General features: G+C 39.6%; 2 protein-coding genes and 1 long non-coding RNA gene across 7 annotated transcripts in view; 2 read left to right on the forward strand and 1 right to left on the reverse strand.

Moving 5' to 3' along the window:
- Nucleotides 1-2,954: 2,954 nt before the first annotated feature.
- On the forward strand, nt 2,955-38,726 carry LOC104910802 (uncharacterized). Of its 3 annotated transcripts, none has more exons than XR_014883197.1 (6): nt 2,955-3,392; nt 25,376-25,598; nt 26,793-26,866; nt 32,764-32,880; nt 33,443-33,517; nt 35,467-38,726. It is a non-coding gene; the product is annotated as an uncharacterized LOC104910802 (long non-coding RNA). The 3 variants fall into 3 exon arrangements; XR_014883196.1 differs by lacking the exon at nt 35,467-38,726 and adding an exon at nt 34,419-35,400; XR_002114500.3 differs by lacking the exon at nt 35,467-38,726 and having other exon boundaries at nt 2,958-3,392; nt 33,443-35,406.
- Nucleotides 38,727-54,110: 15,384 nt separating this feature from the next.
- Nucleotides 54,111-58,054, reverse strand: SMIM20 (small integral membrane protein 20). Its single transcript, XM_003205883.4, has 3 exons — nt 57,915-58,054; nt 55,943-55,999; nt 54,111-54,651 (listed from the first exon to the last, which is right to left on the reverse strand). Exons 1-3 carry the CDS (start codon nt 58,021-58,023, stop codon nt 54,614-54,616), a joined length of 204 nt encoding a protein of 67 aa, XP_003205931.1. The 5' UTR covers nt 58,024-58,054; the 3' UTR covers nt 54,111-54,613.
- Nucleotides 58,055-58,327: 273 nt separating this feature from the next.
- The window catches only part of SEL1L3 (SEL1L family member 3), a 30,381-nt gene continuing 16,619 nt past the window's right edge, over nt 58,328-72,089 (forward strand). For all 3 annotated transcript variants that reach the window (XR_014883195.1, XM_085223355.1, XM_085223356.1), the window contains exons 1-8: nt 58,328-58,462; nt 62,330-62,897; nt 64,738-64,864; nt 67,614-67,735; nt 69,091-69,206; nt 70,105-70,160; nt 70,703-70,835; nt 71,352-71,484. Coding sequence is in view for 2 of the 3 variants with exons in the window: in XM_085223355.1 (XP_085079481.1) it covers nt 58,406-58,462; nt 62,330-62,897; nt 64,738-64,864; nt 67,614-67,735; nt 69,091-69,206; nt 70,105-70,160; nt 70,703-70,835; nt 71,352-71,484 (1,312 nt within the window). In the remaining variant the exon portion in view is untranslated. The remainder of the gene's footprint in view (nt 58,463-62,329; nt 62,898-64,737; nt 64,865-67,613; nt 67,736-69,090; nt 69,207-70,104; nt 70,161-70,702; nt 70,836-71,351; nt 71,485-72,089) is intronic.

Below are 72,089 nucleotides of genomic sequence, written 5' to 3' on the forward strand. Positions count from 1 at the left end.
AGAGAATACCAGATTTTTTAGATGATTAATAAATCTTTATAAAAGAATATTTTATTTATTTTTAAAGGAAACTATTAGTTGTTAAACCACTGCTCCAAAACATCTGATCTAGCAGGTGGTAACGCTGCCCATGGAGTTGGAACTAGATGATCTTTAAGGTCCCTTCCAGCTGAAGACATTCTGTTACTCTATAGTTCTATAAAGATATATTGCTTGGACATATCACTGTCCAAATAACAAATGTCTCTTCTGCCTGTTGTATAGGACAGTATATACCCAGAAAAGATCGCAGTTAACAAGACTGAAGAGGCTCAGAGAAAACAAGCTTAATGAGTGAAGTGCTATGTGAGATTACATTTGAGAAATGGTCCCAAACTGATGGGCAAGAAATCTCACCTACCTGGTGAACAACAACAAGAAAGCTTGCTGCCCCTGTTGTGACCATAATTTTACATCACAAAGATTGGAAGGAAGGAGATTCACTTTCATGGCCAAAAATGCCCACCTTCTGCTAGTACCTGAGAATCCTTTATGACACTGTAGTACTCTGTCTCCTGATCCCAAAAGATTACAAGAACAGTCAGGGTCAGTGGAAAGGATACAAAAGATAACCGCATTTCTACTAACTCCTGCTTCTGAATGAAATCCAGCATGTAAGGCTCACACTCCTGTTCTCAGCCTCTGCTTTGTATCTCTCTTCTCCCATCTGCACTTTAGTTAATCTTTCTCTATTTCTGCCATCTGTTTAGTCAGTCTGTCCTACACTTGCTTTTGCAACACTGCTGCAAGCCTGCAACCAGAAAGATAACTGAGAGCACTGGCTTTGATAGCCCAACACTAGAGTAAGCTTGCCAGGTCTCAGAGTGGCTGATAAGACTTTCAGCTACATTTTTCTTTCTGTTCTACCCCAGGAAATGGTGAGTGTGACATGCACAGCTTCCAGTAATCAAAATGGACTTGGAAAGTTGGTTCCCCACACTTGGGAGAAAGCCAAGGCTGTTCTCATATCTTGATTTCTCCATTCATTCTTCATCTGGAAAAGATATCCTGTCAATTTTTGGTGAATTGGCATTACAAAGTTTGATTGCAACAACAAAGTGACACTTTCTAACAAGAAGATCTGCCAGAACACTCGTGATGTTTCATAGAAGAATGCCCAAATAAACTTCTATAAAATCCTAATCCATAATTTGATATTGTATAATTTTTTTGAAAGAAGCAGCCCTCTGATTTTTCCCTCAGTTCAGTTGCACTGAAGGATGAACTCCAGTCTCAATGCTTAAGAATTATGTCTTTTATCCTACAACTTAGAAGACAGAACAACTGTAGGGAAATAACTGTGTTGACAACACAACATTTAAGAAACCTGAACAAAACAAACACATAAATTAAAATTAGACTCATTTTTTTTCCTGAACCCTTGCATTGTTCTGCAGTATTACTTGCAGTGCAGTGTCTTATAGGCATTACTTAGCATGGAAAAAAAAAATATTGCAAACAACTGAAAGTATAGATGAATTTTGAGACAGAGACAATAAAACGAAGCCTTACTGTAGCTGATCTGAGAAAGTTGTGGACCTGCTTCTGATAACTGAAAACGTACTCTCAGCTCTACTGGGACATGCTTTAAACCAGTGCAAAGTGGAACAGCTACTAACAATATGGCTCAACCCTTGATGCAGTTAATACTTCTCTTTCCCACCTTTGCACCCTGTCTGTACAGTCCTTTCCCACACAGACAAACAGCAGGATAGCTTTAGCTCAGTTTGCTCCTTGGCATTGTTCCTTTGAGGCCTCCCAGGTGTGTGTGACAGGAGCAAAGGATGCAGCAGAGCTGGGAAAGGAGTAAGAAACCTGGTAGCTTCCCCAGTCACAGTCACTGGAAGCTGCAAATTTCCCCAGCAAAGTTGGTCTATGGGGAGGCTTATTTTTTACGTCAATTACCCCTCTGTGTATTCAGTACAACAGAAAGGAAGCATATTGGGACCATCCTGAGAAAACCTATTTTCCTGAGACGTAGCAGATGGCCATGAGCTCCGTGAGAGGTGCTTGGCATTGGACAGCCCCAGGCTGTGTTTTATCAAAGGTAACCTGTCTGGCACACACAACAGCAATGTCTGATGCACAGCACAACTCTGCACTTCATTCTCCTAGCAGCATTTGGAAGATTCACTTAGCTATTATTTCTCCAGCTATTGTGAGTGGGAGTCACTCCTCAGTGGAGAAAAACAGACTTCTTTATTGACTAAACAGTACTGTTCCTCTGAAAAAACACACACACAAGATGCAGATGAACTGTTAAGTAATTTCCAATAGTTTGAAATACTTATATTCATGCTTCTACACATTTTTCATCAGAATACATTTTGCACTCATTAACAAAGATGCTATTCCATTTAAGTCAAATGGAGCTTCTCTGGTGTATCTTAGCACAGATTTGAAGCCAAGATATGTATCTCACTCAGTTCATTAGACTCTCCTATATTGTAGATTAAATAAGCAAGTATGTCACTAAATCTGTTCAGCATTAAAATGATACAAAATGTATTTTTCTTCTTCCAACCAAATAGTTTTCTCCAAATCTGAAACAGATGGAAACACAGTGAGTTATCTATGATGAGTTCATCTGGACTTCTGAATGGAATGTCCGACATTTGGTCACACATCTTGAGATGTGAATTAGGGTCTAAACAGGGAAATTTTTATCATCTTATGTTTACTCTTGTGGATAGGCTCATTAGCTTCAGTGGACAACAAGTAAAACAAATGACACGCACAGCAAGAACATGTGGGATAAGTTTCTGTATAAATTTTCTCAAGTGTAGTTCACACTCCCAAAGACAGTTGTACCCCAAAAGTCCAACAAACAGAGTACATGGAAACTCAGCACGAAAGTTAGTTAAAAATCTGGGGCAGATCCTTATTCTATGTCTTCCATTAAATCCACTTTTCTTTTCTGGAAGATAAATATTTCTGGGGACACACTGACTTGCAAGTCATTAATGGAACAAAATATACTGTTGCATTTGACTAATTTAAAAAAAAAAAAAAAAAAAAAAGCAGGAATGCAAAATATTCCTTTTCATATTCATGGAAAAAACATGAAGGGATTTTACAAATGTAGAGTGGCCAAGATTAAATTTCTTTGTTTACAGGATTAAAAACACTTTCAATGAGAACTCACTCCCACATAGCAATGCTAACAGGATCAGCTGCAGAATCATATTCCATTGTCAGATACTCTGAATACTGCAGTGAAACTGCTCTTGTCTTACTGAAGTTCAGGAGAGCTTTGCCACTGATTTCTCTGATGCTAGAATTTTACCTCTGGTCAAGAGCCTGAATATGAAATGTGCTGAGCTTCCGGGTCCTCTGTAATGTAAACAAGACCTGTAAGTACTTAATAACTTCTCTATGGTACACACATCTGTTTTTTAGACTGGTGAGGGCTGCTTCAGGCTAATTTTTCAGCATTCTTGATAAGATAAATTAGCATACTTGGAACTCCTCTCCATGAGAATTAAGCTGCTTCTAATTCTTAGACTGAACAGGTTTGGTTCTCTACACTGCATTGAAGTAGGGCCAGAATACTTCTAATGTGCAACCCTCCTGATTCCCACGAGCAAGTTAGGAGAGTCTATTCTGTGGCAATAAAGAACAGAAAATCTGTGGAGAAAGTTTTAGCACACATCTGACTGAAACTGTCCTAAAACTTTATTATATTGTTTTTTTTCTTGTTTGCTTTTAAATACTTTATCACAGTCTGAGAATTGGGATTCACTTTATTACCCAAACTTCACAGAAATTCCATCAAAAACAATTCTAAACGGAATAAGTTGACTTTGTTGTTCCTATGATTCCACTGCATTTCACTAAGAATTTTGTGTTTATTCTTTCTTGCATTGGGAAGGAGGACAGTGAAAACAGCTGCGTTTAAACAATCTTCAGGTTCATATGACAACTTTCTTTCCTGGAGAACTCAGAGTTTTTGTGGTTTGCTTTTTAATCAAAATCAGAGACCCAAAATCTCATTTATATTGGCTAAATTTTACTTTACTCTTCTTGTCTAATATTTCCTCCTGGCAGGCCCTGCACCTTCAGCCATGTGTAGCCAAGAGAAATTATCAGGAATGGAGATTGAAAAGGAATTTAAATGGTCTAAATCTGGGCCTTGGTGTCTTCTTTATGTGACTTTCTGGTTCGATATCCCTAAGTGTCAGAAAGTGACTTAAGGATTCATGGACCAAAATCTAGGTTATTACTTGAACAGCAGAAGATATTCTGAAACAATATTCTGAAACATAAATGAATTTGCACATGAGTGCAAATGGGAATTTATTCAGTGAAAATTTCTCTATAGGACTTAGCTGACATCAGAAAGGATGAAAAATAGCAGGATTTAAAAAAAAAAAAAAGAGAAAAGGGGAAAAAAAGAATTGTATTTACTGGAGCTGTGGGAGTTGTGGACATTCTCAGGATAATTAGTTACATATGTTTTAGTTGTGCTCTAGGGTAAAATAAGTTCTGGGATGAGGTAATAAATAAATTAAATGTGGTTTTGGAAATAGCTGTTCCTAACTACCCAAAATGTCCACTGCTAGAAAAAACTTGGATGCAGCCAGCTTTGGAAATCTGAAAGGACCACAGAAACAATTTTTTGTAAGAGCAACAATGCTGCAAAGAAGATACCACAAAAACTGAAGTCAGCACATCTTGAATGCTGCTGATTGATGCACTGAGCTAATCTAATTGATACATTTTGGTAAGATTTGTTTGAATAAGCTAGGTAATTCGGAAATAAGATATATAATAATGCACCCCCATATGAAGTCATCAATTTTTGTAATACCAACTCAAATACCAGCATCTTCTGTTCAAATGGCTGAATTCTGTGAACACTGAATTGCTTTCCACCACCATCACTCTATTTTATCCTTTTCACTTTTTAGGGTAGAAAATGAAAGTGCTATTTAGCTCCACTTATCATGCCATGTGCTAATTCACTGCTAGGTCCTGTTAATCATGTTTGCTTTGCAGTACCTCTAGAGCAATCTTTTAAGTGTTGTGGATCAGATTCAGATTAGATTCTGTCCTGTCGCTGTGATGAAATGTAAAATTTGCCTGACCCAGTCATTAAGAGAATACAGATTTTAAGACCTTCGCTATTCACTAGAGTTGTTCTTAGACCTAATTTCCATTTTCAGTGGATTTGTCAGCATTTGGGACTTTGTCTTGTTGGACAAAGGGCAGACAGTAAATTGACTCATGTTTTCCAAGGTTTTTATAAATTGTACAGTGATTTCCTTTCTCACAACACAGGTAATTAACCTTATAACACGTTGGTTTTGGGCCCCTCACTATAAGAATGATATTGAGGCCCTGGAGTGTGTTCAAAGAAGGGCAATGAAGCTGGTGAGGGGTCTGGAGGGCTCTTAGGGGGAGCAGCTGAGGGAGCTGGGATTGTTTAGTCCGGAGAGGAGGAGGCTCAGGGGAGACCTTATCAATCACTACAACTACCTGAGGTTGTGGTGAGATGGGAGTTGACCTCTTCTCCCATGTAACCAGCAGTAGGACTAGAGGGAATGGCCTCAAGTTGCGGCAGGAGAGATTCCGGTTAGACGTTAGAAAATACTTCTTCTCCAATGGAGTGGTCAAGCACTGGAATGGGCAGTCCAGGGATGCGGTGGAGTGTTAAAGAACATTTAGATCTTGTACTGAGGGACATGATATAGTGGGAAATATTGGTGATAGATGGACGGTTGGACTGGGTGATCTTAGAGGTCTTTTCCAACCTTGGTGATTCTATGATTCTAGGATTCTAGGACTCTATGTTCATCAAGCTTTCCAGAGGATTTCATATGGATCCAGCCACTTTAATAGCCTTAACACTTAACAGTATTAGTACTTATTCTACAGGATCGTTTGCTATCTATCTTGGTCCTTAAGTGACTACCTAAAGAAGAATTTTTCAGATAGACATTGCCCAGTTCCCCAGTTCCTGACATTAACATAGTCGCAGAGAAGAAGCTGTGAACATCTACCCCATGAAGTTAGCAGAAATGTACTCCTCTTCCCATATCTACATATACCTAAATAAGGCCAATAACAGAACCCAGCTGAAGCATTTTATTCCGGAATCAGGTTCTCACTCATCTAGGTAACTCACATGAAAGATGGAACCTCTCTTTGAGATGTCTGAGAAATAAAGGCAGTACCCAAGAAACATAAAAAATTTGGTACTTAACTGAAGTCTTGAAGGCAAGGAGTATCTTTACAGACAAAAGATACCATGGGACTTCTCAAAACAGAAATTTTGGATTGTCAATGTGACAATAGTAAAGATGAATACTGCTGTACAAAACTAGCAGAGTTCTACTTATCAGAGATAACAGACCTCACACAGAGTTTAATCAATCTTTGCTTTGCTACTTACCTCATCTGAAAAGCGTTTTGGCTGTGGTAGGACTTTATTTCAAGCTGACTAACTCTAAACCACAGCATTTACTCTCTTCTTGTCATGAAATCAAATACTATGATTTTACCTAGCATTATTTACCAAGGTTAGTCAAATGTCATGAACACACACCCAATAGAGGAGAAAGAGAAGATGGGGTTTATGAATAGCTGATAAGAACGTATTTCTGATGCTAATTGTCAACAGCTGATAGGAACACTCTCACATATTACTTGGTGCTGAATCACTATATCAGCATGTTTTTCTAGAACCTCTTTAGGAATATAGGTAAGATCAGGGTGATACTGTCCACTTCTTTATTATTACCGAAGCTTCCGATGCAAATCTGATAGTTTGCAAGTTCTAGTTTCATTTCCCCTGTGCCAGTGTAGCAAACACTCCATTAGTCAGCACTCTATTAGAGCATGGAAGGATCAGGGACTCCCCCAGCACCATCTCTGAGCAGCAACATAGCATGAAATAGCTGCTCTAAGACCTAATTCTTTCTTCATCCTTGCTTAGTACACCGGTCAGACTAGTAATTATGCTGTTAACCCTGATTTGCTCATTTGAATTTGCTTCATGTACTTCATCACTACTTCACTCACAAGGACTCTTCACTGATACTCTCACTTTTGAAGCCTCCGAGCTTCCATTCACTTTTTCCTTCACTAGTCACTTATGCCCAAATATCTAGGTATCCACCACAAGAAGATAACTGAAGAATTAAAAAGGAAGAAACTGTCCACTTAATATCACTCATGGATGCCTCACTGCTGAGTTTCTCAGCATTTTTCCTTGATGTGAAATTATTTGGAGTGACTAAAGAAGTTTGAATATCTGTATGAATGCTCACTTCGGGCTTGAAAGCTTATACAGGAAGCTTGTGCCAGTGACCTTACGCCCAGTTAATGTGAACCATCATCTCACTGTACAGAATATCAACTGAGTTTTTATTAAGGCACCCAGAACTTTAAAAAATTAAAATTTAAATTTAAAAAAAACAAGTTGTGTTCATTTTCCATTAGAAAGGTTTGTTCCATAAGATTTGCTGATGCTTTTGCCCAGAATCAGGCTTGCAGTAATACCTGTACCCAAATCCACATCCTACTCAATACCTCCAAATGACTTCTACCTGAAAGTAAAGCAAATTTATCAGATTCAAAGGAGAACAGTGACCTACATGTACATCAGAAAGACTATACATCAGTGGGTAGATATGAAGCAATCTGGAAAATACTGCTCATTGTCTTCCCTGTTCTTACACTCCTCTGAGTGTGCCTAGGGTTGGTCACTGTTGCTAGTGGGTTTTCCTCCAGAAATTACATGCGTTAGCCATTCTTGAAGGAAGCTGAACACCCTCTGCCCACAATCTCCAGGTAAAGAGCGTGAGCAAAAGAAAAAGAAACAAAGAAACTAGAGATAAAACAGTGATGGGGGGCAACAAATGAAATAAAGGGATTGTGTTCATGGCCATACGTTAGAAATGAAAAGTCCTATTTAGGCACCAGAAGAAACCACTTCCAAGGATCTCTGACATCAACCAGGGGACTGATGGATGTTGTGCAGCAGCTCTCTGCCCAGAAACATAACAGATGAGAGAATGAAAAAGGCTCCTGTGCCTGGGGTCCACAACAAGCATCCCACCGAGGCTGTGAGAGAGCAGATGGAGCACAGCAGAGGAAACAGATGGGCAGGTGTCCTACAGCCTCACAGGACTTGGGTGGGAGCACGTAAATAAAAAGGCAAGCAGTAAACTGAAACCAAAACCTGAACAAGAGGTTTTGGAGGAGCTGTAAGAGGGACTGTCATGTGGTGAATTCAGCACGCTTGTACCTCATGGTCTTCCAGTTGCTACAGAGGGGACATGAGTCAAGGGACCAACAAGAATGGCACAGTAGCCTGTGCCCTTGTTATACAAGCACTACATAGATTACCAAAGAAACATATTAAGTCTAAGAGGGTGTACAAACAACTGTACTTTCACAGCTGAATTTATTTAAATATTCTATCCAAAGCTGTTGAAAATAATCTTATAATAGTAGCCAATGTCTATGTTCCACCAAGATATTTCTAAAACATTCAACGGTGTTATGGAAATACGAGATACTGTGAGTAAGGCAATCTGAATGCTGCACATAAACATAAGCACACATCAACCACAGCTGGTAACTAGAGTCACAAGAAGTTGTTTCATTAAACAATTTTATTAACCAGTTTTCTATAGAATTGCACTTTACATTAACAGGAGGGAAATATCTTTCTTACATAACAGTGATGAAAGTATTCATTCGCTTCTTGCCAAAATGGTACGTCAACCTTTGTAGATTTTCATCCAAAACCCTGTGTTCTGAGCAGCAGCAGTTTGGAGCAATGTGGCTGGTAAAATTTAAACTAGGATTCATAATTACTACGTATAGGGCTATACATTTCATTGTTCTTAATATGTTAGAATTTAATAATCACCTTGATTTTTTACAATAGCAGAGGTAAGACCTTTAGCACAACTCATTTTTTGGCAAGCAGATGGCTGCTGCTGTAGTTGCACCACCTCACTGGCATTCAGGAGATGAGGGTTTAGCCATACATTTCCTGTGTGACTTTGTATACATTGCTTAACTTCTGTTTCTCAATCCTTATCCATTAAATAGAATTATTTCCTTGTGTGACAGGAATGTGTATTAAAACAGATGTATTAATGACCAGGTACAATGTTGACACAAGCAATATATAATAGCAATTAGGCAAATGTCAACATTAACTGAAATTAACACAGAAAGGTCTCCATATTCATCCCTGTCATTTACTCCTAACTTCAGCTACAATTCTGCAGACCTATGCCAGTAACTCACCAGGAAATTTTAAAGTTTTCTGCTGAATTCCAAGTCACGCGAGAAAAGAATCCAACAAAATTTTGTCTTCTGCAATAATTTCTGCCAGTGGTAGAAAGATTGTTAAAAATTTTTCCAGTATGAAATTCATATACATTAGAAATGAAACTGTAGGTAATTGATAGGTAGAAAATATGCAAATAAATTATAGCAATGCCTACTGTATGGCCTTTGATTAAAACAAGTCTCTGGTTATGTCCTGAATATACTGGAGCAAGTCTTTTCATGGAGGATAAGAAGAACGGGGAGGAGAAGTGTGAGGGATGATGCAAGATTGCACAATTGCTCCACGTGGAGTGAATCTGCTCGAGCACCGAGGAACTGTTTGAGGAAGCTGGGAAAAGGAGAAGGGTGTGCCTGGTGAAACCATGTTCCTGGCAGCAATAACCACATGTTTAAAATAGCACTGAAAATATAGACCAACATTTTTGTTGGTTTTCAGTAAGATTTCTATACAACTCTTTTAAAACAAGCATGTGTGCAGAAGGAAAAATAGGAGACATCAGTGACATCACTGTCCTTAATATCCACACTCCTATCCTAGTAAGAAGGAGCTCCCAAATCCAAAAATCTATATACTATCTAACTGAAGTATAATCTCTACTAATACACTGTGACAGAAAATGTTTAATTTTGCTTCTCTAGAGAATGAAAGCACAGAAATAAAAAGGGAAAATACAGATTCTCGTTCACAGTAAAAAGAAAGATGTGGATATATGCATCATGTGTAAAAATAGGCCATAGTCGAAAGCAACATATTATTCTCATAAAAGGAGTTTCATCTTTATGCATGAAAAAACAGTATTTAATCCTGGCAGAGAGAGAGAATTTTCAGTGCTAAAGAAATAACCAAGAAAGCTGTGCAATCAAAATCAGTAACTTTGCTAAGGGTCTCTTTCTAACCAGTTATTTAAAGAAGGAGGAAGTAAGCATGACACTACCATAATCACAGCTAGTGTTCAAATTCAGCAGTGCTTCAGGTAACAGTAAAATAACAGAAGGGAGATCCTCAAAGTGATCCATCTCAAAACAAGTCAAAAAGCCACTGGGCCATTTCATGCTAGCCCCTCTTTTCACTTTTCAGGGCTACAGTCCCACATCTAACAGATGCTGAGTCAGTTCTGAATTACCACACAAGAGATGTCATTTCTGCTTGCATAGCTTCTTCTGTTTTTTTCTGTTTTCCATCTGGACAAGCATGAGGAAAGGCACCTGCTTATACTTACAGAGCTGCAGCAACAGGCTGAAGACTGACTACTTCTCACATTGCCTAACCCAGTTCACTGTTCGAATGGTCTTCTTACTAATTCAGAACTAATATTTTTGTTTTGATTTAAACTGAAGGGCGATATGAAGAAACGTATCCTTGTACGACATCAAGATTGGAGATTTTTATTTTATGCAGTCAGTTGTTTGATCAATTACTAAGATAAATGGAGTCCTGAATAAACAAGTATAAGACAGCACATCGAACAACAGAAAATATTTTCATAGAATCACAGCAGAGCAGAGTTTGGCAGGGACCTCTGGGTCCATCTGATCCCAACCACTGCTCAAGCAGGGCCACCCAGAGCAGTATGCCCGGCCCTTGTCCAAGCAGCTTCTGAGGACCTCCAAGGAAGAGACTCCATAGCCTCCCAAGGCAAGCTGTGCTCAGACAGCCTCACAAAAAAAAGTTCTTCCTGATGTTCAAGGTTCCAGTTTGTGCCTGCTGTCTCTTGTTCTGGTACTGGGCACTAATGAAAAAAGCCTGGCTCCGACTTCTTTACACTCACCCTTCAGATATTTATATACATAGAAAAGGCCTCCCTTGCACCTTCTCTTCTCCAGCTCTCTCAGCCTTTGTGCATATAGGAGATGTTCCAGTTCCTTCATCATCTTCACAGCCCTTTGCTGGACTTTTGCCAGTAGAGATTTTACAGTAAATCTCCTCTTGTAATTGGCCAAGTTGATGAATAATTGTATTTATTTTTTGCTTTCCAAGAAAAAAGAGCATTGACCATTACCAGTCTTCTCTAAAAAACTGACATAACTTTGTTTTTATAAGATACGACGCACTCTCTGTCTTCTGCCTTCCAGCTTTGCACTCCAGGATCTTTGTAAGAGGCAAAGCGAGCTTATTTCAGAGCTGAGTGAACTTCATTGTGATCAACTAAGCTTTTTTGAAATTTCAAAGATTTTGGGGAATTAACTTGGCAAATTGATCTTGTTTTCATATGAGGCACAGCAACCCATGCAGCAGCAGGGATAGGTCACAGATTTGTCCTCCTTCTGTGTAACAATCCCCAGAGCAATTTCTCTGCATTTGTACACTGTTGGCTCTCAGTTTTTAAGCAGAGATTACAGTTAGAGGTAAAAAAGACTGCAATAAGCACTTGGGGGAAAAAAATGTAAAACCTCCTTCACACAAACACAGAATCATAGGAGTTGAATGGAGATCATCTACTTCAACTTCCAGCTAAAGTAGGTTCTCCTACATCAGATCACACACAAAAGCATCCAGATGGGTTTTGATTATCTCCACAGAAGGAAACTCCACAGACTCTCTGGGCAGCCTGTTCCGGTGTTCTGTCACTCACGCAGTAAAGAAGTACTTCCTTGTGTTTTTTTTGGAACTTCTTACATTCCAGTTTGTGTCCATTGTCCCTTGCTCCGCCACTGAGCACCACTGTAAAGAGTCTGGCCCTATCCACACCTGATCATCAGATATTTAGAAGCATTGATAAGATCCCCCCTCAGTCTTCTACAGGCTGAACAGTCCCAAGTCTCTCAGCCTTTCCTTGTACAACAGATGCTTGAAGCCATCTTTGTGGCCTCTGCTGGACTCTTTCCAGCAGCTCCTTGTCTTTCTTGAACTGGGGAATACAAAACTGAAAACAGTAATCCAGATAATGACAAATGATAAGCTATCTGCCAGGAATGTATATGGATAACCTATCTCTCGTCAGTATTGGGCAGTTTCACGTCCAAGTTTTCTCCACCCCACCACTTCTACAATACCTGACAGAGTTGCCTTTCTCTACTGTGTAGAAATTCTCCAGCCAAAGTTTCATTACTGCACAGCCACACACAGGCCAGTTGAACGTGAACAAAATAGCTTCCAGTTCTAGAGCTTATAGTTAGTTATGGCTCAAGCACATGGTCAGCTTACATCAAGACAGCATCATACCCCTAAGCCCTTGCAACAACTCCAACCCACCACCACCTCAATGATGCTTTTGAGCCCCTAATCTTTTAACACAGGCTGACCTTAGTGAAGCCATTTCACCCCTCTTAAACCTGTTTCACATTTGCCTTGCTTTATCAATCACACATTGAACCACTGGAAGGAAGTATTTTCAGATGACTTTGCAGTTTCGTCATGTCAACTTGTAAACATTGATATGTTATTATAGAAAACATTGTTGAGGAGATCACAACAGTTTTGGTCTGGCAGATAGACTGACTGATAAGAATATTGCAGGAAGGAGAATCTACCAGATGCTACAGAATGCTTCTGCAGATTGACTGCAAGCTTTTTTTTTTAATTGTTGTTGGGTTTGTATTTTTTTTTTTAGGTTGAGCTGACTTGAGATTAATTGGAACTGCTGTTAATAAGCAGTGGATGACTTTGTACTGAATGTTGCTGCCAGATACTTCATTTAACTATGCTCACAGAGAGTATTAAAAAAAAAAAAAGATATTAGGAGGCATTATTTTTGGAGAGATCTACATATTTCAGAAGTTCTGGTGTGTATAATGATAGCAACATTTCTGATACACAATACCAATTAACTAATTAGCTGGTAAAGGTGACATTGTTGTGGGTGAACCTGTTTTGGCAGGGTGATTGGTCTCGATGATCTCTAGAGGTCCCTTCCAACCCCTACAATTCTGTGATTCTGTGATTCTGTAATATCAAGGCTTAAAGTGGTTACAGCATTTCCCAATGCCTGCTGTCAAGGGCTCAAGTTGCAGTGCAGAGATTCCTCTGTTCTCGCACTCATGCCCACTCTGCATGAGCCTTCAAACATTTATGTCCCTTACTTTCTTCATTTGTGAAACAATGACACCTTTTCAGACCTTCCTTATAGTATTTGTAAAAAGCTTTGAAACACTGGGATGAACGATACTAGCAAAACCAGTGTAAAGTTGGAAGCTTTGTTTGTTTGCTTGCATCTTATCTTGAATCTACCAGCTCAGAAGGGGTCCAACTCTAAATAGCCTGATGAAAGAAAAACTTTGCAGACCACAGTCATGGTAAAAGACAAGAACCATATCTAAAGTAGGCTTGCCACCCAGCATCTTTCAGGTCAGAGTTTGGTCATACTCATACAAGGACTTCAGCACAAATATATCTGGCCATCCTTAATATATTCGCCATCTCCAGACATGTATGATTACTGCTAAATCTCACTTTGACATAATTTTGCATGTCACTAGGCCCTTATCTGCCTCTGTTCAGAAACTCAGATTGCCAGAGTCCTTGTTCTAGGAAAGGGAGTTACAGGTTACTGCACAAGAAGAGACTCAGATTCTCAACAAAGTAAGCAAAACTGCATTTTCATGTCTGGGAGAAGTCAAGTTATTTCTGACATTGGAAGGGAAGGCAAAGGAATGAGGGAGGATAGAGAGGGAAGAAAGCCCTCTTACTCACCCTGCTGTTGGAATTGGCCCTCAGCCCCACTGTGCCTGCCCTCAGCCCCTCCCCATCTAAGAGTGCAGTGGCAAACCGAGGTGCAGGGCTGTGACAGACACAGCAGGCTGCAGCACCTTGTGCTGCCTCTAGACTACTGTTGACAGTGCTCTGCCCTGCCTGTGCCAGCAGCTGGCCCCAGCAAAGTGTACCTCTACCAAAAGCTCTATACCTGTCCCAGGGCACTGACAGGCAGGTCACGGGAGCAGAGGATTTGCTGTCGTCCTTGAAGCCTAAATCTTTGTTTCTGACAGTACTTAATGCCAAGTTCGTCTGAGAAAAGCTTTAGAAAATCTGTGCAAGCAATTAGGGGATGAACCGCCTCCAAGGAAACTTTCTCTCTAACCCTTATTAGTAGTTAGAGGTTGGCCACAGAGCAAGCAGCTTTACATTCTCAGACTTGCAGACACCATTATGATGGACACCATGACAGGAGTCAATTCAAAACAGACCCAATGCACTTTGCTCAGTAGTTTGGTTGTCCTGGTTCACATGATGTACCAGCACTACTACTCCATGCCAGATTGGCATGGCTTTATCTTTTCAAAGCACTGGTCTTTAAGAGCTTTAAAAGATTGTTGTTTTTATTTTACCTAAAGCCAAAATAACTTAATTTTGTAAAGATTTCAGATTGCCCTGAAATCAAAAACAGTCTACAAGCATTTAAAAATTGTATCTGTTATGAAAAGTCATTTATTTGAGGGGATTTTAATAATATTCTTACTGACATCTCATGTAGTTGTGTCACAATACTGTCTCATAAGGCAAGTAAAGACTTACAGTACCTTTGATATTCTGTTATTTTGTTTTATATAGAGACAGCTCTGTTTTAGAGAAGGCAGAAATTCTTATTTTATGGATTGGAATGTCTTCTGTTTGTACTGTGACACATTTTTACAGAATATTTCCTTTCCATGGGAAATTTCAGACTGTTTTCATTCTGAAGGAAAGCAATTTGTGAAGTGACAATATTTCCCATGACATAGAAATCCTGTCTTTTAACTCATTCCCGTCCTAAAGCAATGCAGTGCCTAGTTGATTCCTTCCATCCTACTCCAGCTCCAATGCCAGTTCTGCAGCTTCCTGCATTACTGCTGCCTTTTGTCTCAGGGTTTATGTCTCCAAGGTTAGCAGATATGATTCCACTTACAGAGCTGGAAATAAGAATGCAGGTTCATTGGAAGCATCTCTGAATATCATAATCATTCTCTAAAACCAAAGTCAAGGCCCAGATGAAATTGTGCATGAGTGAGCCCTGTCTTTTCCATGTTATAAGGGCACGTCCTTGAATGGAGCTGGGTCCTGAGTTGTGCAACTGTTTTGCAGAGCCTTTTATTTGCATGTACAGCTTCATCTGTAATCATACAAGCACCATATGCAAAATCCTGTTTGCAATTCACATCAATTATTAATTCACAGCTTAAGCTGCACATTTCCTTTATTAGTCACATTTCTTAGAAGCTTCTCATTATTGCAGCATATGGAATTCCTCCTTTGCCATAGTGCTGTGCAGTGATTAATTGTGGGAATCAAAAGGTATGTAAAGACATAATTTAGGATCAAACTCAGTGCAGAAATTGCCCTAGCACAAGCCTGAAGCAAGCAGTAGTTACTGAATGTTTATATTGCTACAAGATTTTCACTGGTTAAAGACAGTGTATTTTCAGCATGCCCTATTTCAAATGGACAACAGGAGTTTGTGAACTGTTTGTAGGGATTAATGACTAGCTGGGAGGAGCTGATGGCTCAAATGCAGTTGAGGGCTATTAATCGTGGACAGTCATTAATTCTCAGGCAACACCCAGTGTCAGAGTTGTTACTCTTTTGAATCGTTGTGTAAAATCATGTGTATGAATGTTTCCAGGGTTAGGCAGTTGTAGTCAGCACGTATGGGGCATTTCTAGAAAATTAATGTTTCTCATGTTAGGCAGATAGATTGCTTATGTGAGCTCTCACTGCGACTCTCACTTGCTAATAAAATTTATTTTGGTTGCTGTATTGTGGTTTATGTTCCTACGTACTCCCAAAAGAGGACATTTAAATCACACACATTGATTTTTCAATAACTTCAGCATCCATTTGTCCCTATTCTCACCTCTAGGAAAGTATACTATAGAAGACAAACTCCATGCTGATAATATTTGACACGACTTGTTAAAAAACAATAATTAGGTAAATCACAAATGAAGCAAAAATCTTCGCAGAATGTTGCAGGTTATGTAAGTATGCAAGAAAAGGACAAAGGAAGGTAGAGCAAACTGCTGACGAGAGCCATACCTGCATACCTGCAAGATATTAAGTCAACTGCAAACATGCAGACACATGACTGTCGGACATGCTGTAACCTTCTCTGAAACAGTTTCCTGATTATTCTCTAAGACAGGTAAAAATGTTTGAGTTAAAAAAATGATAAGGAGCTCAGGAAAATTATGCTGGCATGTAAGCTAGTTTTCTAATTAAAATTTGGCAATGATAACCTACATCTATTTATAAAAGTTGTATGAAATTAAGATGTCTTCTCAGTTCCATTCTCTTCATAGGTCCATTTGCATCTTATAAGCCATCATCAGAGATGTTAATATGACTTCCTTGTTGGGGAAGCCAAGACCTAAAAGACTATGGAAAATGAAGCTTCCTTTTTCTATTACAGCTGTTTTCTCCAGCCTGAGTTGGAAAGATGTTGGTAGCGAAATCTTTCTATTCTGTGTACGTTGGTATCTCAGCATGCCTATTTAGCACCTTTCAGAAAGTTACAATATTCGTTTTTAATTATTATTTTAAGGAGTTTTTTTTTTTTTTTAAGTACAGTGACTAAAGTGAGCAAGCAGATACTTAAAACAGAGAGCACATGAGCAGCTGCAGATGTAATCCAGCCATCCAAAAGCATAGTGTGAGCATATTCTTCTAGACCTCAAACCCTGCCAGGGAACATCCATCCTGTCTTTCCCTCCCTTTCAAAACCCCCTTTTGCCATCCTGCAGATCTGTTTATTTTCCATATAAATCCTTATGTTCTAATGAGTTTTCCCAAAACAAGAATATAAAACCCAAGTTACTGTGGCAGAACCTATTGAGATCAAGGTTCTATATGAATATATCAGTCTTCACTATGAGCTTATTACTAGCCTTGCCTCACAATGTGATGTCTTTGAGGGCAAAGCATTTTAGAATTGTTGAATTGCTCTGCAGGGAGAACTTACAGTTTGTGTACAATGAAAACAGAAGGGTCAGGGAAAGAAGAAAGGAAAGAGTTTAATTCTCAGACAGAATCATGCACTTAATCCACCCTTATAAAACACAGAGACATCCATGCAAAATTGAGAGCTGTATATTTCCATGATAGGGAGAACTGCCTCATCTGCAGATGCAGCAGTGTATTTTATGCACACCTGTTTGACTGCACAACAGTTTAGATTCTTGATCTTGCAATGAACTCTCCATGAGCAGGTCCCTATGGGTAGTTGCTTGTTTTTTTGATAATGTAGCCTCTAAGTCTCTCTTCAGAATATTTTTAAGGTTTCCATGAACTTTGGTCAAAAATGTGCCAAAAGACTTCCAAGTAACAAACATGCTTTTGCAATTTACTGAAACTTTCCCCTTGTGTTCCAGAGAAGCAACCTCCCCATTACTCACCAGAGAGACACATGAGCCAAGAAGGAAGGAAAGAGAATCAGCTAGTAAAAACAGGCAATTCCCTTCTTTAGTGTCTACACTAAGTGAAATAAAAAATAGAAGTTAAATCCAAACTTTTTTTTTTTTTTTTTTCCAAATGGGTCATTGCCTTAGAAAAGATTGACTAGATCAGGATTACTTGTATCTTGGTTTTGATCAGAATTTTTTTGCACTCAGTTGCTTTTTCAAAATAATACTGCTGCACTTTAAAACACAGCAAGGACTGTTGTGCCTTCGAGATAGTCTGCATCCTTCCAAGCCTCCCAAGTATATCTTTTTACATTTCTTTAAATGACTAATGAACTATATTACCCAATAAGCAAGGGGCTTGGGGTATTTTTGCCAGAGGCTAGTTTTACTTGGAAAAAAAACTGAATGAAGGCCAAAGAACAAAGTTCAGAAGTATGTAGGTCCAAAAGTAATACCCCTCTTTACTTCCATGGAAACAACAAAAGATACAAAGAGCACAACAACACTGTTTGACAGAGCAAATTCTCAGCTACAAAACACTCTTCTTCAACATAGTCGCCACTATTATCTATGCATTTTCACCAGCAATTAACAGGAGCCTGCATGCTATGCTTGAAAACATCTGTACCAGTGGAGGTGATCCACTCATACCACTACTGAAATGCACCAGCCATCTCTTCACTGTGTTCATATCCTCTCTTGGGTTGTCTACAAACATCAGTGAATGCCAATCAGTATCATTTTTTCCACGTGCAAGAATTCAGTGACACACCTTTTCTTCATACACACTTCTATGTCAGACAACATTTTGTCAAAGTGACCCCTCTGCTGCCAACTGTCACACAGCAACAACACGTAAGGGAATGTTGGTGGGAAGGTTCAATCTCTGCTGCCATTCTACCCACATCTGTCTCTTACATAAGGGACCAACATAATGAAATAGGAGGCATTACTTTCAGATCGACCCTCATCTGATCATATTCACTTTCCTCTAAAGTTAGAGTGTGTTGCAGCCCAAGGTTTTCAACTATCTCTTCTTAAAAATGGTCTTTTTCAAAATTTCAGTGATCACCCTCCTTAGATCCTAGGCTTGTTTCAACAGAGAATTGTAAAATTAGGTTTTGCAAAATTTGTCATGTAATGGGACTAGACTGGTCATCATAATGTCCCTTCTAGCCTTAATAAAATAATAAAATAAAATAAAATCAAGTAGAAGTTGAATTTCCAAAGGAAAATGTCATTTGATACATGAGTGAATGTTAATTCCCGTTCATTTCCCATTATAATAAAGCCAGGAAAGTGATTTTCAAACCTTACTTTGTGCAAGACAGCACCATATTTAGTAATATACTGTATAGTGCGAGTTGTACACTTCAACTCAAGAATTTTCCTTGTAAGTTTTCAAAAGAAATCAATGTTAAGTAGCAAAATGCAAGTGCCTGAATCTTTCTTCTCAAGTTATTCTCTGAAACCTTCTCCCACAAGAACACACTACAGATTTTGGAGGGTATCTCCTGTGTGCTTGCTACGTCAAAGTGAGCTCTACATGGAAATCCATAAAATAATCAGCATTACATAGTCAGAGAAGTAATCTTTCCATGCATCTTCGCCAGAGCAAATTCAGAAAGATTTTCTGGTGCCAAAGCAGTTGAACTAAATTAAAAATTGGCTATATTTAGCTATCCCTCAAGATTTCAGCTTCTGACTATCATTTGGCTGTAGATGAAGGTGCAGAAGGACTCACAATCAAGGGACAAGCTATCACTAATCAGCTGAGGCCCAGGAAATAGCTGGATTCACACTTTCAATTTGTCCAAACACATGGTAGTATGGCTTATTGGCCATCTTTCTTTGCAGGCAAAGCTACGTCAAATTGTCTTACATTTTCCACGGGCTAAAGGCATTCACTCTGGATTTACCATGTCATCTGACAGATGGTAATCTAATAAACATCAGTATGTTGATGAAGATTTTTGAGCCCATAGCATTTATTTTCAAAGTCTCAGAAATAATTTCTGAAGTATGCTATATAACTTCCACCTACACTGGTAGCTATACTTTGCAAATACTTTCTGGGTATGAGGTGCCATATTTGCAAAGCCAAGCAGAAATGGCACTTCAACCCTTCTCTCTTTTCCCTCCTGCTCTCATGAATTATCATTCCATCAAGTAGGCTGTTTGGCACAGTTATAAGGGTAGTTACATAACAAAGCCAAAAAAAAAAAAAATAGCTTCCACAAATCCAAGCCACAAATTTAATCCAGTTTTAGAAGATCATATGTATAGTAGTGACAAAGAGATTTATGCCATAAGAAGGAATAATTCTCCCACCCCACTGCTCACAATAATTACTTGTTTAAAAGGCTCATACATGAATATTCCAAAAGAAAATTAAAGTCAAGTCTAATAGCCAGGATGGCATTTTCCATTCATATTTTTTTCCCACACCTACAAGCCTACAATGGAGGTAAGCAAACTAGTTTGTACTGGATGTTCCTTCACTAATGTAAGACCTGTCTCTGGCAGGAGTACTATCAGCACTCTATGTTTACATGCACAAAAAGATGACGGAAGGAAGAAAAAGAAGAGAGGACATAGTTTTAAGAACTAGCATGTCTTTTTGCTCCTTTGGAAGAGTCCAAGAAAGCACACCTACAGAGCCTTAAGAATTTCTTGCTGACCCAGAATACCATTTGAGGGGCAGATGCACAGCTACATTCCTCCACTTGTGGGTATTGATTAACTAGAGTGTGGAGATTCCCAGTGGGTGAAGCATTCTTTTTCCTCTCATAATTTGGGAAATGCTTCTTATTATACCTTTTCCAGTAGTTTAAAATGAATCATAGAAGAACTGCTTGATTGTCAGATAAGCTGCCTACCTGGGGCTTTTGAAGCATGTATCCTGCAGTGGAACTTAATGTTTGGATAGAGGTTCTCCATTGTTTAGATTTGCTTTGTAACTTTGTATTATCATTAATGAGGTTAAGAATGAAAATGAAAAGTTATGTGTTCTGTTAATGGGAACAGTGTTAATTGGTGATAGGTAGACAGTTGGACTGGATGATCTTAGAGGTCTTTTCCAACCTTGGTGATCCTATAATTCTGTGATTATAGAACAAGAACAACACGATTTTGACTAAACTTGAAAAAAAAACAAAAAACAGTAGCTGAAGATACAGTAAGTGAAAAGAACAGGAACTTTCAGATGCTGTAAACAGCAGTAATCTCAGTTGTGACAAAGTTCTGGCCCTTTTATGTGAATTTATCTTTTAGTCCCACTGGTTGGCATAGGAAACATAAATATACAAGTTTACAAAATATTTTATAAAAACGGGAATTGATTACAAGTGACAAGAAACAGAAGTAAGTTTCAGACCTTCCAGAAATAGAGTCACAGCTCTCATTTAAAACAAAATAAAATGAACAACAACAACAACAAAAATCACAACATATACACTCACATACAAAAAGTAATTCCCCCCAACCTTGCTTCACCCTAAAGCTAAGTTGTAGCATATAAAGTACTAACTGTTGTATAAGATATGTTGGCATAGTGAGCAAGACTAGCCAGCCTTTTCCAGAACACAATTTCTCATGTTAATTAAGTCAATAGAATTCTTTCTATGTGAGAACAAATCACAGAATGCGTAGACAGCAAATAAAAAATGGGAAGATTGCATCTGAATAGCCACTTGACATTAGAATCTTCTAATGACAGGGGACCAATAGGAAAATAATACCTATAAGGTTTTCACTGGAAGTGGTCAAACAGAGAAAGCGCTGAACAAGGTAGATGCTGTACAGATCTACATCTGACTGAATGCTTAAGAGTGGCTGATGGACCAAAACCAACATACCACTTTTCTGGTTTGATCAGGACATTATCAAGCCTATGTTCCTTCTTTCACCACTGCTTTCTCAGTGCTTCAAAGCTTTCTTATCAAACAGGTCTGCTCCAAAAAGAACACCCTCTCTGGAAAGTTTACTCACCTTACAGGAACAGAATATTCATTAATGTCTTAACCAGCAACCCAACTACATGATGTTAGTTGTCAATAACATGTAAATTCCAAACTGCCCACACTGATAGGAAATACATCATGGTTCAGAAATGGCTCATGACCAACGAATCAGACAGCCAGAAATTACTTTCTAAAAAGTATAGCACAATTACAACCTGCATAGTTACTTCGGTACCTAAATTAGATCATCAAGCCAATGAGTTCAACAATGCCGTTAGACTAAGGACCTGGAAGCTGCAAAGAGTTGTCAATATTTGGTACTGGTGAGATAAAGCTCATGGGAAAAAAGGCTCTATCTTACAACAGATACTATTCACTTTTTTCATGACTTCCAAATGACACAATCCCATATACCTATGGCAAAGCTCAAGAAAATGAAGAAAAAAAAAAAAAAAAAACAGAGCCATGAACTACAAAACAGTTGTATGGCTTTCAGTATTGGTAACAGAGAAGAACAAGTTTGCCTGCCAGAGGTGGAAACAGCCAGTACTTCAGTCAGAAAGATTCACCTACCAAGTTCCTTGGAAAATAAGTATTTTTTCCACTCCTCAGGAAGGAAACACTATCCCCTGAAGATCTCTGCTATTGCCATCTCATTCCTGGGCAAAACTATTTAAAAAAAAATCAGTAACCATAATGTGCCAACAGTATAAATCTGCCAGTTTTCTGAAGACCTTGCAGTCAGGGTTCACATCAGGACACAGAATAGAGATTGTCTTTATTGCCGCTCAGCCCATTATTACCATAGAAAAAAGTCTGATACTCCCATATACAGCCATATGCAGGGATTTAATAAGCCAAAAATACTCCATATACAAAGTGGAGATCCTGCACAATGGTACTTGCAATGTCTTGTTTGAAGCAAAGCTCAGAATGGTAGATAACAGCATCTTCTGTCCAAGTCTTTGCTCATGGGGCCCCAGGTTATATCCTTAATCTTTTTTAACAGCTGCACAAGATCACTGTTGAGTACTCCCAGGTGGCTGAGGTATAGCTGATAGCAGTGCAAGAGATGCTTATTTTCAACAGCTATAGCTATTGCTATTTTTGAAAAGGCAGAACATCTACAGGAAATCAGTTCCTAGATGAAGTACGGTTCAAACTGAGCTTAGGCAAGACTGAGTCACTGTTATTCAGACTGGGGAAAAAGATTTTAAATGCCTGAAAATATACTAGAAGCCAGCTGAGACGTCAAAGTTATGTGGCACTGACTGATATTCTGCTAAATGTGGACGCCCAAAGAGAATCAGTTTCCTCCTCTGATCTGCTGGGAAGATTATTCCTCACTCTTTCGTGAAGATCAACCTAGTCCTTGGTAGAAAACAACATTAGGCAGCCTCCATTTTACAACTTCAGAATAATTCACTAGCAAGAAGTCCCATCTGTACTGATCTGTTAGTGATAGGACAAGAGAAAGGGCCTCAAGTTGCGCCAGGAGAGGTTCAGGTTGAATATTAGAAAAAACTCTCCAAAAGAGCGGTCAGGCACTGACTGGAACAGGCTGCCCGGGCAAGTGTCTGAGTCACCATCCCTGGAGGTGTTTAACAAAAGTGAAAATGTGGTTCTAAGGAACATGGTTTAGTGGGGGGGGTATTGGTGGTAGGTGGACAGTTGGACTAGATGATCTTAGAGGTCTTTTCCAACCTTAATGATTCTATGATTCTGTGATTAGCTGTAGATAAGTAACCTTTAAGGTATAACAAATTTCTTCTGTCCTCTTTCTCATCAACTCAGACTACTGTGAACATCCTCCTCCAGAGGCTTTGAAAGATGGTTTGAAAATTTGCTCCTACTTTCTCAAGCATTCAGTGGGTTAAACCACATAAATGAAAATGAACACTTATCAACAAGCTTCTGCAGCTGCTTTATCCCCTGGGAAAACACAACCACAATGCAGCAAAGCCTTCCATCACATCATAGTCCTTGTCTTTAGCAAACCCCATACATCTTCCTAATCTTTAACAAACTCTACCTAAGCATGATTTGCAAATGAGCAACATACATGAAACGACATGAAATCTAGAATGCAGTTAGCTGAGTTTTGAAGAAAGCATTTGCACAATGTAGTGATAGACAGTGATACCAATCCCGTAACAGGTAAATTCAATACTGAGGAGGAAAAAAGCCCAGGAACAGGAACCTAGGCAGTGAGACTAATAGTAACCAGAATAGGAAGATTTTTTTTAAAAAAGGAGAAGTTGAAGGAACGCTTTTTTTTTTTAGATTACACAAATGACTACCCTAAATACTCAGGTTTTTTTTTAGTATAGCAAGTAAAATGTAAAGTATTGGATAGTATCTCGTCCTTTTTAAGATGGACCATTCTAAGAATAAAAATACAAAACTGACATACTGTGTATCTGGCCCAAATTAATGGGACAATTTTCTGCCATTCTAGTACTACAGAAAAGCTAGAATGGACCTTGGATGTATATTCATTTTTTTGACAACTTGGAATGTAAATTGGCTTCTCTCATTTCCTATGAAGAAAGGTCGAGGGAGCTGGGCTTGCTCAGTGTGAAGAAGGCTCTAGGGAGACCTCATTGAGGTCTTCCAGTACTTCAGGAGGCTTATAAAAAAGATTGAGAATGAATTTTTATACAGACAGTGATAGGAAAAGGGAAGATAGCTTTAAAATAAAAGAAAGGAGATTTAAATTAGATGTTGGGAGCAAATTCTTTACTTGGAGGGTGCTGAGGCACTGGCAAAAGCTGCTCAGAGAATCTGTGGGTGCTCCCATCCCTAGAGGCATTCAAGGCCAGGCTGGATGGTGTCCTGGGCAACTTGATCTAGAGGGTGGAAACTGCGCACAGCAGGAGGGTTGGAACGAGGTGGTCTTTAAGGTCCCTTCTGAGCCAAACCATTCTATGATTCAGCGATTCTTTCCTTTATTTTTCTCTTTAAAATAGTCCCCCAGCAGTTCTGAAGAGATACTTCTCTTGCATCCTATATACTAATCAACTTTTGGGTGCTGTTTGGAATTAAGCACTGACTTCATTGCATGGAAAGTCTTTTAAAAATTGTGGAGGTGTGTGTGGGGGAAGTCATTTCCAAGAGACATTCCAAGCCCCTCCTTCTCACTGGCTCCTAGGAGTAATTACTCAGCTGGAAAATGAAACAACACTGCTATTTTAGTGGGGCTTAGGAACTTAGGCCTGGTTTCATGTTTCAGATTAATGCTTTCTGTGCCTTCTGGAAATTCAGAAGAGCAAAAAAGGAACTCTTCAGATAAAGCAGCATCCTATAGATGCAAGGCATTCTGAAGACATTTGTAACTTGCTCTCTCTCTCCTATTTTGCTGTGTTCAATTGAGACAGATATAACTATTTCCCCTCCTACTCAAATGAACTTCTAACCTGCATCTGTAAAGCCCCATCTGTTCTTCCTGACCCTCTGTCCCAGGTCTCTGGTCATTCTGTGATGAACACTCAGCATACTTTGTTGCAACACATTAATAAAATAAAACATACTAAACTGTTTAAAAACAAAGCACCAACATAAGCCATTTAAAGTCAACCTGAAAAATCTGGTCTTATGATATCTCATGAACCTAGTCCTAGTAGAATAAGGCTGGCTAGAACTCCAGATCTTTAAAAAAGAATTTGAACTATTTTCTGTAGCATATTCTTTAGTATTTCAATAGGCAAAGAGTAAGTCATTCAGTTATTATTTGTCCATTTCTTATATTCCAGTGTGCTTCTAGAAGATGGACACACCAGAGTAGTGGTGAAATGCTGTGCAAGGGGAACTTTGACGTAACATATCAATCTGAGGAACAAATCAAAACAAGGTACCAGTTTACAGAAGCAAGGCATTCTGAGATCAGTTTGAAAAACCAAGAGCTACTTCCAGATTGTGAGAGTAAAGTAAATAATAAAAGCTTCCAAAATCAACCGATCAAGAAATAATCAACAGGTAAGGAAAAAATGACTAGAACACTGACTCAGTAACATGCCTTTGACAAGTAATAACAAATCAGAATGAAATAAACTATGTATTCGCTGAATATCTGTATCCCAAGGTCCACAGTTTTAAAGGAGTATGAAAGGAAATGAATGCTGCTTTAATAGCAATCTGTTATTTGCTCTTTTATTTATATATTCTAAAAATGATTTAACATTTAACATAGGAATGGCCAGGTTTGCTCAGACAAAAGGTCAATTTAGACCAGAATGATTTCTTTTAAGCACTGGGCACGAAATTTCCAGCAAAGGGTGCAAGACACCTCACCAAAAAAGCCAGATGTGGTATGCTCCAATGCTTTAGTTTCCACCCTGGCTCTCCATACACTCTCTTCTCTGTCACTTAATAAAAGAGGAGGGTCCTTTTCAAAAGTCTGCGTGCTCTTCAGTGTACCAACAATAACAATTCATACTGCTATAAATTCTTTCAGCAAAAGGAAGACAGATTATTAATAAAGCATGAGAAGAATGAATTCCCAAAGCTATGGGTAGACCATTCACCTATAAATCCCACATTCACCGTTGCCAGCAGTAACAGTTAATAGTGACAAGGCTGTGTAGCATCAGATCCCACTGTCTGCCCTCCGCTGAGAATATTATTGACCGGGTGATTCTCTCTGTTTGTGAAATCTGGGAATGTGTTTAGTAGTGAAAAAGCAGACACACCTCAGATCTGCCATATGTGTAGAACAAGTACCTGGTTGACTCCATAAAGTTCAGCGTTCCTAAATATTCTGGCAACGTGTATTGCACTTATGTTTTACTAAGGTAAGTGTACATTTTATTGGGAAAGCACAGAAGTGAAATATCAGTACTCCAAAAGATTCCTTCATATTCAAGAATTCTAATAATTTTAAATGATTCATTGATCTCAAGTATGCTATGCAGACATGATCACAGAGGTCATCTCTAGGTCAAAGCTTTGCATATTGGCACGTTGTTTCTACTTGTGACAAGATACCCAAACTGGAAATTTTCACTCCCTCATTCCTTTCCTGACCAGAAAACTCCCAAAAAACAAATAATCACTCTCTTTTCTGTACAAAAAGCCAGGATACGACAACTCATTCTGGCACAGCAACAATAAGACCCGCTCCCCATGCAAGTACATAAACACCTGCTGTTCTTTTTGATTTCTCACATCCAGGTTACTCTTTCAAATGCCCACAGCAGGGCTGACAGCTATCATAAGAGGAAGCAAAAAAAGCTGTGCTTCTTCAGGTGAGCTTTTATATTCTCCTACCACAGGTGCCATAGTGTCTCTTAGTTCTTTGAACAGTTTAAGACATCATTCCCAACAAAGCAGCAGCATTACTTCCTCCTATGTATTACTCTGTCTCCATACAAGAAAAAAATTCTTTTCAATCACAGCTATCTTGCAAGAGCTTCAATTGGAAACTTCAATGGGAAGCTCTTGCAAGAATGACTTCTGTGAACACTGAACATTGATTTTAGCCTTTCATCAGGAAATGTTGTTATACTCTGTCTACCTCCAGAAAACGGTGGGACTTTGAACTTCATTCTACTTCCTGAAGTCATGCTGGAGATGCCATAAACTGCTGCAACAGGAAGCTGTTCCAAGAACTACAAAGCAGATTTCTAGAGAACAGTGCAACATAATGGGAAAGTGACTGGTGCAGGGACACAAAATGCAGGGACAGTTGAAGAATGATGCCTGCTGTTCACTGTTGCTTCTTGTACTAGTATTATGAGCTTATTTCTCTAGTCCAAATCATAACAGTTAATTTATTTCTTTTTCAGCACAAGTAAGTTCTCTTAGGAAGAGAAAATATATTTCTTCTGTAAAGCATAAAATTTCTGGATTTATTCCAGGAAAAAAAAAAAAAAAAAAAAAACTTCTTTCCTTGAAGCATGATAGATTTCTTGGGATTCTCCAATCCCATGCTCTAGGCTAGAAAACTAAGAAACACACAAACACTCAGAACAAACTATGTCAGATCACATGATTGTTATTAAAACATTTAAATGAAAGCTGAGTCTGTCTGGGACAATTTCATCATATATTTGGTCAGTTAACTATGGCTTTTGATTGAACAAAATTTAGGCTTTCCACATCATGCCAACACAATGATTTTTGTTCAGGATCACTGAAATTGAAGACAGTTTCTGCTGCAGTGTGTGAAGAAGGAGGAAATAAATTCTGAATGATGGGACAACATTATGAATACCTCTTTTAGGGAAACTACCCCTCATACCCAAACTGTTTATCTGGCATTTTGTCTGACATAGGTGAATAGAGTTTGAGGAATCAAAGCCAGAATTTTTCTAACACCAACCAAACATTATAGCTAGTAGAAGATCTGTGTCCTAAAAGTTTAGCTCCATCCAAAAGAAATTTAGGAATTGAAAAAAAAACCCACCAAAATACTGAATCTTTTTATGGAAACTTTCAAAAAAAATGTAACAGAAAAAAAAATCAAATGAAATTTAACACATCCTCCTCTCTTTGCCCTGCTTTGGAACATAAGAAGTTCAGTAGAGTTTAGGGGATGTTCCTGCCTTTACTATTTTCATAGCTATTTTTTCATGTACTCAACAAATTTCCATCCAATTGGAACTCTTTGGGAGCAATAAAGCATCGTGACTGTGGTGTCATTAGTAGTCCTGAGGTTACAGAGCAGGACAAAAACTCATCTTTGTACATAGAGAAAGCAGAATATAATAAAATTTTGTGGTACTTTTTCATAAAGTAGTAAAAAAATAGGATATAATAACAACTCTTCCCCCCCCCCCACTTTTAAAAGCTAGTGAATTCCATTACAAGCTCCATGGCAGAACATTCAACAACATTCAAATACTTACATTTAAAGAGGTCTCTATTTTTTCACCTGCTGTATTCATTAGTCTACAAAATTTTTATGCCTGGGTTTTTATTGATAATCACTGCCCTTGGATACAATTGCAGAAGATATCTGAGGATCAGACATGACCTTCCAAAAGTGGAAGCTGAGATAGGCTTATTGACAGAGTAGGACCCTCTCACATGGCAGGCTCACAAATTTTCAGTATGTTGGAATAGTACCCCAATTAACTTTCTAGCAGTTGCCCTGTCTGCTTTTCTCCCATATTTTTGTCACTCTTTTCTCGTCACCTGTATCTCCTTCCACTTTTTGCTTCCTTTGATTTGTCTTTCCTCATAATCTCATAACCTTTACTCTCAGATGGGTACAACCTTGTTCCTTATAGTACCTTTTCTTCAGTGTAAGGAGATTCATTGGTGTTAGCAATAGTAAATACATTTTAAACACCCACAAAAAAAACTAATTATTTCTCACTCACTCTTTGCTTATTTTGAAATGTAAATATTCCTTCTTGTCCCCACAGCCCATTGCCTGAGCACTATCACTTTTTCATATTTCATTTTTCAATTCCTTGATGCACGAATTCTATCTAAAAATTTTATTTATCCCTTGTTTGCATCTTCTTATTTCACTCCAAAAAAGGAAACAACCTATTTCAAGAGACCCAGGATTCCTCACCATCCAGGAGTCAGACAAATTCAGCCCTGAGGAGGAGTGGTGGCTCCACATTAGCCAAAGTATACACTGAAATGCTGTTCTGGTGCTTACGGTTTCCAAAGAAGTGTCATGTGGCAAAGATGTCACTTGGTACTTGATTGTTTAATCAAACTGTCAGGGTTAACAGACATTCATTATCTTGCAGTCCAAAAAGCATTAATCCCTTCCCAAAATGACATCACTGAAGTATGACAAATGCATACCCTTTCATTCTTCTGACTGGAAAACTAATGTAAAATATCTCACCAACCATACAGTCTTTTCTATAGCAGCATTGGTGCTTGGGTGGAAAACACTGCGCAAATGAAAAATAATGCTATGAGCACTGAGGAAGAATTGCGGCTCCGAAATTAACTGAAGCCATTCCTTATCGTGTTATCTTTTCCCCAACGGCTGTTAAGCAACAGGTTACCTTCAGTTCCTGTTTGTCTTCCAGAAACTAACTTCCCTTTGAGATCATTTCACTTGTTCATAGATGTTGGCTTTGCTGTGGAGTGAGTAATGTCAATCAGGGAGTGACTTTTCAGATGCTGAATACTTGCAGTTCTCCTTGATTTCACCTAGAGGCATAACAACTATAACCCAGCTGCAGGAACACAGAGTGGCCACCACAGAGTCCTGCAGCTCATTTAGCCATCATCACATGCCTTTTTGTCAAGAGCCACTTTAACTGATTTTGCCTTAAGAAAGCTCTTAAGAAAAAAAAAAAAAAATCCATTTAAAGGTACTGTGCTGATTTTTAAAATTACTCTGGTTTATGGGAAGAATTTTATTTAAATGGGCATAAATATTTTTATTATAGTCCGAGGTCCAAGCTGATGCTTAGGTTTTGTGCTCACCTTTAACAAATGGTTTTGTTTACTGTCTGGACAGATGATGATTTTGTCTGGCTGCACTCAAGGGACATCACCATTTGTAAAGCATCTCTAGCTATCCAGGAAAAAGACCAGACTGCAGCAATCACTCTCTTCTGGAAGAAGCATTAAGATCTGGTATTCTATTAAGTTTTAGCTTTATCAACTGGAGAAGGCAGTCAGGGAAGGTCTCCATTTGGAGCAGGACCTGCATGAAGGAAGCAGGTGTGTTCAGCTGGAGGTCTGTGGCCTGTGCATGCTACTGCTGGTGAGATCCCGAGAGTCCTGCCAGCCCCGTCTCTGACACCACCCTGGAGCTTCCCCATCCTGTCTCTTACTGCCAGGCCCTGCCCTGCTGCCTCTTGGGGAGCCCCTTTGCACCACCCCCAGGGACCTGCCAGCCATCATTGCATCCCATATGTATTAAGCAGCACCACCATCAAAAATACCCATAAGGAGAGCTCTTGACAACAGCCTGTCAGACAACAAAAGCATCCTGGCACCACTTTAGCTGAGCAGAACAGCTCTTGGAGCTGCTCTAAAGCACTGACAGCTACCAGCACAGCTTTCATTTATTTCTGTGAATGACCTTATGTGAAGCAATTACTATGCAAGTGGTACATTTCATTGCAGCCAGCTGAGCTTTAGTCTTTACATGGAAACTGGCTGGATGGGAAGAGTGTTTTCAGAGCAGTTGCTTTGTCAGAAGTGGCTGTATCAGAGGCCATGGTCCACTGCACGTGGGCCAGCATGAGATCAGCAGGTATCATCTGACCCAGAGTAAAGGTCTAGTTTGGGAGAATCACCTGTTGCTATGGCTGACTCTATGACATGTAGTGAGGTTGTGAGAGCACAGCTAACTCCAAAGAGTAATGCAAAACTGTCAGACATGCTCCTCTAGAAAAAAAAATGAAAAAGAAAAAAAAAAGGCCCTTTACAAATGTACAGGTGTTAAAGTCAGATCCAGGAGCTGTATTCAGCAATGTTTAGAGATGGTTGTTCTTAGAGCAGACAGGATAGAGAGAGACAAAAATGAAAACCAGCCTAGGACTGCTGGTTTCAACACTATCCCATCCTCACCCACAGCATCCACTCCCAATGAGTATAGCAGCTTCTGGCAGCAGTTTAGAGATACTGCACAGCTCCTCAGTGAGATGCTTGGGTACAAGAAATTACCTGCGAAGCAGAGGAAGCAAGAGACAGAAAAAATAAAGAGAAACCCTTAGTCACAGTTAGCAAGGGGTAAGTGAAAGCAGGGCAAACAGTATGGATTTTTGTCTTGATGTCAGATCACAGGGATTTCCCCCCTTCCACCTGGAAGTGAGAGCTCACCCGTGCATTGCAGGAAATCAGCATAGAACTTTATATCTCTCAGACTCACCTCCTCATACTATGTTTTGTACCACAAATTTGTCCTGCTCTCTGGAACATTGTCTTTTCGTTGTGTGAGTGGCAGATAAAATAATGCCATAGGTTCCACTTACTTTCATAGTATTTTAGCCCCCAACTCTACCTTTCTGATACAGAGTCATGGGGAGAAGAAAGGGAAAATACCACAAATCAAACCATTATCCAGCAGTTCTGTTGCATATGTCAGTTCAGAAGGTCAGGACAGGATTTCCTCTCCTGCACTATACCATTTTCTCCTCGTCTATATCTGAAGGTTTGTCTCAAGTTGCAACTCTATGACTTCATCCTGCAAGTTTACCTTCACTTGTGTCATGCTCATTATTTCCAACATGATCTTTTTCACTTTGCCTGCATATATGGCTTACTGAGGTCATAGGTCATTTATCTCTACTGAGCTTCTAACTCAAGTTTGCATTATCCATGGCATAGACAGGTTTCTTCCATGTGCTTCTTAATTACATACTAATAGTTCTCTACCTAGGAAGCCACTACTCAGACTCACGCAGGGTTTTTCACAAGGTACATTGCAGACAGATGTTTCAGTGCTGTAGGCTGAATGGAAGCTGTGTAGCCATGTTAGAGAAGTGTTAAGCCACAGCTGCATATTTATTAGTTGGGCTCTGCACCCTGCTAACTGCAGTCACAGCTCAGAGCACAAGCAGTGGGATCTAATATCTGCTGGTGAACAACCACATAGCTATACGCATAGGAAGTGAATAATAATAATAAGAAAACCCACGTACCAAAATTTGCTGGAATGAAGACATCTGACAAATTTTACTTTGTTGAAGACTACAAAGTTCAAAGATGACAACTTTATGAAATCCAGCAATGAGGAAGTAAACATGCATCACTGTAATAAAGTAGTTAATCATAGCTGAGTCAAAGATCCTCCTTCAAATGAACAGAATAAGGTAATAAAGACTGTCTGTGGAAAGTGAAACATCACAAAGAAGCAATCAGAGGAGTTACCAATATACGTGATTTTTGGATGAAAATCTAATTTGCATTAGTAGGGGGAAAAAGTGGTTTTATGGACAGTAGCAGCTGTAGGTGAAAACAGGCTGATGTTTATCCTCTGCTTTATGGGGTTTGAGTCATATTATGTACAATAAGTCTCAGATACAGAGAAAAATCCAGTGTCAAAGAATACCAGGACAAGGTATTTCAAAGCTCTCAGAGCCTTCCTAGCTACAGCCATGCTATCATGCCCTCAGAGAATCACTGGTTGTTCATCTTCCTCCACCTCTCTTCCCTCTCGTGTTTCCCAGCATTTGGCACTGCCATTACTGATTATGATATGTTTACTGTTCAGGTGGTAACCTCTTCTCCTCATCCTAAGATGCAACTTTCCAACAAATGAAAAGTGTGCACTTGTCATCCAAACTACTCAAAATCCTCCAATTCACCATTCCTAAAGAAGTCCTTCAAGGTAGGCAACTTTAGTTTGCCCTAAAGTAGGAAAAAAGCATGCAATTAGATTTTAAAAAATATTTTATTCTGTCTTAAGTGAAAGAAAGAACAGTGGAAGTTAAGTTTAAGTTTAAGTTCTTCACTATAAGAGTGGTGAGGTGCTGGAACAGGCTGCCCAGAGAGGTTGTGAATGCCCCATCCCTGGAGGTGTTAAAGGCGAGACTGGATGGGGCCCTGGGCAGCCTGGTCTAGTATTAAATGGGGAGGTTGGTGGCCCTGCATGTGGCAGGAGGTTGGGGATTCATGATCCTTGAGGTCCCTTCCAACCCTGGCCATTCTGTGATTCTGTGGAAGGATAGAATAACAGAAGACTAATGTGTGCACTACCTTATTTACACTTGGCACTGCTGTAGGATTTAACTGCTGCTGAACTTTTCCAAGTCGCTCATCATCTGGGAAAAGAGTACTATCTAAATTCCCTTCATGTTCTGCCTCTGCCTTTTAGCTTTAAGGTTGATGCTTTTAAACCTTAAGGTCCTTTTCTTCTAGTGTTCCTTCTCAGGGTCTCCTTCCCCTTGCAGGCTCACCTGTAATGCACATCAGGAAGTGGTGATCAGCCCACAAGTCTCAATATCTGAATTACTTGCCAGGCATCAGTGAGTATCTGCCTACACAAAACTACACATCTGCAGGAAGGAAGGGGTAAAACCCATCTTAGATTGAAATCAAACACCAGCCCAGCTCACTGTGTGTTACAAGTAAGAAGGCCTAAGTATATATAGCACGCCAATTATTGCTTATGCTTAGCTGTACATGGCAACTTAGGAGTCAATCCATGGTAAAAATCAGCCTAAAAGTGTTACGAATTGATACCACGAAATGGGTTTCATTTTGACAGCCTTAGTTCTCCAAAGCAAGAGGGAGGGAAGCAAAGGATCATAGGCCTGGAATGAATCTCTAAGCACCTTCCGATCTATTTGCTCACCTTATGACTACTTTTAGTATTTAAGACAGGCTTGGAAATCTATGTTATTTCTCCTTTCTATATTGTATTTGAAAATTTACATCCCTTCTCAATTTGGCACTTTGTCAAAGGTATATTTTGGGCTCCTATCCTCTAAAAAATAAAATAAATTAAAAAAAATAGAAGAACAAATTGCATATCCTAAGCATTGTTCAATCCCTCTTGGGGTCAAAATAGTCTTGCAGAGCAAGCTATTGCAGAGCAGGCTACGTGGTGTGCCGACTCCATCTGCCCGGTTGCGCAGCACTGGGCCAGCAGCGTGCTGAGCCGCGGCTCTGTTCCATGGAGACACTTTCCACGTTTATTGTTCTTGATTAGAAAAACATTCAGATTTTTTGAACTGACATTTAAGACTGAATAAAGTTCCAGTTTGGTTTTATCAAGGCAAACTTTAAAATAGATTGTCTATTAGCTTTTGTAATATATTTCTTTTATGAGCCTGAGTGGGAAGAGCATTAAAAAAAGCCATAAATCAGATGCATATTTCTGGTGAGTGCAGGAAATCATTTAACCTTTATGTTTCATATAAATAGGAATAAATGCGGATTTGTTCATATTGTCTACATTTTCTGAAACACCACCAGAGGTGGAATTTCCAGAAGGAGAATGATCAAGAGAAGAAAACAAAAGGAAAATGAAGCAAAAAACCTCCCCCAAAATACAGCGATGCCTAAAGCACTAGTTGCAAACGACCGCCTCCTGCCCATTTAGGACAGGAGAAGAGATGAAAAAGTCCTGCATTTTTACCTTCATTTGTTTGTTACAGGGTTTAGAGGGGAGAAATAAAGTAAAAAATCTACACCACACACCACACTACTGTACTGAGTCTTGAGACAATTCTCTTAACACCAATAGCATGCAAGCGTGTCCATTGGAAAATAATCTGCCCTCAGTGGCTAACTCCCAGCAGAAAGCTTGGCGACAGGCCAACATGTAAATATCCATTTGTATATGCAGGAAATCATTTTCAGCAAAACCTGAGCTGGTCAAGCAAGCTGGGAGGTTCTGAGCAGTACACTGTGCATATATTCTTATTGGAATGGGTTAAAAGGTGCTCACAGCAGTATGTTATGGATGACACCAGTGAGACTTTAAGCATGCAACATAATGTTAAAGCAATTAATAAGGGCAGTTGCTAACAGTTGCACAACGGAGGAGTGTTTTAAAATTCCTGTGCTCTTTAACAATGATGTGGAGAGACACTATGAGGGGGGGGGAAAAAAAAGCCTGGCATGGAAGGGACATTCCTTCAGTTCCTCTCAAAAGTTTGAAAAACCTCTGGATAGGAAAATACTATTGAGCAGCCAATTTTTTCCACATTTGGCTAAGCGCAATGCCCAAAATACACAGAACACTACTTCACTTTGAAAGGATTGCAATACTCCTATCTGAGTCATCTGAAAGCAAATAAAATGAGACCTAAACAAATAAACCTAATTGTGCGTGGAAACAAATCCAGCTTGCCAGCTTGGCCATGGCTTTGTTTTTGTTAGTTTAAAGCCTGCATATGCAGTTTTAGTGGCATCAGGAGTTATACAAATATTGACAACAAATTGCCAAATGTTGTTTTTTTCCCTTCAGTGCACAGTGTGAAGAAGCTGGGGGAATGCTTCTAGGAACCTTCCCTAGTGCGCTGAACCAAATTGCAGCTTGATGGGATCTGCTCCAGCCTCCTCTTGAAGGGCAGACACTGATGAGACCAAGCTTGCTGATTATTATCCTCAAAGACTTTTATTTTCCACTCGTGAACCCTGCTGAACACAAACGCAGGCTTTCGAAACGTATCTCAAATGTTTGCACCGTAGCCAGGGCATTGTCACATGCTCTGTCCTCCACCCCGTGATTTGTTGCTAGTTTGTGTCATCCTTAACCTGCTGCTGGTGGTTCGGCCAGGAGAGAAACAAATAACGATGACAAGTGAGAAAACCAAGCTGCTCTCCAACACTCTGACATCTTTTTTTTAAAATGCTGTTGCCATTTGCAGGCTGTCTGCCTCAAGGTAGACACCACACCCACAAAGTCCAGGTGCCATCTGCCAAACGAGATAGCAGATTTTGATCAAGTTGGACTGAATCATTTGCAGCTCCCAAGGAAGAAGGAAAATATGTTAAATCTTGATCTGTTGTAAGCCAAAAATATATTTACTTTTGACTTGTAGATTAAGCCCAGATTTTCCTCTTGCACAGATCCAGTGAAGCAACACATTTTTTTTCTTTGCCCCATGTTGACAACGCACCTACAACTTCTATTATTCTAAGTGCCTCAGAAACAAGATTTCCATTTTGCAAAATAATGAAGTTTCCATCCCAGATGAAAAAATTAAAAAATTCAAAGAGTTTAAGAATTAAAGGAAGACCCTAATAGTCTTTACACAAAGAAATCACAGAAAAAAGACTCACGTATCCTTCCTAAGCACTCAAAAGCCCAACAGTTATGACACTTGTTACAACACTACGGAGATTAATTTGTTTTCCTGTTCCTTCTAATTCACCCTGAGAACTTAGATTCGGGCCTTGTATGTCTCGAAGATCATCCTAACTACTGGGTTATCAGATACCCTGCAATTAAACTCTTTCTCTTTTTTCATCAGAAGTTACATGCTAAGTACAAGAAACTGCCAGGCTTTCATCACATGTACTAAATGTTTTAAGTTTTAAGTCTTAGTTATAACACCTTCTAGCAAAAAAAAAAAAAAAAAAAAAAAAACCCACAGAGGTCTAACTGTATGCATCTTATCTTTTGCTATTATAACATCCAATCTTCAGATACTATGGCACGATGTATTCAGTAAGACATGAATGCAGAAGCATCAACATAGTAATAGTGTAATTCTTATCATCGTGCAAGTGCCCCTAAGCACTTGTTCCACAAAGGGTGAATCATTAAATCAGTGGAAGGCATAGTGAAAAGGCATGAGATTTGTGTGGCATGAGATTCTTAGTGGATTTGTGAGAAAGTGGAGGAAAAAAATATCCTCTCTATTTCACTAACTCTGGAGCTTCATAAAAAAAAATAGCAACACAATGCTTGGGACTGTTCAAGCTGTGAGCAAACACAGAAATATGACAAGGCATCAAGGCATGTTGCGTTACTTGATATTCAGACAGCTGCTGTGATGGCAGTTTCAGTCCACCAACTGGTGCAACGAAACAAATCTGATATGTAAAAAGCTAGATTTTCACCAAAATATTTCATTAATATTACATGCGTGCAAGTCAGGAAATTCAGACTACTAATCCCTTCAGCTACCCCAAGTCAGCTCTTGAGGACAAAGCAAGAGCGCAGCTGCACAGATAGGGTCTCCAAAGGTATTCGAGGTTTCTATTTGCTGGCTGGAGCATGCAAAATTTCTCCAAAAATGTGCTAGTGTGTTTTCTTTGAAATTTTTTGAAGGGGGAAAATACCCATTGCTTTTCAGGGGAATGGAAGTATGAAATGACAGCATGCCAGCATATGAAGATCCCCAGATATAGCAGAATTTGTATGAACACCTACTAGTGGAAAGTCCCCCACTGTGCAATAGACCTCAGCAATATACTTTCAGTCAGAGGAGGAGATGAGAGCTGAATCTTCCATCCTAGATTGCAAACTGGGGACCAGCCAACCTCCACAGTATATGCCACCCATGAAACCCACCAGCACAAGGGATAGATTGCTACAAGGAATGATAACAATCAGCAAAATCACCACTAGAGTGGAAGAATGACATACTTCCTAGCAAAACAAGTTTTGTCCAATTGAGCAAAGCACTTCTTCTTCATGGAGAGATCCTTTAAACCCTCTTTAAAATTTGAAGTCAGATGAAAGCATCTGAAGCCATCCATAAAATATTTCTAGCTAGCGGATTACTGGACAAAGGGCACCTCAACAGCCTGCTCTATCCCCATCTTTTCTCTGTCTTTTTCCTCACACACACATGCACTCTTACTGGGGCTGAGCTGCTTCATGGGTGCAGAGGCAAGCCAATTAAAATCAAGTAAAAGCTATAAATATCACGCATAGGAAGGAAAAAGCCCTCCCAGTGTTAACAGCTGTCACCGCCAACCTGACTTGCAAAGGCCCAGGGCTGTCCTCCCATCCTGCTGGCTACCTCACAGCCCCAGCACAGAGCCCAGCATTCTTATGGGAAGCACCAATCTCCCACCACAGCACATGCATGCTCCCAAGCATTACAAGGCAAACTGCCATATTCAACCTTTGCTGCAAGCATGGGTGCTCACGCCGGTGTCTGCTCTCCTTTGTGCAATACTGGTGTGTACCAAGTGCTACATAGCATGTGCAGAGATGTCCTATGCAGAGGCCATGCTAGCAATCTGTGATAAAGCTTCATTTAGCAGTAACATTACCATACAGAGCCCCTAATCTGCATTTGATTCAGAACTTTTGACTTATTACAAGGATAAATGAGAAAAACGTGCTGCTCCATTCATGAAAAAGCAGGAAAAGTGCCTACTAGCAAGCATGTGTGAATTATCTGGAGATTTCTACCCGTATGCTTTCGCTTCAGATTTGCCACATTAACCATTTCTCATTATCTTTGTTGTTATATTTAAGCAGCTTTTACTTTTTCCTCTTAACTTTCTAGTCCACTTGGACGCTTAATGTCTGATCTTCTCCTGCTAATTATCTGAGTGCGATTTCTGAGGTACTGTATCAAGTTATTTACCTTGCTGAAGTGACATATGTTCTTCCCTCCTTCCCCATCCGCCCCCTGTCTGTCTGGTTTCCCCCCTCCAGTCTGGCTGAAGTGACAAACCCACTCACCCTGCCAAACACTTGTTTTTACAAGGTATTTTTATACCACCACCTCTTCCCTGCATCTCCCCCACCCACCCACCACCAACATATGCTGTAGTGGGAGGACATTTTGGTTTCACATCATTTGCAATGTTGAAGTGACAAATTTCCCCTCCTTCAAGTCATTTTTTTCAAGACTTGGTTTATAAAATGCATATGGCGCAGGGCTACTTTCTAATTTTTTCTACAATACGGATGGAGATGTGCTTCACTGCTTAGAAAGAATCAGTGGAAGAGAAAGCAAAAACCATTGGATATATTGCATTTCTTAAAACCTACTGTCTCTATATAAAGATTCAAAAACATGCAGAAAGAATTTTGCCTAGATTGATAGATTCCTTGTACTCATTCCAAGGAAGATGAGGATGATGGAGATTTCCAAGAAAGTAGTCAAATGTAACCACTCTACTGACTTCATTAGTTTATGATGGCCTGTTTTTCCCTATATTAAAATGCACATGCAGTCATATCCACACAGTAAAAACAACCTCAAGTGCTCTAACCATCAGGCTTAGAACCACGAAAAACATGACTGTGGCTTTCATCGTACCGAATGAGATGTACGTGTACTCAGCAGTAATTCTGGTGTGGTGGAGAACTGCCTAAGCCAGGTTTAAATTAGGCAGGAGCAATCTAGTTAAAACAGCACAGAGCCAAGTTTGGGCTCAGTCACTCTAAATATTTACCCTTCACTGAGCTCGAGGTTGCAGCGGTATGCATGCTACCACAAACAGAGAACTTCCAGTCCCTACACTCACCGCTGTACAGCTAGGTCTGATGTGCTATAGAACCTGGTAATTCTACCAACCTATACGTATGGAATGGAACACATTAAGATTGTTTAAAATAAGTTTGAGTTTACATGATAGAACAACTGAAAAACAATTTTCATACAGATACTATCAAGTCAGTATGTACAAATAGGATTTTTGAAGCAGGATGAGGTCTATAATCTGTCCCAGCACCAAACTGAATATTGTTCCAGGATGGCAGCTGCATTTCAATTGCTGTTTTATGCAGTATTTAAACGCAATAGAAGACAACTAAAAAAGTATGTGCCAGTAATGCATCTCTGTTAATGTAATCTTGAGATTTTGTCTCATACAAAAAGGACAAAAATATAAATTTGAAAAACAAAACAGGGTGTGTCAGCTCCCTGCCAGCAGCTGAGCAGCAAAAAGGGAAAGTACTAAGCAGTGAAATTTATTTATACTATGTGGCAACAGGCTCCAGAGAACAAATTATTAGCAGAAGGAGCCAGTCACAATGCATGCAAGGGTTCCCTCAAACCAAGCAGACATGGCTGTCATTGTGGGCAACCAGAGAGAGCAGAGAGAACAAAAGAGATAGGAAAAACCCTCTCTGCAGACCAAATACATCTTGTAGTTAGGGGACTTAGAGCAGAAAGTGGGCAGGGCCTTTTGTTTCTCTTGGGTTCCAGCAAGGTCATTTGGGGGAAGATGGCCACAGAAAACTGCCACTAGTGAGCTGAGCAGAGGAGAAGGGAACAGTGTGAGCTTCTCAGTAAAACAAGTAGGAAAGTTGGAAGGAGAGGGTTGTTTGTCCATCCATGGAACTTTTGGAGATTGCCCCTTTTGCGTGTTGTGAAAAAAGGTTACTAGAAGTCTACCAGACCATCACAGAGGAGCCATCCACCTGTAATAAGACAGTACATCAGGGAGGGAGAGCCATCCCCTGTCACCCCACAGCTGTCAGTCTCCAAGGCAGTGGTGAAAACCGCTGAGGGAAGTGCAGCCCAGCTGGCTCCCACCTCACTGCTAACACCCTGGCACTTAACCAGAACCAGGTGATATTTATTTGGCAGCACATTCTGCACTAGAAAAACAATTTGAAGTCCCTGCATTAACACTCTGCTGCTGGCTGAAGATACAGTCCTCTTCTGTATACCACTGAAGGTTGACAAGTAACCCCAGAATAAGCATCCAAAGGTATCTTTTGGTCCACAAGGAACGTATAAGATTAAGCGTAAAACTGTAAGCACTTGAAGACGCTACTTCTCTTCCTTCTGGATTGCTGGATTAGACATTAGCTGAACATTCAGTCAGAACACGGATAAGACACAACCTAGCCTGAACTTATTTCTAATTGCAATAATCTACTCAGTGTTTCACTTTTATTTTAATATTCCACCCCCCACACACACACCCAGAAGAAGCAGTAGAAAAGAGAGATGCATCTTTGACTTGTCTTTTGCCTTCTGCACAGGTTTTAGATTTTTTTCCTCTTAAAAATAGGACAATTGTGCCTCTCTGCTGAAATGACAACCCCTCTCATGCTCCTACCTGAGCCAGCTGCACAGTAACCTGCTCAGGTCCCACACATCATGTAGTTGTATCAACATGAGCTCAGCACCACCTGTAGATGCCATATATGCAGCTAAGGAAACGCTCAAATACCAAAATCAGTGTGGGCTATGTGGATGGTGGTATTCAAGGCAGGTAATAAAAGTCTGTCTCAAATAGATCTGCAAACACTGGCGTTGGCTTACATTTGTTAACACTTTCAAAATGTTCCAAGATTTTGGGTGAAAAAATGCTGTATCAGCACAAAAGCATTCCTGCAGCAGTAAACACACTTGGCTGGACTGCTGCCTTGTCTTGATTTGCCTCAAGTAAATATGGTCATTTATTGCATGTTTCACCTTCTCAGGGAACATCTGCTGTCTGTGAAGAGCCAAATAGCAGACAAACTCTCAATCCTCTTGAGAGACCTCTGGCAAGCAGCTTGCATAGCTTTCCTCAGAGGCCAGCATGTCACTGAGCAGTTGGCTTGCTATAAACCACTGCATGCTGTAGGTGTTCCCAGCTGCCTCGTGCCAATTTGTGCCACAGCCCAAGTTCCTGAGGAACCCATGCAGTCTGAGCCATGCTTTTATACCTACCATGGGAGCAGTGTGTTTCTTATAAAACAGTTCTTTCCATCAGCAAGGCAGAAAATGAAGAGAAAAAGTACTAAATCTGAAGGGAATACCAAGAGTGAAATGTGAAAGTGAGCATGTTCAGCAATAGTAGCAATGCCCGTCTTAGTGGGAGAACATTTCTCCAGGAGCAGGGAAGGACATGAAGGAAATAACTAGAAGACAATGAAGACAGTGGTGAAATCAGAGGACAGCAGATGGTCAAGATGCACTCGGTGAACAAAATGCAAATGCCAGCTAAAACCACACAGAGCAATTTAAATTTCATCCGAAACATAGCAATCCAATGAAAACATTCAAAGGCAAAGGTAGATATGGCAGAAGTCAGAGGAATTTTTCCTGTAGGACAGATGGAAAGTAAAGAAGGACTGCAGCAGGCTGTAGAAATCTGGCTGTGAGAGGCTTTCTCTGAGCCAGGCTGCACACCATGGAGGAATCAGTGCTAGAGTCTCAGGGTACCATGAGATTGAAAAGAAGGAGAAAGTGAAGCACTCTTTAAATCACATGTGGAAAAGTTAACAGAAATTGCTCTTTAGAAACACAGAGAAGGTTAGGACAATGCCCAGATTCAGTACTGTGAACTGAAGGAGAGCCAAAATCTTACCATTTTAGACCTCTGTAGAGTTTGGTTACTTTCACTGTCTGCAAAGGTGCTGCTCTCAGCTTACATCAACTTCAGATTTGTCTCCTCCCATACTCAGTACTACCCATCTCCATTGCAGCTTTGAACAAGAGCAAAAAGTCATGGCTTTTTGCTAGGAATTTCTGGCTAGGAATTCCTCAACCAGAAATTTTCTCCCATCTAGAAAAAATTTTTGTATATCACAAATGGATAATAACAGATGGTAACATACAGACACATTTTTCAGTGCCCAGCAAAATTTTCCCCAGCATATCTGAGAAGGTAGGCTTACACCTATTACCTGTTTCAGCGTTTGACATTTTGAGGACAGGCTTTTAAAAAAATAAGATCTTTAGCCCAGCTGTTCTGTTTTATATGAACATACTGCGTTTGTCTGACCTATCCAGTTCAGTATAGAGGTTTCTTTGCACTTCCAACCAAATATCTCAGGAAGTATGCTCTACTTCACTTTAAATAAGATAAATGCAGACTTACTTTTTTTTCAAGGCTGAACAGTGGGATCTGCTTCCTCAATGGCAGGATATACCCAGCTAGCTGAACAATACTATCTTGTCTATGCGACAAGCAGAAGCTTCCAGCTGTAACTAGTCTCTGCACCTGGAGATCCTCCTACCCCACACAAGGCCAACTTCACTGGAATTATTTGCATCTGTGAGAGGCAGCAAATGGTCCTTGCACCTGCACCACATTGACTGCAAGAATACAGTTTCAGGACCTGTACTACCAAGCTGAGCATGAAGAAGTGGGGCCAGAGCATAGCATGCATATGAAGATAAAGCATAGAAGAAAAAGCAGATGCTAAAGAGAAACTAAGGGCTATACATTCCTCATGTTTAAGAAAAAGGTTATTCATCCTATAACAGGCAGCATTCAGGAACTTATTTTGTGGGTCAGCCTCTCTCATCACATGAAGTATGAGTGGGAAGCTAGAAATGTGGGCAGAAAGGTTGTCTAAGATGAACTACTGTGGTCGTGTATGTAGGCCATGCAAACCTGGTACAGTGATAAATCTATAAAAGTGGCAACAGTTTTTGATGGAGAATTTGGGATGGTAACCTAAAGTAATAAGGGAAGGTGATCTTGTAATTATTACACTCTACAGTCACTTGGAAGAATACCAGAGACTAAAACTTTGATCCTTTGCATCCTCATGAGTGTTGTAAACACCTAACTATTAGCTAGTTTTGGGGAGGGAGCACTCATTCCCATATCTTCTCACAAATAAACTTTCAAAAGATTTGTTTCCAACTCTGTGTAAAAAGGAATATCATTTTAAATCTCAGAATTTCAAGGAATAGAACAATTGTTTACGACACATGTTTGTAAAGAAAATAGTCCAGTTGCGTCAAAGTACGTAATTTACCCTTGCAGTACAAAGGTAAAGAGAGTTCGAACTAGACTTTTGAACTAAGAGCCAACGAGGGCTACATTTTAACCTTGCATTCTGAGAAATCTTGATTGTAATTCTAAGGAGGTTCACTTGCCCCATCTACTGGTCAATGGGAAGGCTGGATTTATGCAACAAAGAAACGCACCACTACCAAGGCCCCGATTCACTCTCATTCTCAGGTTCCTATCTCTAACTTTAATGAGTTGATTAAACGCCAGTGACAGTAGGTTTTCAGAAGACATATATGTGCTTTACCTTGAGCTTCAGACCGGCTGTTCATCATGGCAGAAATGCAGTAATTACTTATTTATGACCAAAGAGAAAAATGCATTCTACTTAAAGAAAATAATAGGACAGCCTGAGCAGTAACACTGACTTCTTTACCAGAAGAAATTAAATAAATATGTCTTATTTTGTTTTGAACTTTGCCTACATCATATAACATTTTAAAACAGCAGCCTGTAGAACCCTTTTCAAAGCAGCCACATGCACTGCAGCTCAGTATGGTCACCACAAAACTAACACAGCTTTTTAAGGAAATCTAAAACATATATTTACTGAATAACAAAACAAATTCTCTGAAGGCAAACTGACCTTATATTTTCCATTACTGCATTCTATGCATCCATCCTATGGAAGCAGGTCTACTCCTTTAGAGGACAAGCTGGATTGTAGAGTGAAAACGTGAAGTTTGGGTTGTCTTGAAGAGGCCTTTACCCTTCTGCAGGTAGAAAGTCCTATCAGATGATTCACTTAGAGCATATGCCTAACTCTCACCCATGTTATTTCAGGATACAATTTGCACTCACTTTTTAAAATCCCTCTTCTCCATGAACATCCATGCTAGTTGCAGACCCAATCAGTGCCTAGAGAGAAGCTGCAGCCAACAGAAAGACCATCAAAAAGACTGGCAGTGAGCTGCCTAGCAGGTAGGTAACCCACCTGCAAGCTGATTCACCATGAGATCTTACTCCCAGGCATTTTCTCAAGATGATCCATCCCAGCAAACAGCTTAGTTAAGTAGGTCAGCATGCAAGTAACTACATCTCCTGCATGGCATATCTCTCCAGCCCAGAGGACTGCTGTGTCTTGAAAAGTCTAAGAGACAGGACTAAACTAACAGCATGTCTATCCAGGCCCTGGCATGAAAGTTCACAGAGGACTTATTGTCACAACTGCAACAATGAGGAACCATTGTCTTCAGGAAACACAGGTGGCAAAGCCCAAATACAACCATCTATTTCCAGAAGCAATTACTCTAATTACTCAGTAGACTGCATGAGAGTAAACAGGCCACAGGAGGGGAATGACTGCAAAGAAGAAGGAGGAACATCCCCACTGAGGCTCATTCACCTTGAGTGATAAACTTCAGAAGTAATTACGACTACTTTCAAATATAGTAGGCAGGGAAGGAATTTATGGGTTGTAGATCAAGACCTCCTGGTATACCAAGTGCTGGGTTGTGCATATGAGGTCATAAGCACATGTACTACTTTGAAGACTATCATGAAAGGATTGCCTAGCTGCCTCCCAGGAGTATGTTTTGGTCTGAATAATTTGTCTGAAAAATATAGTCAAAAGTCTCTGAAATATCTAGAGTCAGGACTTGGACTGTGCTGGGGGGGCCTTCTGTGAGGAGCTGATCAGGTGAAAGGTGCTTGAAAGGAGCCATAGCAGATAGTTCTGAGAGAAGAAACCATGATGAAGAAAGGACATTCATACCATGATGCTGAAAGGACACTAGTCCAGGTTTAATAGCCTTTAATTAGTGTTGCTGTTGAAGGTAGCTTCCATATACTGGTATTGAACTTCCCTAACTAGCCTAGTCCCTCCTGACAGACACCTTTGATGGGTCAAATTCTGGGTTATTAGGCCAGGAAAATCCCTTCTTTTCCCTACACAAGGGCAGATTTGGATGCGTGACTTACATAATGAGCCCAAATCTTATGTCAATCTAAATTGACATATAATCAAGGAACCGGCAAAAGCAAATGTTTGGAGTGAGTTTTAAACATAAAACAGACTTCAGCTGAAAGCTGTGTTCAGAACTGCAGATAAAGCTTTCACTCTTACTTCGTCTTTCATCGACAGCGTAAGTGAGATAATTCTCATCAACTCTTAACTCTCTGCCTTCCTTACTTAAAAACAGCCTGCAATTACTATTAACATGGCACTTGATACATTGAGGACCCATTTTTTGGTAAAACAAGATGAAATGAACATCTTTATTCCTGGTTGTGAATAAGTCAATAACTAATTATGTTAGTTATACAAAGCATTTCTGAATGGAAAAATCTAGCACTGTTTTCTAAGACTTTATGTTCTTGGTTATATAACAGAAATGAATGCCATTTTTCTTCTCATTTACCTTTTGCCTAAGGACAAAATCTGCATTCTTCAGCTGCAATCACATAAACTACCACCTTTGTTTTTTAAGTAATAATGTCTGAGATACAAATACAGAGATCCCAAGAGATCTTGTATTTTATATCAAAAAACAAATTGTTTTCACTGGAAAACACTAAGCAGAAGCTTCACTCCACATTCAGACACTCAGGACCGGACAATTATCCAGTTTGTTAGTCTCCGTTGAGGGGGTTCTTCTGGTGACCATGTTTAGTCACAGATATTTTAAAATTCATGACAGAAGAATTAGGAAAAGTAAATAGTCTATCATTTCTTGCTACCACCCCAAACATTAAGAATATTCTTAAACAAACCACTCACCAGGAAATAAACATCTGAAGGAGCTGGAAATCACCGCTATCCAACCACTCAGCTTTGACTCTGCCACTTTCCGTCTCCTTCCAGAGGTCCAGCAGCACCTTTCTGAGCACCTCCTGAGTCAGGGCACGCCGTAATGTCCCACGGGAGCAGCCAGCTCACTCTGACATAAACCTAGGCTCAGGTGCTGGAATCAGCCCAGGGGCTGAGTCCCAGCTGGCAACTCTAAAATGACTTCCAGACCAAGGGAAACGAGAGACGAGCATTTGGAAAGAGCCTGCACAGAGGGCTTTCAATTGTTAGTATCACTTCTTTACAGAAATAAGAATACTGCCTAAGCTGAATATCAGTAGATGGTTTGGATGGTTTGAGGTGTGTGGAGGGATGGCTCTGTTCTTGTCTTGACTGAGCTGAGCAGTCCTGGATCTATTGCTAGCTCTTGCTGGAGTTCACAAAAATGTGACTGCAGCTCTTGCTCTGCTGGGTGGAGAGAGTTGGAATTATCATGCATGCCCCACTGCATGGCTGCTGTCCAGCTGCCAAAGCCCTCCTACCAAAGATACTTTGATAGGGAGCATGACTGGCCAGCTCATCCAGATGCCAGCTCATGGCTGGCCAACTCACCTCTCCTGGCAGTGCAAACATCTTCAAAATCCCATTTCAACCATACTGTCATTGAGCAGTACTGCTTTTCCACCAACCTTAGTGGGAAAAGCAAACACAGCTCTATAGTTTTAATTTGCACAGTGGACACATAATGTATGCATTCATCACACTGGCCTGTACTCAAGTAAAGTCTGGGACTTCACCATGATCCTCTGTTTCCTTAAACATACTGCAGACTGCATGGAGCCTCCTGGCAAGATATATTAATCCAGTCAACAACCCAAAGGTCTCAGTGTTGGTGCTCCCAAGAGAGCACAGAAGTTTAGTCTGGTATTAGTCTTGTGTCCTCTCCTGTGCGCACATAACTTCTCAGCAAAAATTCCCTTCCAGTACATCTATGGAACAACTAAATGTCCACCCTCTTCAGATTTAATTGGATGTAGCTCCATCTTCATTAATTTTCATATAGTGTTATGTTTTCAGTGATGATACAAAATGGTACATCCATCAGAATTACAAAGACTTCCAAAGTAAGAGCTAGCATTTAATTCAGAAACATCCATATGAATCAGATCATACAATTATACTTGGAACATGTGGGTTGTTTTAAGGGGAATCTCCTGCCACGCTTTTGAGTGAGAAATTTGTTAGCAGGACAGTCAACACATTAACTAACACACAAGTCTGAAGAATATAACTTCTGTTTTCATTCAGATAGTATCAATAAAGCAAACATAAATATTCCCCTAATGCTTTTATGCTGCAGAGCTAACATTTCATAAGGTGCCTCATACACAAAGAAGACTATGCATTGAGAACATTTTATTGAAAATGACAAGATTTTCAGATATTTGGAACCTGAAGATCCAGCTCAGTATCTATTCTTGGACAGACAGACCATAACTAAAGAAGAGCACCTATACTATAAGTATGCAGTAGTTTTCCTTGACTTAACTCAAAACCTGCAAGAGACAAAATCATTGAATCCTGAAAGAATTAAGTAGTAAGGACCCTTACACCTGCTGTCGTCAACTGCCACAGGAAACAGTTTCCTAAGCAATGCAATAGTGAATCTTTCTTCAGAATAATACTGTGTTCACGACTAAGTATTTCTACGTAACTGGTTGAACACACAGCATGTTCACTCTAGAAGCAGAGCTATCTACCTACAAACTTAGATAGGAAAAATAGGCTAGAAGGTTATAAATCTCCCCTAGATTTAAGGCTGTAAATACAGCCTGGAACTACCAGCTCAGTCTTTAAGATTTGTGTTCATCTAAGCAGAGTAGCATGCAAACCCTCTTTACCTTGGAAAGCCAAAATTAACAGAAATGAAATACCTTTTGTACTTCTAAGACTTAAAGATGACCAGAACTTTAGACGTAACGCATCATCATGAGAAGATTCCTGGCAAAGGGTGGGGTGACATGACTGGTTGGAAACAGAACATGAAATCAGATGGAGTGAGGCATCTTTAGAATTAGGTACCATATTCCAAGAAAGTCACAAAAAATGCAACTATTCATAAATGAATCACAAAGTATCTTTCCACTAAAACCATCGGCACAACTGAAAGATTATATCTTTACCTTAATCTGTACCTCTTCTTTGAAACTGAAGGATTGATCTTCTAGGCAGTCATTATCTGAATGTCATACCTGCTTTGTCAAGAGCCTTACTAGGTGATGTGCACTCAGTGGCCTGTGGAAACCAGAACCAGATATAAATTCTTTCACATCATCCTGAATAATTTTGCTAATGATGCAGAGATAACACTTCACGTAAAAATCACATTTTGTTGATAATCTCTTCTGTAAGCTTGATGTGTTATAGCTTTTGTGACTAAATAAAACAAGCCTTGTGTTCTTGAATTATATTTACAACAATTTTCTGGTAGGCCAATAATCAACAACGTGGATACAGGATACAAAAGTCAAAAGTTACAAAAAGTTTTTGAAAACAGCCAATAGCAGCTGGTAAGACAGGTCATGCTCACAATGTTTTTAGTTAGTTCTAACAGTTTCAGTATTCCATTTTATATGCGTTATGGTGCATGCAGACAAGAAAGTAGGACAATGTCCAAGTACATCTGTGACTTCTTTTGGAGAATTTCTATCTAGCTATTATTATTTTAAGAAAAAAGAAAAAAAGAAAAGAAGAAAAACATACAAGATTATGGTAAACTCTGAAGTAATGAAAAATGGGGATGCAAATCAAAATTCCAGAAGTCAACATGTCAGCATGTCTTGCTACTTAATAAACTTGTTATCATGACAAAAATTCAGGGGGTATATTCTGCCTGGACATTAGCAAAGCATTTAAATGATGCAACATGGAAAGCAATTAGTTACAAGACTCGTAAACCAAGCATGGATCTAGCTAAAGCAGATATGATAAAAGGGAAGTCATTGGCCTGGAGGGATTTTAATGGTGGTGTTTCTCAAAGACTGTCTCAGGACAAATGTAGCTGTTTGGCACAAAAAATAACAGTATACTGATGGAGTGTTCTGATTAAATGATTTGAGAGGCAGTATCTATACAAAAGACTTTAAAAGGCTAGAGTGATAACTATGGGACAAAAACTAACTGTACTAGGTGTGATACTGAATAATAACAAGAGTTTTTGCTATGAACCAAAGGCTTGTCAGCTGAAAAAAATAAGAGGAAGTCTGCAACAGTCTAGTAGAAATGGCATGGGAATACATTCCTTGGATCACCCTCCAAGCTGCTTAGAGGCTCCGTCAGCTAATGGTGCTGCTGGCATCATTGCTTTGACCCAGAGGCAGAGGGGAATAGGAAGGCAGAAAGCAGCAGAGGCCATAAAATCACATAATCCATATTAAAAGCACACAGAAAATGCAGGGGAACATAATACGTCACAAGTTCTTAATGTGGGACGTGGGATTTTGGACTTAACCATGAGAAATTCTTTGTTGGAACATCTTGCAAGCCTGTGCCAGCCATTCACAGGACAATTATAAGAAGGACTAGTGGAACAGGGAGCTTTTTTCAGAGGAAGCTACAAGCAGATAATGAAGATTCTGTTACTAAGATTACCTGCTTTCCAGACTTCAGAAGTCTCCTAATGGTGCAGTCAGTAATGGCATAAGTTAGAGTTCTTGTATGAACATCCCTCTTATCAGTAGATGGGGAGAAAATCTGGATCTAGAGGTGGTCTGCTACAATCACTGGCACCCCAAAAGTCATAGGAGCAGCCATAGAGCAAATAGTTAATATCCACAGTGGTTTCTCTTCTTCCAAGCTGAGAGAATTAATACAATCCTAAACTTTTCCAGAGCCATCCAGTTCTGGGAGTGAATGGGTGGCTGAGAAGGACTCCTCCTACATGAATTTTTGCTGAAGCAATGGGAGTACCTTCCTCCTCTATCCTGATTGGTATTTTTGATACTGTACTGTACAGAGTTACAGGAAAAAAAACAGACAGTGAAGGAGGCACCTTTCCCTGTGACCTGAGGCCTGAAAGATACTTTTCAGCATGAGGTCCCTTTCAACCTGAATTGTTCTATGATTTCTGACCTCCCAAGGTAGGCTGGAGTGAAGGATATTTATATTTGATCTCCTTATATGCTCTCTTTTCATGATAACTTCACTGTCTTTACTAGGAACTTTCTTCAGAAACGTTTACCTCCAATTTGCTGGGGAGTACACAGAGAAGAGGGAAAGGGGTAAACCAATTTGTGAGCAGTGAAGCTAACAAAGGATGGTTTCCCATGGATGTATGTCCTTTGGCCCTCATACTCCTGTTCATTCAGTTGATCAGAATGCCATCTTCCATTCATACCCACCATCCTACCTCAAAGGTGTTCCTCCAGGGCTACAGAACATTCCAGTTCTCCCTCACTTCTTTTAAGTGGTACTCAGTGTCACTTGCTCAATACTTCCAGCTATATTGCAAGACTTCCAGCTACTTCTTTGTTGTGCAAAGGACAGAAGGTAGGACACATTGTTACAGAAAACGAGAAAAGTGGCAAGTCAAAGAACATGCAAAATGCTCAGGTCTACGCTTAGAACAGACACCTGACCCCACAGCAAAATCTGTCTATTTTCCTACTTTTTTTTTTTTCCTGCAACAGTATTAACATTCACATCGGGTTGTACTTCAACTTACATGTGAAAGTTCGTGCTCAAATTCGGAGATTTTGAAATAAACATCAGTACTGTGAAGAGCAGGTGAATTTCCTGTTTAATTCCAAAAAGCCAAAATTCTGTACCCAGAGCATATTTTAACATATGAAGCCCTGGGAAATTTCAGTTGTTTCTTTTTGAAAAAGATTCTTTAAAACACTGAAATACTCGGGACTAAAACACCTAGTTCCCAGTCCAGTTTTTCATTATCATGAAGAAAAGTTCCTAGGTAAGAACCAAAAAGGTTTTCCAGATTATCAGAATAATCAACCCCTGTACTTATCTCCATCATGCGTAGCCCAGAAGGGGAGTACTATTACTCTTATTTTACAAATGGAACTGAAGCTGAAGTGCTGAAAAAAAAAAAAAAAAAAAAAAAAAAAAAAAAAAAAAAAGTTTTGCAGAGCATAGAACTGACCACAACAGTCCTAATTTCCAAGGCAGTGACTTAAACACTGCACTATTTTTCTTGTAAAGCTAATATGGTTAAAAGAGCTTTAATATGCTTTACCCTGCACTTTGGTTTTTGCCCTCCAGTCATACATTGTCCACATAAAAACTGTATCGTTTGCAGCACTTTCTGAGAAGCTAGAAAATAATTTCTTTCCACTAACAAACATACTATTTGGGTTGTGTGGCATCACAGAAAAAGTCAATGCAGCTTTCCATTTACTGCTGTGTCTGCATATTAACATGAAGAAGGTCAGTAGGAGTGTACACAGTTCTGAGAAAATAAGTAGTTAATTATTGTTAGACTGCAAGAAGGGAAAATGCATGATTAATTCTGGTGTAGAAAACCACAAAAAATAACAACTGCTTCTTTTTCTGGACTTTTTTTTTTTTTTTTTTTTTTTTTTTTTGAAGAGGAATACTTATATACTTAAAGATCAGTTAACACTACTCAATGTGTTTAAGTACCAAAGGAAAAAAAAAAAAAAAAAAAAACCCTTCTCACCTTCCCAGTGAAAACAATCTCAACAATTCAAGTGCAGTCTTCAGCACATACTGCAAAATCTCATTTTTCTTTCTTGCCAGTACATTTCACTGTCTTCACCCATCCTATCGTGTTTGTGTTTGAGAGTTTCATTGTATCATTAACAATCTGCAATATTTCAGAGTCATGTCTGGGTTTAGATCAAAACATCCAACTCCCTCTCCATAGTACAGGTTCTAATAATTTCAAAACTTATCAGCTTAAAATAGCAGACCCAAACTTAGTACAAGCAATTGCTTCAATCAGGTTGTCAAAGCACAGTTTTTGAAACATCTATCAGAGAATAAAGTCATATTGTTTTTTATATTCCAGCCAAAATAAGTAAGTAAAATGAGTTCATATTAAAGAACAGTTTTTAAAACATTCTTAGAAGATATTTTATCACAGTAAGATAGAACAAAACCATCAGATTGATTCCCCTGGCAGATTAGACACACTGAAATTTCCCAAGTGCCAGAAGCTATATAGAATTTTGTGTTATTGTAAACATACCTAACTGCTTTGTGTGCTTGTGTTGAAAATGAGTAATAGTTGTGATCCACAAAAGCAGAAACCTCTTAACTTCAGAGCAAGCTAAGGAAAAAGGGAACACAACTGGCTATCTATCCAACCTCCCCTGCAACTAAGCAATTGGAGATGTGCCCAGTGCCCAGGAGTACAGCAAAGCACTGTCACTATGCCCAGGAAGCCAACTGCAGGATTAGGATGAGTCCAGGGCAAGCCTTCAAGAAACTGACAAATGCCAGAGCAATGACAGAAAATTTCAGTGTAAACTGAGAATTACATCTTCTCTGTTGCTTCAGAGTTTTATTTTGTATTGATTTGCATGAATGAAAAAAATATCAAAGATTTGAAAAAGACATTCATTAATATGAGATTTTAAAGATATGGGAAATATAGAAGAGGAAGTATGTGTTTGTGTGGGAGGGAATCAACAACAAAGGCAGAAAAGCGATACCAAGTAACAACTGTTTTGGCAAGGAACACTGTAAAAGATGAGTCTTTTATCTGTCATTAAGAAAGCCAGGTGATGTCTGAAAAAAAAAACAAACAAACAAAAACACAGAAGACCAACACCTGTTCACTTTATGAGTAATGCTCACTGCACATGCATTCTTGCAACAGTCTTTAAAATGTTTGTCTCACAATTAAATACTAAGAATAACGTAGAAAAGAAGATAGCATATACAATTTAAATGTATGTGCTACACCTGTACTCAACAATATCAGCTGGGATACAGCCCATAACTACAGGTTACAGATCATTTCTTTCCTCTGAAAACACCATTTATTCAGAACACTAATTAACCAGTTAAATTAAGGCAAATTAGGGTAAGGATTTTAAACAGGAGCAATCCTTTACTAGGTTGTTCTCATGGTCATTATACTCATCATAAAGGTGCTTTTAAAATACCTTTTGAAATACCTGCTTTTCTATCCCAACAGTCTTAACCTACTTTGCTGGGTATACTTGTCAAGGTTTCGGTGGGAGGGAGGTGGGCTGCAACACCATGACACACACAGTGCCAGCTGGTCCCCTGATGCACCCACAGAGGACACAGATCAGCCCACCAGCCAAATGGGTGGCACCTTTGCGAAAATATATTTAAGAAACAATAAGAAAAGACAGGCAGAATTAGGAAAAAAATGAGGAATAACAGTAAAAATGCAGAAAAAAAGAGGGCAAGGTGGTGCTGCAAGCACTGGAGGAGGTATTTCCCTGCAATGTGTGGAGAGGACCTCGCCAGAGTCAATATCCACACGGCAACTCATGAAAGACATGTCTGTTTTGCCCACAGTAGTAGATAGTAAACAATCTTCCTGTTGCTATCAAAACCCATGAGCTTCTTCATCTGGTCTTCTCCCGCATCCTGCTGAGGAATAGGAACAAGACATTGGCTAAGTGAGCACCTGGCAGCCAGTCAAGTTTAACCATCACACCTGCTCACAAAATATATAATAACAAATAATGTAGAATACACGTTGGTTTGAAAGGAAGAAATTTTAATGCACAAATTCTCACTTACCATGTTATACTCTGCCTAAGAGAGAGCAAATCTTCACCAGTCTCTCTCAGTATAAACTTCTATCATGTTTTCACAATTAAACCACAGAAAGTAATTTTCAAATGAGGGAGGAAACTGCAGTGGTCTGCATAATTTAGTCTATTTATAATTTGTTCTCCAAATGTTTACAGATTAACCACAAAAATAATTCTTCCTTTTTCTCAAGGAAGCAAATATTTTACTTCTAAACACAAGAAACAGTCACCTCCCTAGCAGTCTGTCCATTGTGCCATAGCACCCTGCCAAAACTGGGATGTTTTTTCCTCTTGGCTTTTCAACCAGTAGCGTTTGTTGCTCCTCATGTGCCCACACAGCATTATCAGAATTCTTCTCAAGTGATGCCCAAAGGCATACTTCAGTGTAAGAAGAAATAATTGAAGAAGTTCATCTTCAGTTCTGCCTTGAAGTGCACCAGCTGGCAACGTTACTTTCTTCCAAATGGATCAGACCATACTTTTAACCCTACAAAACAAATATGAAAATACCAGCAGTTCATAACTACAGTTTTGGAAAAAAAAAACAATCTTGTCTGCTATTCCAGCCTCATGGAAAAACAAAATATGAATGAATCTCAATAACATTTTCTGCACTGAGCTCAAAAATCTACTTAAGCTTGAAAAGTACTTAGGAATTCAACCTCATCTTCATCTTAAGCTTCAGATAGCAGAAAAGTCCCTCACACCAGCATGCAAGGTATTACAATATTGTTGGGAAAAAATCATGTAGAATCCCATCTTATTTTACACTTCAGTTTGTCTAGATTTCACATTCAATTACTGGATCTCATAAATTCTCATCAACAGCTAAATTTATATGAAAAAATTATACTGAGGAGAACTGGTCATCAAGTACCTGCATGTTGGATAAATGAGACAGTCCAATCTTCTTTACTGTTTAATAAAAAGCAGGTTTACAAGACTTTTATGTCAATATAACTTGCCTGCTCCTCTTCAAAATTTAACTGCTTTCTTGGAAAGTCAGTCCTGCATTGATGATTTAACTGATATGCATAGCTTACTATGTGGCACTAATCCTATTGGATTTTCCCCTGCTGTTGCTGTCAGGCTCTTCAAAAAAAAAAAGAGTTAAGTTACCCTTTAACATATTCAAATACAAACTGTTTCATCAAGACATGTGTTCCGTAACTTTAAGTGAGAAATATCAACCTTGCCAGTTTTGCTATATGAGACAATGAATTATCAATTATGGCATAATTGTATATGAATGAGCAGTACAATATTATTCCCCTCACACTTTCCTATTCCTTCTACTTGTAACAACAGGCATCAAAAAGCAATTAGCACTGTATTCAAAATTTCCTTTAGTGTCGCATATTTCTGCCTCCCACAAGGCTGGAAGGTAATGACAAAGTTCCTCACAAATTGCATTTCAGCTGACTTGTAAAGCAGCATTCAATAAAACAAAGGTGCAGCAAACTATTTTCTACAGCTAGCACTCAGACCACTCATGGTTTGTTTACTCTGAACTGAAGCAAAAGTTAGTTTCTTGTGCACAAAGTATTTAAGAGTGAGATAACGCAATCTCTAAAACTTTTTTGGATAGTTCAATTTAAAACAGATTTTATTAAATTCATGATTTTAAGTGAAGAACTAGCCTGAGAAAATATTTTTGTAGTAAGGCTTTTTTTTTTTTTTCTAATACATGTATTTTTTACTGCATTACTTAAATCCATAGGAATATTCAAGTCTTCAAGAAGATCATTAAAACAGTACAAATCATGAATCTAGTATACCTGGAGGCTGGATATTCTCTTGAACAATACCAGCTCGGTTTATTGACTGTTCTCTCTCTGGAAAACAAAACAGAGAGAACAATATTAATAAAAAGAAAATAAGAAAACATCTTGACCTCACCAAGTGAGGTCTGGACCCCACACAGTGAAATCCTGATGAGTGCGCATGTATACAACACAGATGTAACATTTACACTTCACAGAGAAACTAAGAGCTAGTTTGTAACCTTGCAGAACCAACTATGAGATAACTATCTTAAAGTAACCACTACTTTTTACAAACAATGCTAAAATATCTGTTGTGATCCCTTAACTTAAGGAAGGAGCACTACTTCAGGGAGATAATCCTCACATGCTCAACATAAAACTCCTCAAAGGATTTATTCATTCCAGAATTGGCGATCTCCACCTTCCTGTTCTGGAAACTTGTTCCAGGGAGATTTCATGGCAGCATCTATAAAACCACTGCTTGTAAATTTTTTAAAACTAAACATTAGGGGGATATTTTCCATGCAGTGGGCTTATTCCAGGGTTGGTTTGTTATATATATGAGATAACGAACTATTAATTACAGCATAACTATATACAAATGTTTTTGAAGATTCAACCACTTTCAGGAAGAAAAATGGTTAAATTTGTATCATTTTACCCTAATAAATGCCGCCATCACCACTTTTCCCCCTGCTTACTATTAAGTGCTTTACCACCATGGTGCTTTGAAGCAGAATATCAAAGCACTTGGCTGTAGCAGCCTCTTGACCATCCCACTGAATTTTTTAAGCCTTTAAAAAACATTGTCAAGAACCACTCCAGAGAACTAAAACCCTATTGCAGGATACTACGTGATGATGATCCAGATGTCTGACTTAGAATCATAGAATTGTCTCAGTTGGAAGAGACCCTTAAAGGCCATCTAGTCCAGCTCTCCCTGCAATGAACAGGGATGCCTGCAGCTGGATTAGGTTGCTCTAAGCCCCATCCGGCCTGACCCTGAGAGCCTCAAGGAGTGGAGCAATCACCTCTTTTCTGGGCAACTGTTCCAGTGCTTCACTACCCTTACTGTAAAAAAACTACTTCCTTACACCCAATCTAAGTCTCCCCTCTTCTAGTTCAAAGCTATTTCGCCTTAAATACTGAGACTTCAGACCCGGCTTCCTAATACATAGAAATGATGAGTGTTTCGCCACAGCTCAAGTCAATGAGGGGCAAGAGCTTCTACAGCAGTTCTGTTGTTACACAGCTTTCTCCAAACATTAAATCCTCCCTACCCTAGAGGTTAAAATTAATATTCCCAGTGAAATACCACAACCATGGAATCTAAGAGTCAGGTGAACCTTGTGCAGCTCTCATTCAGCTGATAAGTGTCAAGAAAAGCACACAGGAAATCAACAAAAGTGTGGACCAAGGAGAGCTGGAAGCACACGTGATAAACAAAGCCTGGAATCAGGTATTGCATAGCAAGTGTGAGTGTGTGCTAAGTGCCCACTGCGTGTGTGCCAGAACCGTGCTCGGGGCAGTTTCCACCTCCACAAACATCGTTTCCTTCCATTATTTTGGATGCTTGCAAGTTAAATTTTACTCCACCATCAAGACGAGGCTAAAGTCCCTCTGAGGCGATCAGTAACTTCGTTGCCATCTTGTCTTTCTTCCTAGAAATCTCTTCAGAGTAACCGCGCGCGCCTTTGCGGCAGCGACCCGTCTGCCCTCACGCTGAGATGCATCGCACCAAAACGCTCCCCCGCCCGGCTCGGCAGGCACGGAGGCACGACTCCGCTCCGCGCCGCTACGGGGCATCCCAGGGCTTCCCGGTACGACGCTTCACAGAACGACCGTGAGCTGCGCACGACCCCGTCCCAGCCAACGACGCAGGGTCACCTTGAGACCAAACCACTCCGAGTTTCGCGTCATTTTTACAGCGGCCCCGGAGTCCCGCGGGCCCTGCCCGCTCCCCTGCCCCGCCCCGGGCACTCACTGTACTCCTCGGGCAGCAGCAGCGGCCGGAAGTAGATGGGGTAGAAGGCGGCCCCCACCACGGCCACGAAGCAGCCGAAGATGCCGAGCGTGCGCGACAGCCCGGCCATGGCGGCGGAGGGACGACCCGCGTCCGGGACGGAAGCTCCGCGGCCGCCGCTTCCGGGAGAGACGGAACGGGGAGGGTGGCGTGCCGTCGCCGAGCCCCGCAGGCGCAACGGCGGCGCCGGGACGGACGCTTCCTGCCGAGCGCTGGCGCTCCAGCCGCTCTGAGGCTGCTCGGCCCCTCCGCGTCCGGATGCCACCCCGGCCCAGCCGCGCCCTCTTCTCCGCACCTGCGGCGGCCGCTCGGGGCGCGGCGCGGCGCTGCGGGAGCCCCTCCTCCAGGAAGCCGGATCTGCCGCATCCGTGTCGGCGGGGCCGGCCGGGCCGGGCAGCAGCGGGCAGCGCCACGCCGTGGGGCACCGCCGCCTTCTGAGCCGCCGCGGCAGCATGCCGTCCCCGGCCGAGCCCCGCCGCGTCCCTCCTCTCCTCCTCCTCTTCCTGATGGTGAGTGGCGGATCCCGCACCTGCCGCGGCTCCCCGAGCTCGGGCGGCCCGGCCCGGCGGGAGGGCGTCGGGCGGCCGCGACCCGGCCCTGGGGAAGCGTGTGCGTGGCGACCGGGGGATGCAGCCCCGCGGGGCCGGGCCGGGCCGGTAACGCGCTCCGTGTGGCAGGTGGCACTGAGCTGGGCTTCGTGGGCCGGAGGGAATGGGGGTTCCGCTGTCATCGCCTCCAGATGCGTGTGTGTGGCCGCTGTAATACCTGAAGGGAAACACTGCCTTCTGAAGGCATCTCCTAAGTGCAGTTTGTTCCTCTTCTACTCTGCTGAACACAAACTCCAATTAGAGTCCCCGTACGTGTATGGGACACTGATGCTGACAGGGAGCAGAGCAGCACCTGCTCTGGTGTTTCCTTTCCACACAGCTTAAAAATCAGCATGACGTGGCGATTACAGGTATAGGGCTGTGGTTGTCCTCAGTCTCAGAGCAAACAGGTCCGGTCCCATAGGATCATGTGGGGGATTTCTGCGGGGTGGAGCCCTATTTCTGCTGAGATCTTATTCCAGCTAAGCAAAGCACGATTCCGAGCCTTTTCTATAGTATTTCACCACTGAAATATTCACTTTTCTACTAATGGCTGTGATTCGGTCCTGACATCTGGTGTGATGGCGTGGGCTGATGCCCTCAGGTTCAGTGGGTTTAAGGAGAAGATCCAAGAACAGAACCTGTACAGCCTTTGTGATTAAGATGCCTCACACAGTGAAGCCTCTGTGCCTTCCTCATTGAACTCTGCCTGTCCTACAGTACATTTTTGATCTGCCGTATTATAGCTGTCCTGTTTACTGCACAGGGAAAATGTTGTATTTAAATCTCATAATCACACTCGTTTTGTAATCCTTTCATCTCAGCTCCCTGTAGGCAGAGATTATGCACAGTATACTCCACATTGTCTGAGGTAACGCTGAGGAAAGACCTGAGACCTACCACAGAGTAGAGGTACTCATTTAGCAGGTGCACCATACAATGCCAGGAAAGCAATGCAGGGAGACAGCCAGGTGGGAACAGACACTGGGCTGTGATTTGGGAGACTGCACTGTCCCTGGTCTCTGTCGCAGCTGCATCAGTGGGGGATGGCTTTGTGGTTTGCCCCAGCCTAGATGAGCATCCTGAGGAGTTGAGCGGGTGTGATGCAGCAGCAGACCCAAACACGTTTTAGTCAATACATCAGACACCAATGAGAAAATGCTCAGGACTAAACCTGTGGGAGCCGTTTTGCAGAACAGGTGATGAGGGAAGACACACAGCTGAGGTTGACCTGCACATCAGCGGTCACACTACGTCATGCCTAGGTGCTCTAGGAGCATCATGGAGCTGATCAAGAGCTGGCTGTGGGTTGCAGTGCTTGCTGCCTTGGCACATATGCACCACAAAAAGTAGCGTTGTTTCTGCCAGAATTGGCCTTCCGTTGGAAGCCAGATGGCTGTGTTCACGTATTGCTGTGTCTTTGCTAATGAAAACTGCCAGACCCAGGCAGTGTCTGCTGGGAGCCAACTCCTGTGTCTCTGTGTTGGATAAACCCCTGCAAAGTGAGGGCTGGCTGTATACATTTGGACTGTAAATAGATACATATGAAAAGCAGCAGTAATGTGATGCTTCATACTGTCTACCTGGTGTACTTCAACATCCTCTGATAAACATACAGTCTTACTTCTATAATCTGGGGGCCACATCACAGGGAAGATTCTGATATATCATACATATTAAGCTGTTTTCCAGTACTGTTTCTTGCAAGGTCCAAAAATTATTTGATAAATATGAGTGGTATTGATCAAGCAGAGGAGTTGTAGCATAATTTGTGTATGCCATTGTGTGTGCTATGTAGAGGTAACTAGAACCATATAAGGAAACATATAATAGTAAATTTAAAAGATATTAGAATTAGTAATAAAGTTTTTGTCAGCTTTTGTATCAGTATTTCTGCATGTGTGTTATTGCAGGATGCGGTGGTCAGTTTTCCAATAGACACCAGCCTCCTTCTAGTCATTCTATTTTATCCCCTTCAGTAAATCCTTCTTAATACACATCATTTAAACACTGCCTGCAGATAGATTTGTTAGATTCATGGGTATTTCTACTGTCCTTTGCCACTAGTGATTGAAATGGTGATTTAGTTTTAATAGAATTTTATCCATTTTATGGAATGGGAAACAAGACGGAGAGGAAAGCTGTTACTGTGAAGACACAACCTGTTGTAAAAAGCCCAGATCCTGGCATTGTGGTGTGGTTTGCATTTTTATTTGTCCAAAATAAATATCTTGTATAAGTATCTTGGGGCTTCCATGTGTTTGTACAGCATCACTGCAAATTTGGTCTCCTGCCGCTCGTGCTGGACATGAGGAAGTAAGGAACTCTTGGCTGTTCTTGTGGAAAGCAGTTTGAGTAACAAGTACAGAAAGATCTACAGCCTGTGATTCAATCTGGTTATCTGGAGTTACCAGCTGCTGGCAGCAATACCCACCTTCTTCATTCATTCAAAAGTTTCCTCGCTCAGTCATGTCTTCCAATTTCTGCTTTAAATAAAGGAGAAAAATTTGGTCACACAGTTAAATCTAAAATAGGAATGAGGAGGGGAGTACAAGTAAGCTTTTCCTGACTGTTACAGCTTTTTAAGTTAAGTAGGCAAATATTTGTTTTCAGAGTAGCTTTCAAGGAGTGTTAATGTATTCTTAAGATATGAAAAGGAAAACAATTCATTTTATTTACTGGTCCCCATCTTGGCATAGGGGTGAGGCCTTTTCCTTCAGGTTAACAGCACATACATTTGATGTAGATAGAAATGTACAAAGTATTTGGTTCAAGTTTTTAAATATTTTGAGAATTGCAGTGAAAAAGTCAAGTGAAGTAGCTATCCAGTAGCTATTTCAGTTCACTCTGTTTAAGCTTCGCAAAGTTAAAAGTCACTGAGAATAGAGCTTCTCATTTTGAATAACCTTAATTACCAGCTTCCCTGGTAGTCCAGAGTGACAGTTTGGAACGTTTTATGCAGATCAGGGAATTTGGCAGAAGCACAATGATGGTGATGGCTCCCCAAGCTCTGTAATCCTCAGTATCTCTGGCAGCACATCAAGCCAGTTGCTGGCTGCTGAGCAGAAAGAAAAAAAGCAGTCAGAAGCTTTAGAGACAAGAACTTCAGCATGGAAGATAATCCTTGTGCATGTCCAAGAACTCATAAAGAATGTATTGTACATAGCTATAGGGAGCAGAAACTAAGTAGTGTCTGCCAGACTTGTTGCTCAGATTTATAAGTCCATCTTCCAGTTAGGAATGTTTCTGTAGTAAGTTCTGAAATGCTTTATGAACATGAATTGATTTTCAGGAAACCACAGTGGTCTGCTTTGGTTATCATTCCTGTTCTTCAGATACCTCTCATGTAGGAAACAAAATGATCTAACTTTTTAGGAAGATAGAAATATCAGGCTGCAGCAGTGCAAGTGAACAATGATACGACAAATAAATGCCAACACCTTTTTGTAGATATTCTTTTGGCTTGATCCTAGGAGCATGTGTAAATAGCATGACGTGTAAGTCAGTATCTTAGTGGACCAGATTCCACTTGCAGGATACACCCTTTAAGTACTGTTTTATAGAAGCATATGTGGCTTTGAGAACTCAGTGGTAAGGGAACTGTTGCCATTAAAATCTTGATGGTATATTTTCAGTAATCCATAGCTACTTGCTGTGTGAAAGAATCCTGTGGTTTGGAGTCCGAGTACTGTCTATAAACCATCTGCTACTGGTTGAAGTATATCAGTAATTGTGTAAGTTTGGTTCTCTGGTTAACATAATTGTTTTGTTGTGTTTTTTTATTTACAGAATTTTGTGCCATCTTTTGGAAAGGAGACAGTACGGACAACAGCAGTTACGCCACAGTTTGGAAAAAAGATGGATTCTGTGGACTTCATTCATTTAAATGTTTTGGATAAGAAAGTCCTTAACAGTTCTGAGGTTTCTGTTCAGTATTTATGTTCTAAGCCTTGTGTAATTAATTTGGAAGCAGTAGCTTCCTCAGAGTTCAGGACTGGTGTACCAGTATACAGAAAGAGGTGGAAGGATGAGAAGAATATTGACGTTCGTCAAACCCGACAAATACACTTGAAATTTCCAAGCATCATGGTTTACAGAGATGATTACATCATCAGAAACTCAATAATAGTGCACAGTGTGATATTATATGCATGGATTAGTCACCAATCAGTTAGCAGCTATGATGTTGAGCAGAATGAAAGCTACCAGGAGGCGGTTGCCAAGAATTACACTTTTTTAGAAGCAGTTCCACCTTTTGAACGCCCATATAAAGACCACAAAGTCTGTCTTCAGTGGGGTGCTGACTATTTGTGGATGCTTCAGGCAAACAAGATACCTCAGTGCCCTCATGAAAGCGGTATGTGTTAAGTCCCTTTTTTGTTGTTGTTTGTTTCCAAGTGGACTAATAGGACCGAAAGAACATCAGAAAATGTTGTAAGATGTTAAAAAATATGTACCTGTAGTAAAGATTGGGTAGTACAATTTATTTGGCCCACACTATTGAGTGTAAGTTTAATAAGTGCAAGATCAGAGCTTCAAATGACAAAAATCATCATGTCTCTCAAAGCTGGCTTGTTTCATCACACTGGCACTGCCTTTTATTTTCGGAGCATATTCACAAAATTGTATTTAGAACTCACATAGGTCACTGGACATCATTCCCTCATCTTCAGACTTTATCTTCAAAGAGAGTCTGTGATTGTATTGTTTTAACATCTTGCATACATAATTCTCATGCAGGTAGTCTACTACTCCTCTGCTTGAGATAATGACCATATGCTCAAAAACAGATTTTTAAGACTTCATAGTACAATGAATGTTGCATTAATTCCTCTCCCTCCCCTCCCCAAAAGCCTTCATGGTCAAGGAAAGTTGATAAAATGAATAGTTTTAAAATAAAAGTTTTAAAATAAGTTTATTTTTCAACAGTGCTAGTTTTTCAACATTTTTTTCAGTGTTTATAAACTAAATATGTTATACTTGAGCATTTTAATTCTCATTTCTCTTCAAGTGTACTCATAGATCCACACAAATAACAAGAAAAAATAACAATCATCTGCTAAATAAGAATTATATTACTTACAATTAGCTAACAGAATATTAAACTTCAGAGACAGCATAAAACTAAATTTTATATCTGGTCTATCCTGGTGTTTAGCAAGAAGATTTTTATTTTGGCCTAAGTTTATAGATGGAAATATTTATATATGTAAACAAAAAGTCCTACCCAATTATATGAATTCTTGAAATTCACAAGTTTGCCTTCTAGGTTTCCTCAGAGTTCTTTTTTTTTTTTCTGGTCTGCCTATTTCTAGCTTTACATCCACTTCCAGTTGTCCTCAGTACACATTCATAGTACAACCTAAAAGCAAAAACATTATTAGCTTCTAAAGAGTTCTGTCCTAGCAAAACCTGTAAAAGCATTTTTATAATTTGTTTTTGCTACATTGACATGTGAATGCATTGAGAAGAACCAAGAAGCAAAGTAGCTTTTGCCTCCACAGACTTTCTGAGCTATTTCTTGGAGTCTGAGCACGTGATCTCTGACAGCAGTGTGAAACATCTTAATGCATTATCGAATTACATTATAGATGAGAACACTTAGTATAACAAAAAACACTAATTTTTCTAAAATGAACTTGTGGCAAATTGCTCAATTTTAGAAGAGCTCTTGATATGCCTTGAAAAAACTGTTAATATCTTCTGTTTCTTATTGGGGCAGCATTATCAGTTAGATTTATTACTAGATTGTGTGTATCAGTTAAGAACAGAATTGGTATCTATCCATACATGCAGTTTAACTGGAGAGTAAGCCAAGGAGCTGTGGATTAATCTCACACTGGCGTAACCAAAGGTGGAATGAGATTTTAAACAAATAACATAAATGAAGATTTTCCTCCATACTAACTTTTGTTTAAGCTAACTCATGCTTCAGAGCTAAGTACCTTAGAGTGTTTTCCCTGCTTCCAGCAGTGGCTGGAAATAGATTCCATTTCACTTTCCTGTGAATGATTCACTCCAAGACTAATGCATTTAATATCAACAAATGAACTTGTGCTTCAGAGCTTGCTGAAAGTTTGCATTAATTTTTAATCGATTATGTGTTTCAAACATTTGACTATACAAATGTGAGCTAATTAATTACTCAGTTAACAATGATTATTTTCTAAGATTTAAGGAAATCTGTTTTTTTGCAGATGGTGTTCAGATTCTCAACTTCATATATGCTTCCAGTGGGGAGAAGACAGGAATTGTGAAGAGATTTGAACAGTTTGAAAACAGAGAACTCGAAACAGTCAGACAACATCAGATTGATTATCCAATGTAAGTATAGGCAAATAGCTGAAATGCACTGTAATTGATTCTTGTAGGCTATAGAATATGCTAATATTTACACTTCAGTTCTTAAGCTTGGTTCACAATTAAAGAAATACCATCTGATACATTGAGAAAAGGTTCAAATTAGGTAGCAGTTCCTTCTGTTCTCTGATTGCAGTTTTGTAGGGAGTTAAGATGAGACTGTAAGACATACCATGAGAGATACTACTGTAGATGTAACTAAGCTGGTTTGGTACCACGAGGAGGGTTGGTTAGCTGTTACATACTGTTGTGATCACACAGCTGCCTTGTGACTACCTCTCCCGAGGTTTTCTATGTTACAGAACGATCTGTACTTCAAACACCATTTGCAGACTAATTGCAGAGTACTGTTTCCTACAGGACAGACAGTGTATAACAGCTTTTTTCCCTATGAATTCACACTAGTTTGCAGCCTGACAAGCCCTTAGTGATAGTCTCTTGCCTAGTTGAGTCATCCAGCTTAAACTTATGCTGTTCCTTTCCACACTCCCTGTGTAAACTCTCCAAGTCAGACACAATATTCAGTTACAGAGGAATCACACTAGCATCTTTCTCTGCTCCTCTTCCCCTTCCCACAACTCTCACAACTCTTCAGCCATATTTTGCTACTTCAGACAAAACGCATGTGTGTACACGTACATACATATCTCATTTCCACCAGATGCTGTTATCCCAGAAACACCACCACGGAAACAGGACATGATCACAGCTTGAACTTGTCTGCTTGTCTGTGTTTGGCCTGTAAGCAGTGAGAGCCAAAGAAGAGTAACCAACGAGTGCAGGTTCTGTACAGATTAGCAGCTCGCAAACCATAACTCTGAAGTCATTAGTTCAGTACGTTTTTATCTCCTGGCCTTTTTAGGATGCATGACAGCCTAGTTTGCACTGTCTGCTGCTCTTTACTCAGACATGTACTTGCTTCCGGTACTGAAGCTCCGGTTGACAAAACACAACATAAATTTAAGCAGCTCAGTACCTGCTCCACAGCATTCCATCTGCTCTTTCCTTCAGGCTGTCTTTTCAGTACTAGCGTGAAGTGCTAGCCTGTGTGTTGCAGTTGCATGACATCTGTGGGTAGCTCTGTTAAGAAGTAGAAAAGATTTTTCTTTTAGCTGCTTGTAGGTGAATGGTGGTTCCCCACCGCATCAAAAGACAACTGAAAAGATTAATCTAACAGGTTTCTCGTTTGACTTTCATCAAGGATTTCGTTGAATGAAAAAGCTTTCCAATAGAGATTTGCCTTTATCTTTTAACAGAGTAGGCAACTATTATTTGGGGCAGCTGCCAGCAGACAGCCTGCAGTAGGGATAGGCTGGGAATCTGAGAGACTACTGACTCTGCATGGCATTCTGCAGCAACAGAGAAAGCAAAATGTGTCAGCATTGTTCCCACCTGTGTCCCAGGAAATTTGTCCAGACAGGGTATGACTGGCAGTCAGGGAGCAAATAAAGAGTGCAGAATTTAAGCTTGCTATATTGCCAGAGATGAAAGATGGAAAGAACAATGTACAAACACAAGCAGTATTGCTGGAAGCAGTGTTTGCCTGCAGATCATAATAATCTATTTAGAAATGATTGTGGTTTACAAACCCCTCTATTTCACCCGTGTTCCATCTGTGGAGAATATGACCTTGCTAGCTATTTAAGGTGTAGACTGTATTAGGGAAAACTGCATCACTTCTACGTTTTTTATTTTTAACATCAGAGCACTTTCAGACCTACAGTGGTTTAGTTAAGGAAGAGATACAAGGTGCTGTTTGTTTAGCAACTTCTCTCAAGAAATATAAGGCAAGCTGACCAACAAACAAATATTTTTTCTTAAGTACTCAAAATGCAATTAATACCTCCTTCTACAAGCCAGTAGGAAAATGTTATCAAAGATTGTAATTGTTCATGCTTTGCTGGGCTGTACATTAAAGGTTTGATTTTCAAAGGTGTTTGGCATTGATCTGACTTTGTTGTTACAGAAATAAGTGCCAAGTTCCTGTCACTAGGACAGAAGCAGTTCTTAGTTTAGTCAGATGCAGTAGCATAAATTCTGATTTTAGTTCTTCAGCAAATCTGCTTTGTAATGTCATCAGAGCTGGTAAAACCATTTTGGCTTTGTACAAAAATTGCTCAATAGGTAAAATTGAGGTTTTTTTTCCTTTTTTTTTCCCCCCACCACTCAATGGTTTGAACACACTCCACCTTTATTTATCCTTTGATAAACTCCATGACAGGTGTTCATACCTATTTGTACTACCCAGAGGTTACGAATTCTATTTCACCTGCTCCTCCCAAGCACATTTTCACTTGGTATTTAGTACAGAAGACACAACTTAGTTTTTACTAGCTGCCACAATCAAGACTACAAGAACGTGCATGTGGGAATTTTGTGCGGTTTGCACGTGGGAGGGTGGCTCCAGGTTGTCTCAGCTGCTTTTTCAGTTCCTTAGTGATGTGGGTTCTGATCCACCATTGTAGAATTGATTCAAATAATGCTTCTTTAACTTTACTCTCATATCAGTGCCACAGAAATGCATAATTATAAGCAGATCATAGATAGAAAATCTTAAACAGAGTTAGTTTAAAAGTTTTTACTGCACAAGATGCATTCCAAAGACTACAAGTGTGGAACAGTTTGCTAAATAAAGGTGAAATCTGTGCTTTTGAACTTACATAATGAGATTTCTCATCAGGAGTGGATTTCTTGTTTGCTTTCCCTCATGCAGGTTCACTGTTTCAATCTGGCTATACTTACTGCATCACTGTGAAAAGGATCTGTGTGGTATACTCTATTTTATTGATCCAAAAGAGATGTACAGTACTCCTGCTATATTTCTAAATGAGGAAGGTAAGGGATTTCATTAATTATTTTCAGAAAGGATTGAATAGGCTTTTATAGATCTGTGCCTATACACAGGAATAACAATAACTTATTTTGTGAAATTGATCTTGAAAAAATGTTTATTTTTGACTATAGCATCTGAAAAGAAAGTTAACTGCTAAATAAGTAGAGCAAAACTGAAAAATAGTTGCATAGCATCTAGTCTTGGATAACTTGGAAAATGTCTGCATATCTGCTTTGCCAGGAGGATGCACTGGGCCTTACAGATTAGGAAAAAACATTGAGATTAAAGTCTTATTTTGATAAATAACTTTAATTATTATTATTGATGTATTACTTCAATATTGCTCTCAATTCTTATATACATATACATAAAAACTTTTGAAAATTTGGAATAGCCTCAGAAGTTCAAATAATTCAAGTTTTTTCTAATGTTGTGGTGTTCAAGGTAAGGTCTATTTCCCTGATCCAAAAAAAGGTTCAGAGGTAATGCTTATCTTAGCAATAGTTACAATCAAAGAACTTCCCTGCCAGAAGGCAGCTCTTCTATCTCAGAAACAGAAAGAAATTCAGCAAATGAGGGCTCACTGGCAGTCTCAAATAGGAAAAAGTGAAGAGTGTGCACCACTGGCTTTCTCATAACAGGTGCAGGTTTCACAACTAATGTCTTCCTCCCAGCTATTTTTGCTATTTCTATTTTCTCTGTCTCATTACCAATTTAAATAATAAATCATTAGAATAGTTGATATAACACTGTGGCAAGTTTTCCATTATTCATTATATATCCATTACAAACTGGATATTTTCCTTTGAAGAGAAAACAGAAATGACAACTCACTGGAAGCTACTTCCTCAATAAGGGACTTGCTTTGAGAGGTTCTAAGGCCTACTTTATTCCCAGTGTTTATTAGGTTATCTTAATAGACTATTTTGTTTTTACGGGTTCAGACTATGAGGTTAGCTTCTACGGGTCCAGGTAATGGGGTCTGGAGTTATCTTGTACCTGTTCAATAATTACATTCTCATGTGCTAACAGTTGAACACTGAACAGATATTCATGTCCCCCTGTGCTGTTTAAAATTACGTATAGCATTTTGGGATCAACTGCGGTGTCCTTCCTCTTTGACACATTTAATATCCTTATTCCCCAGACAAGTTGGTTTTGTTTCAGTGGTTTCATGTAGCAGCCTGTGCATTAGCAGTTGAGAGCATGTTTCCCTGTTAGAGCTCACATATGGCATAGCGAGCCTCCAGATTTCTGTTGGTGATAAAGAGTACAGAGTAATATATAAGGAAATCCACTCTTAATGTTGATGTTTTTGTGATGGTTAGTGTATTTTTCTCCTTTGATGTTCTGTCAGGTTATGTGCATGTTCAGATGCACCTCATTAGAGGAGATGACCTTGCAGTAAAAACAAGCTTCAGCCTTCCTCTGAAGCAGTGGTTTCGACTGGATCTCTCTTTTAAGGGTGGACAGGTACGTGTCTGACTAAATTACAGGATCAAGACTGAGAGTCTTCTGATTTGATTATGCCTCTGACAAATTCCTTAACATATCATTCAGCTGAGCACTCTTACGGCAGGAAGAAAAAGTATAACCAAACTTAAAAACATTTCAGTACTTTGAGTCATTCTTGGGACAAATAAAACTGTGATTCAGTTCAATTCCATTTACACATCTTCCCTTAGCAAGTTTTCTAATGCTTTGATACTCCAGAGGTGCACAGAAATCTCCTTATTTAGTTACTTCACTTTCACATGTTAACAGGATCTTAGACAAAATATTTAAGTTAAGGAAGAACGGGACATTGAGGCATCAAGAAATTGAGAGTCTTACTTTAAGAGCACTGGAAGATGAATCCATTCAGCACTTGATGAAGTTTTGCAAGGTTGTTTTGTATGTCCTTAGACAACTTTTTAAAATAACAACGCGTATGAAAACTTTAACTTGTCTTCCTTTTCAGGCTTCTAATTCCTAGATTCGTTAACTTTTTGGCCTTTCTTTACCTGTAAGCTACAACTTCTTGAGGAGATGAATATCTCTTCATTTCTCTGCTATATAAAAGCAAAACATACTTTCACAATTTGGAAGAGTAAAAGCTTCAGTGAAGTATAGGCATCTCATAGCTGAACACGGAAATTAAATAGCTGAAGTAGGTAATATCTGTGCTATTTTTTTCCTCTTGTGATTGGCCACCACAGACCACTGTCAGTGCTTTCCACTAAACTTTCCCAGTACAAATGAGATACGTGATAATGATGCAGAGGACATTCAAGACATCTGCAGTTGTAATCTTGTGAACTATGTGCTGAAGTGTCTTAAATATTTCTTGTAATAGTTAGTCTATTGGAATTAATATTATATGTTCTTCTAGGTAGAAGTGAGCAGCGTTGGGAAGAATTTGAAAAGACAACATCACCAGTCTTTTATGTAAGCAGTCCTTTCCCTTCTGCCAAGTAATATATGTATTCAGATACGGAAAACTGGAGGACAGCAAGTTCATAACCAAGATCCCAGATGTTCACGATTTGTCATCTTTTTCTAGTCTACACTCACTAAACCAGTTTGCATCACTATACTTACACTGAGAACAATCTGAGTAACTTGGTAGTTTTGCCATGAGCTAGTTTGAGGTAATGTGCACTGTCATGCTGTGGTCTGATCTCCGTACTAAAAACTGAATGGAAAAAAAAAAAATAAATCAGTAGTATCGGGATCAGTCTTCAAATGAAGTCTTAGCCTTGCCAATGAAGTCAAAGGAAGTTTTGCTGTTGCATGAGGCAGCTAGAATTTCACCTGTGCAATTGTTATCTGCTTTGCTTTTGTAGAAATCCTGCTGCCTAAAATATTCTTAGTTTGTCCTTGTTTGTAAAGAACTGGTTCATGTTGGATACTGAAATTGAGTTGTTTTTTCTTCTCCCCCCCTTTCATAATACCTCTGATAATCAGCTCACATCTCTTGTGTTTTCAAGTTTCAGGGAAGACTTCTACTGCGATGATACTGCTGGATATTTTGTCCTTGGAGGCAGTGGATATGTAAATGGTATTGAAGCATTCTTTGGACCTGTGAAGTACTATCGTCTTAATGTCTTGGAAACAGAACAGGTAAACAGAAGCAGTATTTGGGCAAACATTGAAATATTAGCAGCCAGCTAATGTGAAACATAATAGAACTTGGGAACATGTAAGCAATACATGATCATTTCATGTCAAAATCTTGCAATGTTAGTATTTCAAATGTTAGAGGATAAGACTTTCCAAAACAAATATGTAAAGCAATATTGCTCAAATTAAGTCCTTATTTAAATACAGTTTAAGTGTTGCTCAGTTTTCTAGAGTAATTGAAGGTAATTGATAATTTATGATTTTGTTGAAGTTGCTAGTAAACACCATTCAGGTTTCATTAGTTTTTCAAATTTATCTGTGAATTATGCTGACTATTTGAAATCATAGTCTTGTCATATCTGGCACATCATGTTAATGTGCTAAGCAATATGATGCCAGACAAGCTGGTTGTAGTAAATAATCTCTTTCCTTTCATTATTTGCATCGAACGCTTACTTATTACAAACTGTAGACAACAAACAACAGGTAATGTAAATGCTATATGTATTTTTCTAGATTTCTAACCCTCTGCATGACAAAGAAATAGTGGAACAAATTGAAAACTACTACGAGAGATGTATGGACATTCAAGATATAGTTTATGAGTACAGTCATATTGTAAGGAAAGGCCAACAAGCACAAAGAGCTTGTAAGTATTAATCTGTGGGATATGAGTTTTAAACTGTCTTTAGAGACCTGTTGCCTTTCCTTTTATCCCATCCTGGCTAATGATTATCAGAAGTATACTTAAATCCAGCCATACATAACAAGAAAAAAGTCAGTTTGAAGAGTTCAGTCTTACTGGTTGCTAAAACAGTTTTTGTTCCTGCAAAGGCTTTTATGCAGTAGAATTCAAACCTAAATTACATTCTCATAATTCTTCTCTAACAAGACAGGTACATAAAGGGACAAAGAAACATTTCCAAGCTTAAATGTAAGCTATTTAGTTACCTTTCTTCAGCTTCATTTGCAAATTACTCTAGAGGCAGATGCTTTTTAAGTCTTTTCCCAAAATTTTTTTTTTTTTTTTTTTTTTTTACAAGTGTCTTTTCCACAGTTGCCTAATATCGAGTAATTAACGGGTTTATACCAAAGCAACCATTTTAGTTAAAGAAGAGTTTCATAGTCTACATGCATGCTGACCAAAAGCCAATGTTTCCAGTTAGAATTTGACTATATGCATTGTGACAAGATTATGGAATGAACCTTATATATTTGTAAACAGACTGTGCTAACTGTACCAATTTTAATACT

This window comes from Meleagris gallopavo, chromosome 4 (assembly GCF_905368555.1).
Source record: "Meleagris gallopavo chromosome 4, MGAL_WU_HG_1.1, whole genome shotgun sequence".
In the NCBI taxonomy this organism is placed as follows: Eukaryota; Metazoa; Chordata; class Aves; order Galliformes; family Phasianidae; genus Meleagris; species Meleagris gallopavo.

What these genes read in the sequence shown, in the direction of transcription:
- SMIM20 (XM_003205883.4), bottom strand. Translation starts at nt 58,023, where the DNA reads ATGGCCGGGCTGTCGCGCACGCTCGGCATCTTCGGCTGCTTCGTGGCC. An exon ending in GCTGCTGCCCGAGGAGTACA is followed by an intron (nt 56,000 to 57,914) that starts GTGAGTGCCCGG and finishes TTTGTTTTCCAG; the next exon opens with AGAGAGAACAGTCAATAAAC. An exon ending in AGAGAATATCCAGCCTCCAG is followed by an intron (nt 54,652 to 55,942) that starts GTATACTAGATT and finishes TTTGTTTTGTAG; the next exon opens with GGTTAAAAGTATGGTCTGAT.